Source organism: Magnolia sinica, chromosome 17 (assembly GCF_029962835.1).
Source record: "Magnolia sinica isolate HGM2019 chromosome 17, MsV1, whole genome shotgun sequence".
Taxonomy (NCBI): Eukaryota; Viridiplantae; Streptophyta; class Magnoliopsida; order Magnoliales; family Magnoliaceae; genus Magnolia; species Magnolia sinica.
In genome coordinates, this window is record NC_080589.1 from 61,481,458 (window position 1) to 61,553,546 (window position 72,089).

A 72,089-nucleotide genomic window follows, 5' to 3' on the forward strand; every position below is an offset into this window, starting at 1 on the left:
AACCTTAACCTAGACCTAGACTTAAACCTAAACCTATAGCCTAAACTCAATTCCCTAAACCTCAACCTAAACCTAAACCTAAACCTATAACCTAAACTCAATTTCCTAAACCTCAACCTAGACCTAATCCTAAACCTAAACCTAAACCTAAACTCAATTCCCTAAACCTCAACCTAAACCTAAACCTAAACCTATAACCTAAACTCAATTCCCTAAACCTCAACCTAGACCTAATCCTAAACCTAAACCTAAACCTAAACTCAAATCCCTAAACCTTAACCTATAACTTAACCTAAATCTATAACCAAAACCCAAACTGACACCTAAACCTAAACCTAAACATAAACCTATAACCTACACCTAAACTTAAACCTATAGCCTAAACTCAAATCCCTAAACCTTAACCACTGACCTAGACCTAAACCTAAACTTATAGCCTAAACTCAATTCCCTAAACCTCAACCTAGACCTAATCCTAAACCTATAACCAAAACCCAAACCGACACCTAAACCTAAACCTAAACCTAGACCTATAACCTAACCTCAACCTAGACCTAAACTCAAACCTATAGCCTAAACTCAATTCGCTAAACCTTAACCTAGACCTAGACTTAAACCTAAACCTATAGCCTAAACTCAATTCCCTAAACCTCAACCTAAACCTAAACCTAAACCTATAACCTAAACTCAATTTCCTAAACCTCAACCTAGACCTAATCCTAAACCTAAACCTAAACCTAAACTCAATTCCCTAAACCTTAACATAGACCTAGACCTAAACCTAAACCTATAGCCTAAACTCAATTCCCTAAACCTCAACCTAAACCTAAACCTAAACCCATAGCATAAACTCAATTCCCTAAACCTTAACCTAGACCTAAACTCAATTCCCTAAACCTATAGCCTAAACTCAATTCCCTAAACCTCAACCTATACCTAATCCTAAACCTAAACCTAAACTCAAATCCCTAAACCTTAACCTATAACCTAACCTAAACCTATACTTATAACCTAAAACTATTCCCAAATCCCAAAACCTATTACCTAAACCTAACCTTTCCCTAAACCATAACCCATTCTCAATTCCCTAAAGCTATAACCTATAACCTAAACCTAAACCTAAACATAAACCTAACCTAAACTTATAACCTTTCCTAAAACCTTTAACTTAAACCTAAACAAAAAACCTAAATGTATTCTCAAATTCTTAAACCCAAACCTATACCTAATCCTAATCTCAACTCCCTAACCTAAACCTAAACTTAAAAGCCCAAACCTAAACCCGATCCCGAACCCGAACCCGATTTCCTAAACTTAAACCTTAACCTGTAATCAAGTTCCCAAAAGCTATAACCTATAACCTAAACCTTAACCTAAACCTAAACCTATGTCTTATAACCTAAACCTATAGCCTAAACTCAATTCCCTAAACCTCAACCTAAACTTAAACCTAAACCTATAACCTAAACTCAATTCCCTAAACCTCAACCTAGACCTAATCCTAAACCTATAACCAAAACCCAAACCAACACCTAAACCTAAACCTAAACCTAAACCTATAACCTAACCTCAACCTAGACCTAAGCTTAAACCTATAGCCTAAACTCAAATCCCTAAACCTTAACCTAGACCTAGACTTAAACCTAAACCTATAGCCTAAACTCAATTCCCTAAACCTCAACCTAAACCTAAACCTAAACCTATAGCCTAAACTCAATTCCCTAAACCTTAACTTAGACCTAGACTTAAACCAAAACCTATAGCCTAAACTCAAATCCCTAAACCTTAACCTTGACCTAGACCTAAACCTAAACCTATAGCCTAAACTCAAATCCCTAAACCTTAACCTAGACCTAGACCTAAACCTAAACCTATAGCCTAAACTCAATTCCCTAAACCTCAACCTAAACCTAAACCTAAACCTAAAACCTAAACTCAATTCCCTAAACCTCAACCTATACCTAATCCTAAACCTATAGCTAAAACCCAAACCGACACCTAAACCTAAACCTAAACCTAAACCTATAACCTAACCTCAACCTAGACCTAAACTTAAACCTATAGCCTAAACTCAAATCCCTAAACCTTAACCTAGACCTAGACCTAAACCTAAACCTATAGCCTAAACTCAATTCCCTAAACCCCAACCTAAACCTAAACTTAAACCTATAGCCTAAACTCAATTCCCTAAACCTCAACCTAAACCTAAACCTAAACATATAGCCTAAACTCAAATCCCTAAACCTTTTTCTAGACCTAGACTTAAACCTAAACATATAGCCTAAACTCAATTCCCTAAACCTCATCCTAAACCTAAACCTAAACCTATAACCTAAACTCAATTCCCTAATCCTCAACCTAGACCTAATCCTAAACCTAAACCTAAACTCAATTCCCTAAACCTTAACCTAGACCTAGACCTAAACCTAAACCTATAGCCTAAACTCAATTCCCTAAACCTCAACCTAAACCTAAACCTAAACCTATAACCTAAACTCAATTCCCTAATCCTAAACCTAAACCTAAACCTAAACTCAATTCCCTAAACCTTAACCTATAACCTAACCTAAATCTATAACCAAAACCCAAACCGACACCTAAACCTAAACCTAAACCTAAACCTATAACCTACACCTAAACTTAAACCTATAGCCTAAACTCAAATCCCTAAACCTTAACCGCTGACCTAGACCTAAACCTAAACCTATAGCCTAAACTCAATTCCCTAAACCTCAACCTAAACCTAAACCTAAACCTAAAACCTAAACTCAATTCCTTAAACCTCAACCTAGACCTAATCCTAAACCTATAACCAAAACCCAAACCGACACCTAAAGCTAAACCTAAACCTAAACCTATAACCTAACCTCAACCTAGACCTAAACTTAAACCTATAGCCTAAACTCAAATCCCTAAACCTTAACCTAGACCTAGACCTAAACCTAAACCTATAGCCTAAACTCAATTCCCTAAACCTCAACCTAAACCTAAACTTAAACCTATAGCCTAAACCCAATTCCCTAAACCTCAACCTAAACCTAAACCTAAACATATAGCCTAAACTCAAATCCCTAAACCTTTTTCTAGACCTAGACTTAAACTTAAACATATAGCCTAAACTCAATTCCCTAAACCTCAACCTAAACCTAAACCTAAACCTATAACCTAAACTCAATTCCCTAATCCTCAACCTAGACCTAATCCTAAACCTAAACCTAAACTCAAATCCCTAAACCTTAACCTAGACCTAGACCTAAACCTAAACCTATAGCCTAAACTCAATTCCCTAAACCTCAACCTAAACCTAAACCTAAACCTATAACCTAAACTCAAATCCCTAATCCTAAACCTAAACCTAAACCTAAACTCAAATCCCTAAACCTTAACCTATAACCTAACCTCAATCTATAACCAAAACCCAAACCGACACCTAAACCTAAACCTAAACCTAAACCTATAACCTACACCTAAACTTAAACCTATAGCCTAAACTCAAATCCCTAAACCTTCACCGCTGACCTAGACCTAAACCTAAACCTATAGCCTAAACTCAATTCCCTAAACCTCAACCTAAACCTAAACCTAAACCTAAAACCTAAACTCAATTCCCTAAACCTCAACCTAGACCTAATCCTAAACCTATAACCAAAACCCAAACCGACACCTAAACCTAAACCTATAACCTAACCTCAACCTAAACCTAAACTTTAACCTATAGCCTAAACTCAAATCCCTAAACCTTAACCTAGACCTAGACCTAAACCTAAACCAAAACCTATAGCCCAAACTCAATTCCCTAAACCTTAACCTAGACCTAGACCTAAACCTAAACCTATAGCCTAAACTCAATTCCCTAAACCTCAACCTAAACCTAAACCTAAACCTATAACCTAAACTCAATTCCCCAAACCTCAACCTAGACCTAATCCGAAACCTATAACCAAAACCCAAACCGACACCTAAACCTAAACCTAAACCTAAACCTATAACCTAATCTCAACCTAGACCTAAGCTTAAACCTATAGCCTAAACTCAAATCCCTAAACCTTAACCTACACCTAGACTTAAACCTAAACCTATAGCCTAAACTCAATTCCCTAAACCTCAACCTAAACCTAAACATAAACCTATAGCCTAAACTCAATTCCCTAAACCTTAACTTAGACCTCGACTTAAACCTAAACCTCTAGCCTAAACTCAAATCCCTAAACCTTAACCTAGACCTAGACCTAAACCTAAACCTATAGCCTAAACTCAAATCCCTAAACCTTAACCTAGACCTAGACCTAAACCTAAACCTATAGCCTAAACTCAATTCCCTAAACCTCAACCTAAACTTAAACCTAAACCTAAACCTAAAACCTAAACTCAATTCCCTAAACCTCAACCTAGACCTAATCCTAAACCTATAACCAAAACCGAAACCGACACCTAAACCTAAACCTAAACCTAAACCTATAACCTAACCTCAACCTAGACCTAAACTTAGACCTATAGCCTAAACTCAAATCCCTAAACCTTAACCTAGACCTCGACTTAAACCTAAACCTATAGCCTAAACTCAATTCCCTAAACCTCAACCTAAACCTAAACTTAAACCTATAGCCTAAACTCAATTCCCTAAACCTCATCCTAAACCTAAACCTAAACATATAGCCTAAACTCAAATCCCTAAACCTTAACCTAGACCTAGACTTAAACCTAAACATATAGCCTAAACTCAATTCCCTAAACCTCAACCTAAACCTAAACCTAAACCTATAACCTAAACTCAATTCCCTAATCCTCAACCTAGACCTAATCCTAAACCTAAACCTAAACTCAAATCCCTAAACCTTAACCTAGACCTAGACCTAAACCTAAACCTATAGCCTAAACTCAATTCCCTAAACCTCAACCTAAACCTAAACCTAAACCTATAACCTAAACTCAATTCCCTAAACCTCAACCTAGACCTAATCCTAAACCTAAACCTAAACCTAAACTCAAATCCCTAAACCTTAACCTATAACCTAACCTTAATCTATAACCAAAACCCAAACCGACACCTAAACCTAAACCTAAACCTAAACCTATAACCTACATCTAAACTTAAACCTATAGCCTAAACTCAAATCCCTAAACCTTAACCGCTGACCTAGACCTAAACCTAAACCTATAGCCTAAACTCAATTCCCTAAACCTCAACCTAGACCTAATCCTAAACCTATAACCAAAACCCAAACCGACACCTAAACCTAAACCTAAACTTAAACTTATAACCTAACCTCAACCTAGACCTAAACTTAAACCTATAGCCTAAACTCAATTCGTTAAACCTTAACCTAGACCTAGACCTAAACCTAAACCTATAGCCTAAACTCAATTCCCTAAACCTCAACCTAAACTTAAACCTAAACCTATAACCTAAACTCAATTCCCTAAACCTCAACCTAGACCTAATCCTAAACCTAAACCTAAACCTAAACTCAATTCCCTAAACCTTAACCTAGACCTAGACCTAAACCTAAACCTATAGCCTAAACTCAATTCCCTAAACCTCAACCTAAACCTAAACCTAAACCTATAGCATAAACTCAATTCCCTAAACCTTAACCTAGACCTAAACTCAATTCCCTAAACCTCAACCTAGACTTAATCCTAAACCTAAACCTAAACTCAAATCCCTAAACCTTAACCTATAACCTAACCTAAACTTATACTTATAACCTAAAACTATTCCCAAATCCCAAAACCTATTACCTAAACCTAACCTTTCCCTAAACCATAACCCATTCTCAATTCCCTAAAGCTATAACCTATAACCTAAACCTAAACCTAAACATAAACCTAACCTAAACTTATAACATTTCCTAAAACCTTTAACTTAAACCTAAACTTAAAACCTAAATGTATTCTCAAATTCTTAAACCCAAACCTACACCTAATCCTAATTTCAACTCCCTAACCTAAACCTAAACTTGAAAGCCCAAACCTAAACCCGATCCCGAACCCGAACCCGATTTCCTAAACCTAAACCTTAACCTGTAATCAAGTTCCCAAAAGCTATAACCTATAACCTAAACCTTAACCTAAACCTAAACCAAAATCTATAACCTAAACCTTAACCTATAACCTAAACTTAATTATAACCTATAGCCTAACCTAAACCTAGACCTATAACCTAAACCTAAACCAAACCTAAACCTATAATCATATGGTGAGACCATTGCTTTTGTGTCAATTTCATTTCTCTTTGAGTTTTTTTTTTTAATTCATTAAGAAAAAAAAGTGGTTATATGTGATGCACTTCTTTTACTGTCTTTCTTTTCTCTAATGGGCATTCTAATTTATGAATGACATGACTGTTTGTAGGATGATGGAATATACGAAACTACTGAAATTCGGTGAAGTCGAGCACATTTCTCTAATGAAGCTAAAGATTTGTATTTTTAGCATTATTGTATTTGTAACTGTATTTGATTGTAATTGTAATTAATTGAATGAAGGATTGTAATTGTAATTAATTGAATGAAGGATTGTAATTGTAATTAAATGAATGAAGGATTGTAATTGTAATTGAATGAATGAATGATTGTAATTGAATGAATGAATGATTGTACAAGTGGTATTTGAATGAACAGGTGGTAATTGAATGAACAGGTGATGAATGAATGAATAATTGTACAGGTGGTATTTGAATGAACAGGTGGTAATTGAATGAACAGGTGATTTAATTTTTCAATGTACAAAATAGCTATGGATATTGACCGTAGCCACTAGTCAAACAGGTGGAGACTTTTTAATTTTGGCATATTGCTACGGACTTTCAGCTACAAATAATATCCGTAGCTGTTTGAAGTTTTTTCTACAGATATAATTGCTATGGATTATATCTGTAGCTATTTACAATATAGCTACGGATTAAATCCGTAGCTAATAATCAGATAGGTATAGCCTTTTAAATTTTGCCCTATTGCTACTGACTTTCAGCTACAAATATATCTATAGCTGTTTTTTTTTTTTTTTTGCTATAGGGGAAAAGGCTACGGATTTAATCCATAGCCTTAGGTCTATGGCTACGGATTAAATCCGTAGCCATAGGTTCCAGACCTATTGTTATGGCACCTATGACGACGGTCGTGTTACGGACTAGCTACGGACTTAATCCGTAGCCTTAGGTCTATGGCTACGGATTAAGTCCGTAGCCTTTACCTGTTTTTTTGGTAGTGTCTAGTACATTATGAACGGCTGCCTACGTACCCAAAAAGTTAGATTGGGATTTAGCCACTACGTAGTTCTTTTTAATTAACCAAGTTACTAAAGGTCATAAATTTCATATTTAACAAAGTAGCATTGAACGTCATCTCAAATCGTTTCTGGTTGATGCATTTAAAAAAAATTCAAATACACAATCAATGTATATTCTTGTTATATATCGTACTGCAACAAGAAACAACATTCTGTCAATACTTCAGTTACATTTGAAATTGAAATCCTTTAGTGACTTGGTTAATAAAAAACAAATGACAACAAACCATAATTGATAAAAAGGATGCTAAAGATTAAATAAATAAAAAAGGTAACTTGATCAAAAAAGAATTTCAGTGAATAATCAAGTTTTCGTCATACAAAATGTCCTAGAGTTCAAAAAGTTAAACAAAACTACTGAATATTCAAATTCTCATCAGGAATTTGGGCTAAACAACAATTTCACCCAATTGAATATCTTCAAATGTCCTGTCATCATTAAACAACTCTGTTGTACGAACATTGATATCATCTATTACAACTCTGATGCATTCTAGAGGGATGCCTGTAGTATCTGACACCATCCACCCACTAGCAACAGTCTGACCACAGATATCTCTCAATTGGCAAATTTGTTCCATCAATGGAGTTGTTACAGAGTCTTCTCGAATACTTGAGGGCTCACTAGATCGACGGTGGGCTTATAAATAAAATAATGGTTTCATGTAAATAATAATACTACTTTTATCTTTAAAAATAATAATTATATCATTTGATCGTGGCAAATGCAATACCTGAGATGCAGCTGTATCAGGGGAGCGGTGAAGTAGTTGGCTTTGATGAGTAATTTGTTGCCTAAGTTTAGCAAATCGTTGCTTAACAATCATACGAAATTCTTGCATTTGAGTCATTGATGCTTCGAATTTAGCCTCAATGGACATACATGCATTCCTCTCTGACCGAGCTTCTATGTTGTAGCGGGTGGCAACCTTCATAGTAGTCTTAGAAATACCCAAACGGCCTCTGCTATCATGACCACAAACCTAAACAATAATTTTTAAGTTCAGTGATCTGTGTATATTATTATTTTTTTAAAAAAACAATGACAATGTATGTAAAGTGAGTAGAATTGATGGAAAACCTGTGAAACTGGGTCGTGGTCTAAATCCTTATGCTTACTGGAAGGATCACTGCCAGCTATCGATAATATTCTTTCCTGTTAGAAGATAATTGTTACAATAATTCCTTCATTGCACTTAAATAAAAAAATGATTAAAAACTGAAAAATTATTCTCACCATTGTTTCAAGATGTGTTTGTGTTGGGTAAGACCCATCAGATCTGCTATGAGTGGCAACAAACAAGTCGGTCCTAGTGATGATAGTATTTGGATTTTCTTTTCGTTGTAATTATATAAGCAAATTAGTTAACAAGAATTTATATTCATCAATTAAATTGTCAAAAAATGTAGTACAAATTACCATTTTCTCTAATGTCCTAGCAGCACCTCGTCTTCCAGTCGTGTGAGGGCATTTCACCTATGCTCTGGAAGTCTTTCCCTTCTTACGAAGATTGATTAATAATTCTGTGGATTGTAGATTAAAGAAAATGTCCCAATCCTCTTACTTCACACCAATGGGACAATTTCTTCTTTTTTCTACATCATTATCGAATTTATCATATTCCTTTTGCAGATTGTATTTCTATACCTTCTAAGCTTTGCTTACTTTCGAAAATGTATATTCTTTTAACTCATCATCGATGTCGTACGTGGCCTATTTCATTAAATTAATAATCAAAAAATCTTATTGAGTAAGAATTAGAAATAAAATCAAGAACAAACATGCTAACCAAAACCATAGACCAGATATTATCTTTAATTGCACCAGACACTTTGCGCCAATCAGCAAATGAAATTGGATAGTGTGTCCTGCCAAGTTGCCCTAAAAATGTGTTGAAAGGCACTGATCTGATGTTTCTCCGACTGGTTGTTATATTCATTTAATTCAAGTCACTTCGTTGTATTGCTTCCTTGGGCTGAAGCTGATGAACCACCAAAATCCGACATAATTCCTGCAATTTTATAAAACAAAACAATATTTCATTATTATGTAATTGGCATTCTATTATTATTTTGATAGCTAAAAAATTGTAACAATCATTACTAAATAGAATTCAACTCACTTTCAAACTGATTTGAATCTTATTAGTTTCTTTTCCGTTTTCTATGACGTGAGGTACTCGGCTCACTCTCTACCCATGATTTTTCCTGTACATCTTCATCTTCTTCATTTAAATCATCGATTAATGAAAGTGCTGGAGAACCTACATTCCTTCTAGCCTCAAACTCAAGTGGATCTTTAAATGCATATGCATCTTTCATCAATCTCTTAGGAGCATCCAGTACAACATGCAGTCATCTCTAGTTGGATCCTTACAGTAGAAGACCTGAGCTGCCTGAGATGCAAGAATAAATGGCTCATCATCTTCCTTTAAGTTTCGTCTAAACTTTCCTAGATTGACAAATATCAACTTTATTTCGCGATCTATGAAACATCCATTCAATTTATCTTCAATATGCACCCAATCACAGTTGAAGAGTGCTACTCTGAAGTCGAAGTAGTTCAATTCAAGAATTTGTCTAATGATGTCATAATAAGTGACTTCTTCTTCTATAAGATTCCTATCCCTGGCGCTTGCCCTGAAGCTAGTTAGCACTTTCATTGAGGCTCCACTGTTCTGTGTTGTTCTGTTCATTTCAGAATTCGCAGGGTTAAAAATATATCCATTTACTGAGTAAGTATTATATGATATGCATTTGAAGTCAGGACCATCGACAATTCTCTTAAATTGAGACATTTCTTGATTATGTAGTTGATGCCTTAACCAAGGAATGTATTCCACTGGTTTTCCTATTGACAGATTACCCTTTTGATTTTGTCCCGTACGTGTTTAGCCCTGAATGTATGTTTGGTACTTCCTACAAATTTCAAATTATAGCAATTAATTATATATATATATAACAATGTTTATTACCATAAGCCATTTAAAAATATAAAAAAGAATAATATACTTCATTAACTTACTCCTCCCATTGATGATTTTCAACATGATGTTGCAAAACCCATCTGCGTGCTTGTTAGTATTGCACTATAGTAAGATCATAAACTTTTCCTTTCTAATCATTCTGGGAATCACCAGCATTTTCATCATCACTGAATATTTTTCGTCCTTGCTTATGACCTCCTATTGTATTATTAGGATAGTATTCTATGTAGTATATCATAGATTCCTCTATAATGTAGCGTTCCACAATACAGCCCTCTAGGTAAGCTTGATTCATCATATACTTCTTCTATGTTCTCATCATCCTGCTAAATATTGAAGTCAGGTATTGATGAAAAAATATAAGCTATTTTGAAAAAGTTAATAAATTAAAACAGTTAAAGTTACCTCTCAAAAGGATACATCCATCGATATCTGACAAGTCCGCAAACTTGTGCCTCCTCCGACAAGTGCACAACAAGGTGTGTCATAGAAATGAAAAACAATGGTGGAAAATACTTTTCGAAAATACATAATGTTTCCACTATTTTATTTTTCATTTCTTGAAGCTCCATACGATGAATTTCTTTAAAACATATGACGTTAAAGAATCTTGACAATTGTATACTGGTGGAGCGCAATGACTTTTCTTTCTTGAATGAATGCATCAATAATACGGGTAGTAACTGCTGCATTAGAATGTGATAATTATGTGACTTAAAGCCCTTGAGATGATAGTCATCCATACTGATTGATGTTTCCAGTTTGCACTATACCCTCATGGAACTTTCAAATCACTCAAGGTTTGACAAATTAGTTCTCTTTCAGATCTGGATAATGTGAAAGGAGCCTTAGGCAATAACAACTTACCATTTTTTTTCCTCTGGCCAATATTTTAATTTTATCTTCATAGCCATAAGATCCTGACGGCCTTATAAACCATCTTTAGACTTGTCCTTCATGTCCATGATTGTTGCAATAAGGTTCTCAGTAACATTTTTCTCGATATGCATCACATCCAAATTATGACGAATGGGCATATGCTCCCAATACGGTAATATAAAGAAAATTGATCTCTTCGACTAGCAGTAAGGTTAGACTCCTCATCTATGGTCTTCTTCCTCTTATTTCCTATATACTTTCCGAACTTAGTTTGTATATTATTCATTTTAACCAATACCAGTTCTCTAGACAAACGCTTTGGAGCCTGCTGGTTTTCATCATTCCCATTGAATCGAGATCTTTGGCTCCTAAAGATATGAGCTCTTGGGAGGAATCTTCTGTGCCCCATATAAGCAAACTTCTTTCCATGTTTTAGCCAAACAGAGTCAGTCTCCTCACTACAAACAGGACATGCATACTTTCCTCCTGTCCTACACCTAGAAAGATGTCCATAGGCTGGAAAATTATGTATTGCCCATAATAAAATCACCTTCATTGTATACCTGTTCTTCCCAAATGAGTCATATGTTATCGACCCTTTCCACAATTCATTTAATTCTTCAATTAATGGTTGTAAATATATGTTGATGTCATACCCTGGACCATTTTTTTCGGGAATTAAAAGTGTTAACATAATAAATTCCTTCTGCATGCATAAATGAGGTGGAAGATTGTATGGAACAACCATAACAGGCCAGCAACTATATGAGATGCTCATATACCCAAAGGGGTTGAATTCGTCTGTTGCAAGTCCCAACCGAACGTTACGTGGATCCGCAGCAAAATCACTAAATTTTCTATCTACAAACTTCCACATAGAAGAATCCACAGGATGACACATGTACGACTCATTTTTAGCCCCCTTTAAATGGCATAACATATTCTCTGTAATCTATGATATGTTGTAAAGTCTTTGTAACCTTGGTGTTAATGGGAAGTATCTTACCACCTTCCATGGTACATGTGAGACTCTTGACTTACAACACTTTCACTTTACATCTGCTTACTTTACATGTAAGACAACTTTCCTTATTAGCATACTCCTTCCAGTACAGAATACAATCATTACGGCATGCATGTATTACCTCATAGTTCATACCCAATGAACTAATCAATCTCTTTGCATTATAGGTACTATCTGGCAAAGAGTTCTCTCTTGGAAAAATCTTCTTGAGCAGTTGCAATAAACTCGTAAAGCTATTATCTGACCACTGATATCTAGCTTTCGTACTCATCAACTCAACTGTCACTGACAACTTTGTATACTCACGTTTACACGATGGATATAGGGGTTGTACCGCATCCTCCCTTAATTTATTATACTGAGTATTATTGTCTATGTCATCTTGAGGCTGACTACCATGTTCCTCATTGACCTCATTCATACATGCATCTAAGTCAACGGGTTGAACACGACCAAAAGTATCATTAACTAAACAACCATTCTGGGCAACAACTCTTCATTACAATCAGTAGCAGATGTACTAGGAGCCTTGGCATTGACGCCCATATTGGGAAGTTGTTCTCCATGAAAAAACTAAGCTGTGTATGTCTGATCTATACCATTCATAATCAAATGCTCAGAAACTGTACTTAGTATTTTCTTCCCACGCACATTACAACATCTAGCACAAGGACAACTATACCAATCAACACCTCTCGAATTCCTTTTTGCAAAAATAATAAACGATTCAATGCTTTTAATGTATTCATCACTCAATATATCTTTCGCCATCCAATTCTTGCTTGGGTACGTCAAATCCATTTCTGATATCACGTGCATGCGGCATATAAAAAGTGAGATACAATAAATAAGAGGCTTTTCATAAACTGTCAAAACACACCACACATGTGGTCACTAATCATCGACAATTCTCTTAAATTGAGACATTTCTTGATTATGTAGTTGATGCCTTAACCAAGGAATGTATTCCACTGGTTTTCCTATTGACAGATTACCCTTTCGATTTTGTCCCGTACGTGTTTAGCCCTGGATGTATGTTTGGTACTTCCTACAAATTTCAAATTATAGCAATTAATTATATATATAACAATGTTTATTACCATAAGCCATTTAAAAATATAAAAAAGAATAATATACTTCATTAACTTACTCCTCCCATTGATGATTTTCAACGTGATGTTGCAAAACCCATCTGCGTGCTTGTTAGTATTGCACTATAGTAAGATCATAAACTTTTCCTTTCTAATCATTCTGGGAATCACCAGCATTTTCATCATCACTGAATATTTTTAGTCCTTGCTTATGACCTCCTATTGTATTATTAGGATAGTATTCTATGCAGTATATCATAGATTCCTCTATAATGTAGCGTTCCACAATACAGCCCTCTAGGTAAGCTTGATTCATCATATACTTCTTCTATGTTCTCATCATCCTGCTAAATATTGAAGTCAGGTATTGATGAAAAAATATAAGCTATTTTGAAAAAGTTAATAAATTAAAACAGTTAAAGTTACCTCTCAAAAGGATACATCCATCGATATCTGACAAGTCCGCAAACTTGTGCCTCCTCCGACAAGTGCACAACAAGGTGTGTCATAGAAATGAAAAATAATGGTGGAAAATACTTTTCGAAAATACATAATGTTTCCACTATTTTATTTTTCATTTCTTGAAGCTCCATACGATGAATTTCTTTAAAACATATGACGTTAAAGAATCTTGACAATTGTATACTGGTGGCGCGCAATGACTTTTCTTTCTTGAATGAATGCATCAATAATACGGGTAGTAACTGCTGCATTAGAATGTGATAATTATGTGACTTAAAGCCCTTGAGATGATAGTCATCCATACTGATTGATGTTTCCAGTTTGCACTATACCCTCATGGAACTTTCAAATCACTCAAGGTTTGACAAATTAGTTCTCTTTCAGATCTGGATAATGTGAAAGGAGCCTTAGGCAATAACAACTTACCATTTTTTTCCTCTGGCCAATATTTTAATTTTATCTTCATAGCCATAAGATCCTGACGGCCTTGTAAACCATCTTTAGACTTGTCCTTCATGTCCATGATTGTTGCAATAAGGTTCTCAGTAACATTTTTCTCGATATGCATCACATCCAAATTATGACGAATGGGCATATGCTCCCAATACGGTAATATAAAGAAGATTGATCTCTTCAACTAGCAGTAAGGTTAGACTCCTCATCTATGGTCTTCTTCCTCTTATTTCCTATATACTTTCCGAACTTGGTTTGTATATTATTCATTTTAACCAATACCAGTTCTCTAGACAAACGCTTTGGAGCCTGCTGATTTTCATCATTCCCATTGAATCGAGATCTTTGGCTCCTAAAGATATGAGCTCTTGGGAGGAATCTTCTGTGCCCCATATAAGCAAACTTCTTTCCATGTTTTAGCCAAACAGAGTCAGTCTCCTCACTACAAACAGGACATGCATACTTTCCTCCTGTCCTACACTTAGAAAGATGTCCATAGGCTGGAAAATTATGTATTGCCCATAATAAAATCGCCTTCATTGTATACCTGTTCTTCCCAAACGAGTCATATGTTATCGACCCTTTCCACAATTCATTTAATTCTTCAATTAATGGTTGTAAATATATGTCGATGTCATACCCTGGACCATTTTTTTCGGGAATTAAAAGTGTTAACATAATAAATTCCTTCCGCATGCATAAATGAGGTGGAAGATTGTATGGAACAACCATAACAGGCCAGCAACTATATGAGATGCTCATATACCCAAAGGAGTTGAATTCGTCTGTTGCAAGTCCCAACCGAACGTTACGTGGATCCGCAGCAAAATCACTAAATTTTCTATCTACAAACTTCCACATAGAAGAATCCACAGGATGACACATGTACGACTCATTTTTAGCCCCCTTTAAATGGCATAACATATTCTCTGTAATCTATGATATGTTGTAAAGTCTTTGTAACCTTGGTGTTAATGGAAAGTATCTTACCACCTTCCATGGTACATGTGAGACTCTTGACTTACAACACTTTCACTTTACATCTGCTTACTTTACATGTAGGACAACTTTCCTTATTAGCATACTCCTTCCAGTACAGAATACAATTATTACGGCATGCATGTATTACCTCATAGTTCATACCCAATGAACTAATCAATCTCTTTGCATTATAGGTACTATCTGGCAAAGAGTTCTCTCTTGGAAAAATCTTCTTGAGTAGTTGCAATAAACTCGTAAAGCTATTATCTGACCACTGATATCTAGCTTTCGTACTCATCAACTCAACTGTCACTGACAACTTTGTATACTCACGTTTACACGATGGATATAGGGGTTGTACCGCATCCTCCCTTAATTTATTATACTGAGTATCATTGTCTATGTCATCTTGAGGCTGACTACCATGTTCCTCATTGACCTCATTCATACATGCATCTAAGTCAACGGGTTGAACACAACCAAAAGTATCATTAACTAAACAACCATTCTGGGCAACAACTCTTCATTACAATCAGTAGCAGATGTACTAGGAGCCTTGGCATTGACGCCCATATTGGGAAGTTGTTCTCCATGAAAAAACCAAGCTGTGTATGTCTGATCTATACCATTCATAATCAAATGCTCAGAAACTGTACTTAGTATTTTCTTCCCACGCACATTACAACATCTAGCACAAGGACAACTATACCAATCAACACCTCTCGAATTCCTTTTTGCAAAAATAATAAACGATTCAATGCTTTTAATGTATTCATCACTCAATATATCTTTCGCCATCCAATTCTTGCTTGGGTGCGTCAAATCCATTTCTGATATCACGTGCATGCGGCATATAAAAAGTGAGATACAATAAATAAGAGGCTTTTCATAAACTGTCAAAACACACCACACATGTGGTCACTAATCATAAAAAAATAAAGATCTATATATATATATATATATATATATATCCATTTACAAGGCTTAAACAATTTGCGGGCTACACAAACATAGACAATCGTTTACTTGTAAATCATTTACAACTTAAAGCCAAACAAGACAGGCTATAAAGATGTAAATCATTTATAACTTAAACCATTAGCATGCATCCAAAAGACTCATTAATTGAGTTTGGATTATTTTATTGATTCAGGCAATTAATAGAAGTTATCTGTTGGTTGTGATAGGTGATTGTTCAAGTGTGGAGAAATCATGTGTCTATTTTTTTAAAAGAAAAAAAATTAATATTTTTGGGTCTTATCAGTTAAAGTGAGAATTGGGTTTGTTGGTTTGCAAAAGTCATGTTTTAAACCAACAACCATAGAAAAAGTCCACTCATATGATTTCAAAAGTCCACTGTGGATTGAGAATATTTCAAAACTATGCTGATTGAACATCCTAACCACTGAAATGGTGTCCATCGAATGGGTGGATAAAAATCATTGGTAACCATCAATAGGAATAAATAAATATAAAATAGAAAAAGGAAAAAAAATATAAATATTTACACATAGGAATAAAATAGAAAAAGAAAAAACCTGCATGTATAATAAATTTTTATTTAATAGGGCTTAAGAGCATGTGCTATAGTAAGAAATAAGTTAAATAATAACACAATAATCACTTAAATCTCATAAAACTAATGGTTGTTATCCAAAACTAATAGCCCCAAGTTTGATGGTAACCATTAAGAGCATGTGCTATAGTAAGAAATAAGTTAAATAATAACACAATAATCACACAACATCCATGCATGCATACATACATACATATACACACACATAAATCCATCCATGCATGCAAGCATACGTTTCATCCATCCATGCGTGCATGCATACATATACACACATACATACATGTGTTTTATCATAAAACCATGCATGATGTATCCATACTGTTCACTCCCCAAGTATAGGGTTGTGATGTAGTAATAAACTCGGTAAGACCGAGGTCGAATCCACAGGGACTGATATCTGTACGTTATCTGAAACCAAGTAGAACTAGAACTAGACTAAGATGTAATCTAAACAAAATAGAATTTAAGAAATAATTGTGGAATAATTATCTAAAACTTTAATGAATTCAGAGGAAGGGAAACTAGGGATTCAGAGGATCCACTTATAGGGATCAGGGAGATCAAACTGAACTTACTTGATCTGGTTTTCAAGAGATGAAAGGTATATGAATTAGAATGGATTCCATCATCTAACCATGCTCAGGAGACAAAACTAATTACCAACCAATCAAAAGTACATGAAAGTTAGGAAGGGTGCGATCATCCAACCATGCCCAGGAGACGATAGTGAACAACAGGGCTTCCTGACTTTATAAACATAAAAAAGGGAAAGAAATATTCAGAGCCATTGCAAACCCATTGTAATTTCAGTCACAACAGACCATTAAAGACTAAGAAAAATATTCCTTATAATCATCACTAAATCAAGTTCAGTTTATGAAATTTAAAGGCACAAAGTAGAATCTCCCATCACGCCACAAGCTTCACCCCTTAGCCCTAGCTAAAGGGTTTAGCCACACATGAATGGGCTAAAATAAATAACTAATCAAAAGAAAAAGGGAAAGAAAAGAACAAGAAGGAAGAAGAGAACAAAAAATCACTTCTCGTTTACACCAGAGAGATCCCTTCAAACGTCCCCAAAACGAGCGCTGATCTCCTCTCTTTTCTTCCATTCCGTAGCTGTCCCACGATCCAACAAAACCATCCCACGGTCCAGCAGAAAACGCACCCACCTGCTGCTCCCTGTCTTCTTCTTTCACTTTTCTTCCTCACATTCCAACCTCAAAACCGAGACCCGTCTTTTCCTTACACTTTCTCTCTCTCTTTTTTTATAGCACTCTCGTCGGCACCCAATTTTCGTCCTCCATACAGAAGTTTTTCGCATAAGAGACTGTGTTGGAGTCGGAATAGAAGAGCTTTCGCAGCAACTGAGTTCGTCTGCGCAGTAAAAACGCAAAACGACTTGCGTTTGGAGTGTCTTTGCGACGTGATATCGACCTTCCTGACAATTCTGAAATCTTGGCTAGGGTATTGGCCTCCCTGTAGACACATTAGATGGTCTGGATCACTCAAAATGTTAATGATCGTGACCCACTACCTCCCGCAAATCCCAGATTTCCCGAACGCGCGTAAGGCTTACGCAGAGGCGCTGACGTGTTTGGTGAGCCCCACAGAGGTATTTTTGGAGAAATCCACCCCGTCCATTGGATTCAGGACGAAATTTCGGTCAAGAATGGGTAGTTTTGAACGTCCATTCATGAGGCCCAAAGAAGAAATCATGCCAAAATTCATTTTGAACGTTGCAGGAGTGCCTGCTTGTGGCCTCTGTATCGTGCACATGTGCACGCTTGGGTGTAAAATTTTAGCAAGGGTTTATAGTATTTGAGACCCTCTACACGATGGATGGCTTGGATCATCCGAAAAATTACACTGTGGGGCCCACTACCGTCCGCAAAACGGACGTCGTCCATCCGTTACGCAGCGCGAAACGGCTGTTGCCGTGTTTGGGAAGGAGACGCGGGTCAGCGCTGCTAACCCGCGTCTGTTGGCTCGGTGCGGCTCGGGTCTACGTGTGCTGTGCACACACACATCACATACGGGCCCCACTGTGATGTGTTTCAACAATCTGATCCATCCATTCATTTTCTCATCTTATTTAAACCGTCGAGACCAAAGTTGAGACAGTTCCAGATATCAGGTGGGCCTAGAATCAACGGTTTATGGGCTGATCTGTCAGTTGGGGTACTTCCATAGTGATCCGAGGGCTGAAATTTGATATGTACAGTTAATTTATGGCCTTCAGGCCATGTATGAAGTTTTGAGCCAATCAGATGGCAAGAACTATGTGATCTTGCATTTTTCACCAATTTCGGGCCTCTTTAACGTGAATGGCCTGCTTTCCTCGGATCCTTGATGCATAATTCCATCGATCTTCGTCTCCTGGAGTCCGTCCCTTGCCTTGAGTGTCATCAGAGCGTTAAATCCATGCTTTTAGTACCCTTTTCCAGTCCAAGCTCGTGAATACACCCTGCATCACAAACATGATTAAATCAGGCCGTTAAACAATACTATGTTTGTAAATCTAGGTAACAACTGGGTCTGATATGCAATATTTGACCCTTAACACATACTAAAAAAATCAAATCGAAATTTTTTTTATATATAAACAGATTTTTTTTTAATATTATTATAAACAACTATAAATGATTTAGCAAAGAGTTCGAATTTCATTTGCAAGCCTACTGACTATAAATGAAAAGATTGGTTCTCCGTTTACAAGGCTTAAACAATTTGCGGGTTATACAAACATAGACAATCGTTTACCTGTGAATCATTTACAACTTAAAGCCAAACAAGACCGGCTGTAAAGATGTAAATCATTTATAACTTAAACCATTAACATGCTTCCAAAAGACTCCTTAATTGAGTTTGGATTATTTTAGTGATTCAGGTTATTAATAGAAGTTATCTGTTGGTTGTGATGGGTGATTGTTCAAGTAGCCGAACAGCTGTAGCATATAACACTCAGAAATAATCAAACGAAAAGCATTGAATAAACATGCATGCATCCATATATGCAGTTGTTTCAAGGTTAGGACATGAAACTGAGAAGCATGGAAGAATCCCAACTAACTTAGAATGCCAAAAGGATAAGAGAATTATGATAGATGCATATTTAATAAGTTGGAAATTCATATACAATAAGATCACAAGAGAGTTGTTAATAGCTGGATGCCCATATCATACGGGCTCTCTATCATAAGGGCTACAATCAACTATATTTGTTACATGTTGACAGAAATAGAAAAGTCCCCTCTTGGTGTCCTGCCTTGTATCCTCTAAGCATCATGAGTCAGATTATAGCACAAACATGCCTACATTCATATCCATATTTCTAACAAAATGGCCTATCCATCAAGTATATTTTCAAGATATTGAAGCGAGACTGAAAAACAATCAAACAAATGAGATTAGGACGTCATATGTATTGAGCATAATTCCACACAGTAGCTAGAGAAATTAAAGCTGGCATTGGTGGAATTATGGTACTTACAGGATAGTTGTCAATGTGCATTACATACATGTAAATAAACAATTTTCACATATGCAAAGGTAGGTCAACATGTGTCTATGTGTAGGTGTGATTGTGCATATGCAAGGATTTGCCAACGGTGAATTTGTACCAATATATGCACTAATTCCTGCAACATGTGCATTTTGCTCACAACTATACATCATGCATTTGCATCCATGCACACTTTTATGAATATTTAATGCAACATGCATACAAATAAAGATGACTAGCTTAGGAATCTAAGAATTTTACTTTTTGCTATAAAAGAATTATACTTGAGAAAACTTCCACTCAATTTATCAGTCATGTGGCAGCCAAAAACATGACAAGGTTAGGAATCTGAGAAATTTAATTTTTGCTGTAAAAGAATTATACAATTTTGTCTCTAGGTTAATCTGAAGATATAGCACAAATCAATCAACATACAGAAAGTTTTCATCAGATTTCTGGGAAATTGAAACAATTATCCCATATTCTAATAATAAATTCATGACTCTAACTTAAAAAGATGCTGCCCTAACTTCAGCTGTAGCAGCAACCCCTTTTTTTTTTTAGACTTTAGTGATATTCTTTAACAATTTCCTACACGTTGTACATAAATGCAAGTAAATCTGTATTCAAAACACAAAAGACAAGATTACAACAATACAATATTAGTTTGCTAAACTATATTCGACATAGGTGTGGTATTCAACCAGAAAACAACCTCAGTAGGAAAATAAATAAATAAATAAATAATCATTAGACAAACACAATCCCATCATGTCAGCAAGTGTGATCCAGTCTGATTGGCTACCGTTCTTTTGAACCATGTAATAATGGATCTTATGAATCAACAAAAGAAATATAATTTCACCAAAATTCCATGAAACTGAGCTGACAGACACAAAAACAAATGTGATGCATCCAGGCCATCATATCTTTCGATCAGGCCCAATTATGTCCTCATTGATGGCCAATTGAATGTCCATCTAAGGGTTCATATTGAGATCAGGCTGGATTGCTACATCAGTTTAATCATCAAACCGCAGTCAACACCTTCCATAATCATATTTTATTTTCGCAAGTTCAACGATAATGCAAGAACTGTTTAGGTTTTCAACAATTCAAATATCGGATGGTAATGGAGTTCTTTAAATTGCAATCAGTTTCCACTAGCCATTGTGGTTCTGCCTAAGGAAGACAAGATTGGCTAGGAGTTCTAGCTAGAACTTATATATAGTGCTTACCTGTTTCAGTTCATAGGCGAGAAGAGGCTTGAGTTGGATATGGTTGTGATTGCTTTATAGTGGACATTACAGACCAGCAATCCTCATTTTATCCAAAGCTCAACTGGACCACACACAAGAAAGAGTGGGGATTATGACATCCACCGTTGAGACTTTCATAGGGCCCACAGCAATGTTTATTTGTCACCCAACTTGTTCATAAGCTCACACAGACATAGGGAAAACACAAATATCAGCTTGATTCGAAACTTCTGCTGCCCTAAGAAGTTTTCAACAATGGGTCTTTGATCCCCACTGTTTCCTATGGTGGGCCCACTTGAGCATTGGATATGCTTCCATTTGGGCTCATGCCATAAAATGAGTTGAAAAATAGATGGCCTACATGGATAAGACACACACATCCTAGTGGCCCCATAGGGTTTACTCGCATGCTAAGTTACAAAGTATGCAATCCACCTTCTCCAGCAGAGACATTTCATCAAACACATGTTGTGCACACCTTAAACATTCACAACAAATGATGAATGGCAAGACTATTCTATGTCTGCATCCATTGTATACATGGTATACATCTATAACAACCCAGGCCATCTAGATCATTGGTCCCATTGTTTACCAGACATGGCCAACGAACCCCCACTGCGGATTTACAGATCTAAAAATTAATAACTTAAATTAAGAAATGAGAACCTAGCCGGGGAAGAGATGAAGGGCAGGGCTGCTGGCCACACCAGATCTGGAGATGATGCAAGTGAGGAAGAGAGAGAGAGAGAGAGAGTCGGGGGTAGGAAGAAGCTGAGAGTCGTGCGGGTGTCTGGGACAGGGACGACGAGAGAGAGAGAGAGAGAGAGAGAGAGAGAGAGAGAGAGACTCAGCGCGCGGGTGTCTGGACCGAGGCGGCGAGAGAGAGAGAGAGAGAGAGAGAGAGAGAGAGAGAGAGAGTGTGTGTGTGTGTGTGTGTGTGTGTGTTGAAATGGGGGAGACATTGGGCGCGGCTCTGTTTTGAGCGCGCGTCCAATTTTGGGCGGGACCGTGGCTGATGGTCGGTGCTCTGTGGGCCCCACCATGATGTACATGTTTCATCCATTCCATTAATCCATCTTTACAAATCATTTTAGTGATTGATACAAAAAATGATAGGGATATAAATCCTAGGTGGGCCACATCATAGGACAAAAGTAATGAATGTATATTCACAATTAAAATCCTCCTAAGGTCCACTGTACTGTTTATTTGACATCCAATCTGTTAATTTGGTTATAAAGACCCAGATGAAGGGAAAAAATAAATATCAGCTTGATCCAAAACTTATATGGCCCCCAAAATGTTTTTAATGGTCAAAATTCATTCAACACTATTTCTTGTAATGTGGTCCACTTGAGATTGAGATATAATTCATTTTTTTTATCATATCATAAAATGATATATAAAAATAGATGGACGGCATGGATGAAACACATACATCATGGTGGGGGCCACAGAGCACCGACCACCAGTCATTGGCTGGTGTCACGGGGAGTACTATCGGGGCACCATAACTTATAGTGCTTCTGGTTGTATACAGACACTTAGAAGGTCCAATCGGTTGATCTCAACCGTCTATTAAGTTCAGAACACATTTTCTGGGCTACCTTGAAAAATATTTAAACTGAACGAGTGATATAATCTATGATTAATTTGGCCTTTTTCTCCAACCATCCTTTTTCCAAGACATGGATAGGATGATTTTAATTGGCTAACAAAAGTGATTCTTTAAACTCATAAGGAATCCATGATGGTCCCTAAAAATTTGATGAATCAAATTGTTGATCGGACCTACTTTTTTGTAAATGATCTTGACCGTCCATTTTTAAGACCATTGATCAAATCTTTTTTTTTTTATAGTTAGATCAGTATGATTTATTCATGGTAGCCTATGAAATATGAGTTGGACCTAATAAACATTCTAGATCAATGGATTGTACTCATAAATTTCCTAATACAACTAGGAGAACTGTAGAGCACTGTAAATAGTGTTATAAGAGCACTGGAGCATTTTCTCAATTGCTATTATAGGTTAGGAAGTAGAGAAATGATTTGATACAGGCTCTATTGAGGTTATGAAACAACGTCTTCTTTTCCATCAACCTGTCAAATAGGTAAAATAAATGTGGGCCACATACACCATGGTGGTCATCTGATATGAAATCAGGTGAATCCAAACATAGATCGGGGAAATAATGTCAAATATCAATGGACAACCGTTGGTGTGACATAAGTTACATGTGTGGAGCTTTCTGTGAGTGGAATGGCTAGATTTTCATAATAAATTACTATCATTGTGTGGGACACATTTTGTACGGATAGGATTTACTAGATATGGGATAGAATGGAGGAAGAAGTTATATCATAACTTATGATCAGCAGCTAGGTCTGATATTTTGCTTCGATGATGTAAACCTGGCTGATTGCGTCCGACGGAAGCTATGATTGAATGGTTGGTAAAAGAGGAGCAGACCCCAATACCAAATGGTTTTGGGATCATCGCCTCAGCATATGTAGAGAAGGGTGAGATGGGGAAGGCAGTGGAACATATGAAGAGGGCGATTTTGGTATTTTTAGGGAATGAAGGATGGAGGCCAAACAATAGGGTGGTTTCCACTTCCAGTGTGTTGGGTTGGTTGGGTGACGAAGGTGATGCTGAAGGGACAGAAGCTTTCGTGCGTTTGTTGAGTATTGTGATTCCAATGAATAGAGAGACGTATCATATATTAATCAAGGCAAATGTCAGAGCAAAGAAGGATTGCATCTACCAAGATGTCCTGGTAATTTTTTTTTTGTTTTTTTTTTTTTTTCAAATTTTTCAAATTTTTTTTTTATAAAAAAATCTGAAGCGATCCGAATAGTGCCCCATCTGATCCGACTCGGTTTTCCTGACCGAGTCGAACTCGGATCGGATCAGGACATGTATACTTCGGGTTGGTTCGAGGCCGGCGACCCAAACTCGGTCCCGATTCGGATCGGGGTCGGGTTAAGCCATTGAGATTTCGAATCTAATCGGGTTGGACCCAATCCAGTCTGACTCGGACCGATGCCCAGCTCTAGTATTAACTTATAACAGGTTAGATGTCAAATAAACATTACGGTAGGCCCTAAGAAGGTTTCAATAGTGGGTGTCACTATCCCACTCTTTTCTATGGTGGGTCCACTTGAACTTTGGATCTGCCCCGTCAGTCAGATGCACCATTCCATGGTGGGTCACGAGCTTAAAAATAAAGTCAATCTATGACTTGGGTGGGCCACACCACATACTATAGTTGAGAGGGTTACTCTCCCATTAAAACATTCATTATCATTTATTAGGCCCACCTAGATGTGGTTCATAGATCCAGCCCATTCATTATGTGTGTCCCACTTGGATGAGGAGTCAGACCAAGTTTCATACACATCCAAAACTCATGTGGGCCCCACCAAATGCTTTCATATGTTTTAAGGATGTCTTCGCATAGTTTTAGATGCTATGGCCCACCTGAGTTTCGTATACAACTGATTTTTGGACTTAAAAGGGACACATCAAATGCATAGTGTTGATGTTCTACATACATCATGGTGGGGCGCACAGATTAACCTCATGGGAAGTTCCCATGAGGTGACCTTATAGTACCATTTCACTATTTAGGTAACTCCTTCAAAGGTGTTACTCTAACCATGTAGGGCCCACCTTGATATATTTTATGTATATCGACACCGTCCATTCACTCTATTTTACTGATCATTACCCTCAATTTGACTAGTTACTCGCCTCGATCATACTACATATGAGAAAGATATTGGGCAAACAAGATTGATCAACAATTTGAGTGAATTTTGATTTAAACATCTAAAGTTATTTACTCTTCATGTCCGGACTGATCAGATTGTCCAAAAATAGTTAAGGGTTGTTCATAATATCAAAAATATATAAATGAATAGAAAACACAAACATCAGCTTGATCTAAAACTTCTATGGCCTCCAAGAAATTTTAAATGATGGAGGTTCAATCACACTATTTCCTGTGGTGTGGTCCACTTGACCTCTGGATATGCTTCCTTTTTGTTCTTTAGACCTCAAATTATCTGTTAACATGGATGAATGGAGTGGATAAAATAAATAAATAACGATGAACCCCACAGAGTTTACTCTGGTAAAGGTACCGAGTAACTCACTTATATGTAGTTGAGAAAGGTTTCCTTAAAGCATTCATAATCATATATTGGGCCTGCCTAAATGTGATTCACATATCCAACCCACTCATTATGTGTCCCACTTGGATGAGCGGTTAGACCAAGTTTCAACCACATCCAAAACTCATGTGGGCCCCACTAAGTGCTTTTATATTTTTTAGGATGCCTTCACATAGTTCTAAATGGTATGGCCCACTTGAGTTTTGTTTACCGATGATTTTTGAGATATCTCATAACCTAAAGGGGACACATCAAATCCACGGTGTTGATGTTCAACACACATCATGATGGGGCCCACAAAACTTACTAACATCAATTCTTAGGTTCTCACGAGGTCAGTAAGTTGGGTCACAATTTTAACCAGAATATTTGGCCCATTTTACATGTCTAGTCCATTCACTCTATTTTACTATCAATACTCTCAATTTGACTAGTTACTCGCCTCAATCAGGCTACATATGAGAAAGATATTGGGCATACAAGATTGATCAACAATTTTAGCGAAATTTGAATTAAACATCTGAAGTTATTTACTCTTCAATTTGAACTAATTAGATTGTCCAAAGACGATTAACGGTTCAATTCCTAATAATTTAGTAATTTTATTTTCCACAAATAAATTTAACATGTTTTTTTCAAAATGTATATTTTTTTTTACTCTTTTAACTAAATATCATTTTTATTATAATTAAATTTAACATTTTTTTTACAAAATTTAGTTTTCTTTTTTAAAATATATATTTTTTTTACAATTTGTCAATTTTTTCACAATTTTATTTAAATTTTTAAATTTTCTTTTTCAAAATATCATTTTTTTATTGAAATTTTTTTTTTCAAAATTATCAACATTATTCAAAGTTCGTAATTTTTTTTTTCAAAATCTATATTTTTATAAAATTACAGTTTTTTTTTCAAAATTTAAATTTTTCTTAAACATTGTTAATTATTTTTCTAAGCTTCTCAACTATTTTTTTTCGAAATTCATAATTTTTTTGAGTTTTTTAATTTTTGACCTCAGCATTAGAGACAGTTTAGGACTGTCTCTAATAGAGACAGTCTTCGACAGTATCCAATAGAGATGGTCATTGATAGTCTATAATAGAGATGGTCCTAAACCGTCTCTAATAGAGACGGTCTTTGGCAGGGCTATAAGACGGCTAAGGACCATCTCTAATAGAGACGGTCTTTGACAGTCTCAGATTACAAGTAAAAGATGGCCAATGACCGTCTTAGATGATCGCATATAAAACGGTCGAAGACCGTCTCTAATGCGGACGGCCAATGACCGTCTCAGATGACCACATATATGACGGTCAACGACCATCCTAAACGATTTGTGGACATTCAAATTTTTAAGACAATAATAAGGACGGTCAGGAGTCGTCTCTAAAGCGTCTTTAAACCAAGCAATTTTAAAGACGGTCCAGAACCGTCTCGAAATCCGTCTTCTTTTTTTTTTTTTCCATTTTTCATTTAGTCAAGTCTGAAGGTCCATTGACATATCTGGGGTTGCCGATTGCGCCTGGCAGGCTGAAATGCTCAGCGTTCCAACCTCTTCTGGACAAAGTGAAAGGGCGTATTGCGGGCTGGCAGGCGCGTTTCCTCTCTCGAGCAGGGAGAACTGTTCTTATCAAACATGTTCTTGGTAGCATTCCTGTCCACTCTCTTGCTGTGGCTCACCTCCCCTCGTAGGTTCTAACCTCCTTAGAAAACTGTTTTGCAAATTTTCTTTAGGGATGGACTGGCGGGAAGAACAAACTTCATTAGAGAAGCTGGAAGGCTATTTCTCTCCCCAAGGAAGGTGGCTTGGGGATTAGAAAAGTGGCTGACATCATGAACTCATTCAGACTTAAGATGGCATGGGACGTCAGGCACAAAGAAGACCAAAGTGTCTGGCGCAAACTGCTACTGTCCAAATACAAACATTTCCTATCCCCTTCGCAGCAGCTCGCCCCTTAGCCAAGGCTTCGCCAATTTGGCGTAGAATTCTGAAATAGATCCCTTGTCTGGATTCAGCTGTGCAACTCCAGATTGGATCTGGTGAGAGCAACCTTTGGACTTCTAATTGGACGGGTCTTGGCCCTCTTATCCTGATTGATGCCGTGTAGACCCCCACTCACTTGAGTCATATGAAGATCAATCAGATGCTGGGCCGAGCTGGTCCTCTCTTGCCTTCGGCCGCCTTCGGTGTCCTTCCACAGAATGTGATTGAATACATTTTCCAAGCAGGTTTCTATCTCTCCAGTGGCCCAGATCAGTCCTTCTGGCCGTTCACTCCTTCAGAAAAATTCTTAATTAAATCGGCCTGGGAGATCTGTAGAACAGGCCAAGTCCGCAAGGGTTGGGCCAGATGGGTTTGGCACTCTTCCCTTCCTCCAAAAATTGGGCTTCTGGTTTGGAAAATTCTGGTAAATGTTGTTCCAGTTGATGCGTCGAGCCAAGCTAGGGGAATCCAACTGGCTTCCCGCTACGTTTGCTGTGACGTTAGGTCTACACAAAGTGAAATCGGGCATGATATCGAATCCATCCACCACCTGTTCCTCTCTAGTGGCTTAGCTAATGCAGCTTGGGAATTTGTGGGGAGGAAGTTTGGGATCAGCGTGCAGACCGCATCTTCGGTTGAGCAGAGGCTAACCCAATGGTGGGTGGTTTCGGCAACTAGTCGTCGCTTTTCCAAGTCTCAATTTTTAGCCCCCTATGTCCTCCTGTGGGAAACCTGGAAGGCCAGGAATGCAACTCTATTCGACGACATTAGGCCTTCAATCCAAAAGCTCACCCACAGGATCAGCTAGTGGCTAGAGTTCATCCAGGCCAGGAGCTTGTCTTCCTCGCCAGTCCCTCCTCCAACGGCAGCCCGTTCTTCAAGCCATCAGCCCAGTAGAAGGGTCTTTCACAGCCTGGCCACCCCTCCTCTCCAGGGTCTCCCTTCGATACACCCTAGTCGCGAGCAAGCTTCTATTTCAGCTGTGGTTAAATGGTTACGGCCTCCTCCTGGATGGACAAAAATCAACGCAGATGGCTCAGCCTTAGGTAACCTTGGCCTGTCTGGCGGCGGCAGAATTTGTAGAGATGAAAATGGGGCGTTCTTTTTTGTTTTCCATGAAGGTTACGGTTCGGGGTCCAACGTCCACGCTGAGCTTAGGGCAATTCATGACGGGCTGCTTCTATGTTTTTCCAAGGGTCTGAAAAACATCATTCTTGAATCAATCTTTACTGGGATGAAAAGATGGCATGCTTCTCAATATGTGAAAAAAACCAATCATGGTTTGTTACTACATGCTTACATGTTTCTGAGTAAACAATTAGAAAGAAATTAAAAAAATAAAAAAATAAAAAAATAAAAAAATAAAATAAAATAGAATAAAATTGCCTTCCAAAAGGAATTCAAACCTGAAGCCATGGTGATGGGATCCTGTAGTAGGTGTATTCTCGTGGAACATCCTGGTTCCTAGCAAGCCTCTCTAAAATTTCAACACATTTTGGAAGACTACTCCAATATGCTTCATGGTTATTTGAAACTGTGTCAAAACCCCCAGATTGGCTCATCTAGAAGCTGTGTCATGCAATCTGACCTGAAAAGAAATTTAGCTAAAACAGAAAGTCAGATGACCATAAATAATCAACAGGGCCCCATTAGAGGTAGAATACAGAATCCCTACTTACCAGCCATCTACATTGACAATATCAGGATTCTTCCTATACAACCGCAGAAGACATAATGCAGCCTTTTTTCTCACAAGCGGTCTGCAGCAACTGGAAATCTGATGCAGAAAATGCATCTCCCATCATTTATGCTCTTTTATTATAACACAAAATCTGACAGACATACCCAACAGTTTTATCTCAAAAGATATTTGGTTAACTTATATTAATATTACATGAGTTAAATGGGAGAGGCCCCCATTTGGATGGTTTAAAATAAATGTAGATGGTTCGGCCAGAGGAAATCCAGGAAGATCAGGTGGGGGTGAAATTTGTAGAGGAGAGAAGGGTGAATTCATTTTTGCTTTTTCAGCTGGTTATAGGGTAGGTTCTAACACCATTGCAGAGCTATGAGCAGTGCATGATGGCCTATCCCTTGGTTTACAACGGGGCCTATCTAAAATCATTATTGAATCAGATTCAAGGCAGGTTGTAGATATGCTCAATGGCGTGGCGAAGCCAGGTTGGAAATGGAAGGCGTGGATATTCAGGATAAACCAGCTGAAGATGAGAGGTCGAACTAGTTTTATGCATGTCCTGAGGGAAGGGAATGCACCAGCAGATTTTATGGCCCGGCAAGGAAGCATTTCCCAGTCTTATTCCTGGTTTGATAACCAATTTGAGCTTCCATAACAGGTTAGAGGTTCAGTCTTTCTTGATTGGGTTGGCTTGGGTTCGATTAAGATGTTGTGATCCCCTATGGTTTCCTTGTGCAGTTTTTTTTTTTTTTTTTTGTTTTCTATGATAGGCCCCCTATTTTATGAAGGGGTGCCTGAATGTAAAGGTGTTGATTCCTATGAAATGAACAAAGCGATGCACAGGAAAAAAAAAAAACCATTTGAATGCTCTACTTTGGCATAATAGACCTAAGGAACAAAATTTACTATAGAACTCTGCAACCATTCAAAATATTCTAAGCTATGCATATTACCATGTAGTGTAGACCACTCTACAATTCTCTAACTTTCTCTATAAAACTGTATATTATTTCAGATGTCTGTGCAAACACACTGTTAAGTCTATTAAATGAGCCAAAGAAATGGTTGAATCCCTGCACTAGTTTTCACACTAGTGACATAACTGAGGTGGTATTGGACCACTTAGGTGATTCATTGACAAGTCAAGAACCTCCAAATTGGATAGTTTTCCAATCTCTTGGGGTATCTGACCAGAAAGCTGGTTTTCATTTAAAGTTAAGTTGAACAAAGAAGTCATCCTCCCAAATTCCTTCGGAATCTCGCCTACCAGCTGGTTTGAAGAAAGACCAAGCACACTTAGCTGGATCAGCTGCCCTATCTCAGGAGGAATTCTACCGGTGATCATGTTCCTGGATAATTGTAGCTTTGTCAAAGTTCGGCATTCTCCCCAATTTGGTGAGAGTTCACCAAACAACATATTGTTGCTGACATCATGAACGAGAGATGTGGGTATACACCAAAGGCTTCTGATACATTTGCAGCAAGTCGGTTTCCGTTGAGTCGCACTCTTGTTAAGCTAGTGCAATTTCTGAAGCCTTTTGGGATCTCAGCACCTTGGCATAACTGAGGTAAATAGCCAAAGAAGTTGTTTCCACTCAAGTAGAATTTGGAAAGATTTGTCATGTTTGTCATCTCTTGAGGCAAGGAACAAGATTATTGACAGTCAATAAGGGACAAAAGAGTTAGCTTGGTTAAGTTCCCTGTAGTGGAAGGGATAGAACCTGTTAGAAGGCTATAGGACATGTCCAGCACCTTGAGATTAACCAGATTCCTTATTTCTGGTGGAATAGAACCAGAAATTTGATTTTGAAAGAGGTTGAGGACTGTCAGCTTTGTCAAGTTCCCTAAAGTGGAAGGGATAGAACCTGTTAGAGTGTTATTGGACAGATCAAGATTTTTGAGATTCATTAAATTCCCAAATTGTGGAGGAATTGAACCAGAAATTTGGTTGCTGTAGAGAGACAAAATTGTAAGGTTTCTCAAATTACCCAAATCAGGAGGGATCCGACCAGTCAGATTGTTTTGGTACAACATCAGCTCAACCAAATTCTTGAGATTCCCTAATTCCGCAGGAATTGTGCCTGAAAACTGATTTTTGGATAAATACAAAATTGTGACCATGGACAAATTACCCAAAGCAGGAGGGATCGAACAACTCAGATTGTTATTATACAATGATAGCTTATTGAGAGTCATTAAATTCCCAAGTTCTGGAGGAATAGAACCAGAAATTTGATTTTGAAAGAGGGAGAGGACTGTCAGCTTTGTCAAGTTCCCTAAAATGAAAGGGATAGAACCTGTTAGAGTGTTATTGGACAGATCAAGTTTGTCGAGATTTATTAAATTCCCAAATTGTGGAGGAATTGAACCAGAAATTTGATTGCCGTAGAGGAACAATAGTCTAAGGTTTGTTAAATTACCTAAAGCAGGAGGGATCGGACCACTTACATTGTTACTGCGCAAAGATGTCTGAACTAAACTCTTGAGATTCCCTAATTCTGCAGGAATTCTGCCTGAAATCTGATTTTCGTGTAAAGACAAAATTGTGAGCATGGACAAGTTCCCTAAAGTGGAAGGGATGGAACCATCTAGATGGTTAATGGACAAGACTAGCTCATTCAAATTCACAAGATTCCCTATTTCCACAGGTGTTGATCCATTTATTTTATTTCCCCCGAGATACAAGATTTGGAGATTTGTAAGCAGCCTGATTTCAGATGGAATGTTTCCAGTGAGTTGATTGTATTGGAGTCGAAGGGAGATGAGTTTGGTCCAATTGGTGAAGAAAATTGGAGCTACTTCGCCTCTAATTTCATTAGATGAGATGTCTAACTCTGAAATGTGGCTAAGATTAGCCATTGAAAGTGGTAAAATGCCAGAAAGATTATTTGCAGACAGATCGAGGGACATGAGTTTGTGAAGAGTGCCAATATGTGTTGGGATGGTTCCAGTGAGAGTGTTGCCACTGAGATTGAGATGAACGAGGTTTGGAAATGAGGGGAAGCTCAAGTTGTCGAGCTTACCTTGCAAGCCTGCACTCGGTAGGATTATCTCTGTTACACTTCCAAGGCTGTTGCATGAGATCCCAATCCATTTGCATCGAGAGATTGTGTTGGTGGTAGCATTAGTGGCAGGAAGTAACCATGAGTGGAGAGCTTGTGATGGAAAGAGGGTGGCTTTCCATTTCAGGAGAGCCTCTGCTTCTGGCAGTCCTGCTGTTGCAGATGATATTGTTGCATGGGATGAAGAAAGAAAGGGTAGGAAAAAGAGGAGAAAAGCGAGGGAGAGAGATTTATGTATGGGCATGGCTGTTGTTTCTTATGGTCTGTTACAAACTTACGGTGGATATGTGTATTTATAGGAAAAGGTTGATACACGTGGCTTCGATTGTATGGCTATCTTATTTTTATGACCGGAAAAAAAAAAGTATTGATTTGTTGTATACATTATTTTAACGGTTTGGATGACGACTGTGCACTTGCACAGAGAATTAATGTCTAACAGAGCATTCTGGTTTTCTGATTTTCTATTTTCACATCAGTGCTGATGTCACATATCTTCCTAACGCTGATATATGGTTTCTATCAGTAAAACAGAGTGGGGAATGCCAGCGCTACACTGGGGAAGCGACCTACCGTAACTGAATGGGTGAACCTGTGATGTTTTTCTTATATTCATTCTGTCAATCCTTTTTTTAAGATCCAAAATGCAAGTGGGCCACATCACAAGAAATAGTGGAAGATGGAAGCTCCGATCATTGATAACTTACATGCAAGCATGAATGGAAAATATGAATACCAGCCTAGGTTTCAACGGTGGTATTCAATTCCTTATAGTTCTTGTTCTGCCACACTCTATGTGTGACATCCACTCCGTCCATCAGATTTCCTACTATGTGGCCCACTTGAGTTTTGGATGTGCCTCATCATGATTGGGATCATGTCCTAACGTGATCCCAGTGAAATTGATGGACAGAGCTTCTGCATAGGGAGCTCCCTGTATGTTGGGGCACAGGAAAGTGGTATCAAATGCAAATTGCCTGTAATTAGTCTAATTACAGGAATTTACTCTTATCCTAAGCTTTATGAGGCCCACTGTGATGTCTGTGTTATATCTACTTCATTTCAAAAATAAGGCATATTCAAATCTCAAATGGGTCACACCACAAGAAGCAGTGGTGATTGAACAACCACCATCGAAAACTTCTTGTGGGCCACAGAAGTTTCGGATCAGTCTGATATTAGTGTTTCCCTTCATCTGCATGGGAATCAACTTCTTAACGGTTTTAGATGGCATATAAACATAAGGCGGGTCTTTGGAAAGTTTCAAGGTGGGCATTTCTATTCCTACTATTTCATGTGGTGTGGCTCCGAGTCTTCATCAATTTTAACATCACCTTCTAGCATGGGCTGGCACGAGGAATGGAGTAACACAGACGCTCACAGCTGCCCTCAAAGAGCTTAAAAGTCCCATGTGATTCTCGTAACCCTGGGTTAGAGGCGAGCTGCGCGATTAGGGAGGGTCTGGATGGTTTTAGACTTGTCTTCTGCATATAAAATAGTCTCTGTCCTTTTCTTTTCTTCATTTATTTATTTTTATCGGGCGCTGTGAGATTTCTGGGAGTGGCCATGGCTCTGATGGATGGGTTTGGGCCCCGAATAGAAATGACACGAGATGTTATAAAACACCAACCCATTAAAAACCAATTTGAGGAAGTGAATGGAAATGGCACCCAAAATCATCAAAGAAGTAGGATATCAACTCAAACGAAAATCATGTTTGGAAGCCCTTTTCCAAAACCCAATCCCCTATCAAGGAAGTGCATCCAATCGGGCCCGAAATCACCAATCAAGAATCTATTTTATGCATATCCCTTTATCAGTTTCTATTTTTTAGAGTGCTGCAGTTGAGCATTGTTAGGCCCAGACATTGATTTTGAGATCCAACCCCTGCAATAGTTGCAGCATGACCATCACCACCCGATGACCCAAAAATCTAGCCGGTCCATCCATCAGGTGGGCCACCTTAGAAAACTATAATTCAACATAGAAAAACCTCGGAACCTATAACCCAGCTGATAATTGAGACCGACCTGACTTTTGAGTCAAGCTGATCATCATGGCAGGGCTCACCAGATACGCTTGTGGGTAGGCATAAAAACAAAGCGGTCAGCGCCGGCCCACACGGTAAGATGAATAACTTTCAGTGGGTGAAGCAGTTTTCCACGCACCATGGTGCACCATGATGTGAATAACTTCTTAGTCCAGGTGACCATTAAGTGTTGCAGAAATGGGCCCCACATAGTGTGCATCACGGGATGCGGTTTGGCTGGTGACCTGAACACTAACCAGCAAGCTAGTGTCAAAGCTATGAGCCCTAACATGATGTATGTGTTTTATCCTTGTAGTCCATCCATTTCGCCTGAGACCAAAAATAGGTAGAACCAAACTTCAAATGGACAATACCACAGCAAACAGGATGAAGGGAAAACATAAATATCACCTTAATTCTTCAAAACTTTTATGGATTCTGTGAAGTTTTAAATTGTATGCATTTAATCCCCACTGTTTCCTGTGGTATGGTCCACCTGAGATTTGGATTTGCCTCATTTTTGGGCTCATGACTGAAAATGAGCTGAAAAAAATGGATGGATGATGCGGATAAAACACATACATCATGGTGGGGCCCACAGGGCTTTGACACCTGCTAGCTGGCTGGTGTTGAGTTCACCAGAAAACCGCGTCTGTCTATGACACCCACACAGTTGCGACAATGCTATTATGGGTGGTAGCAATCCAAAATCCACCACCACCCACCTCCCCTATCCGAACCCGTGCATCATGTGCTCCTTATCAACTAATGATGGACCTGTAAAATAGGGTTGATCCAATCAAGTGAGTCACACCATTATGAACTGAGACCATAGAAAAGCCCCGGACGCAGTTGGCTCTAGCAATTCCAAAACTCTATTGCACCACACTACACAAAACAGCGGGGACAGAAACACTTGCCATTGACACTTCATTGGCCCGCCGTGATGTTTATATTGTATCCAAACTGTTCATACGGTTATTCACACAGGGATAAACAAAAAACAGAAATATTGGTCTGATCCAGAACTCCAGTGACTCGTGGAAGGTTTCAATGTTAGGAATTCAATCGCCACTATTTCCTGTGGCCTGGCCCACTTGTGTCTTGAATCCACCTCATTTTTTGAACCATGTCCTAAGATGAGCTGGCCAAACTGACGGACAGAGTGGATGTCACACACATTGCGGTGGCCCAACAGGCTTTTGCTAATACAAGCTCCATGTAACCGCAATTCAGGGCCCTACAACACCGGTTTTACATAGTCCACGGAGCGTTGGTTTAGACCGGACCCTACAACACCGGTTTTACGTGGTCCCACAAAGCTCTGGTTTAAACAGGATCCCTCCAATACCTGTTTTACATGTTTCCACAGCTTTTGTTTAATTGGGACCTTCAACAACTGTTCTAAGCAATGCAAAAAATACCCGGAGCTATGGGGCCCACCAGTTTTATATATAAAATCCTCTCCATCCATCATGTTCTATCCTCAAGTGTAGGTTGTGAGGCAAAAGAAAACAGCTAGATCCATAACTCAGGCGGGCCACCCCTAGGGCATAATGGATGGGATGTGAATCATAGGTTTGTGTACTTGAGGGTTTGTGGAGAAGTTTAACATTATTCTTATAGTGACTAAAAAGAAAGTATTATTTTGTGATTTTGATTATGAAAAATACTTTCTTAATTAAGCTTTAAGGCTGCATTTGGATCCCAAGTCATTTTGTTTTATCTAGTTATGCCTCCAGCAGCTGATCTCAATTTCTATTGATTCAGATGCATAAGTATGTTTGGTAAATAGCATACTTACTAGTAAAAAAAATGAATAAATAAATAAATATCCCTAAATTGAAACCTAAACTTAGCATAGAGAAAGGAAAGATTCTTCTTCAATCTCATCATTTCAACCTTAAATTTTCTTTCCCCTATTCCACCATTAAAAAGCTCCAAACTACTGTAATCATTCAATCATCCACTTTCTTTGAATGAAACCACCAAAAAATAATAAATAAATATAGGCATGAAATAAAAGGAAAAGGGATAAAGATGCAAATTAAGGGAGGAAAGAGAGGGAAGAAAGAAGGTATGGAGGACTGAGGAAGTCTTCCATTTAGCTATGTGCTTTCGTCGAGGATAATTTAGAACACCTTCAGTCGTTCTCTACTCCAATATAAAAGCATCTTTTTTCTTTTTCTTTTTCTTTTCTTTTCTACTTATGTGTACAAGTCATCTTAAAGGTGTTCAGAACCTCTTAAATTACATGTTATGAAACTAACTTTTGCCACAAAAGCTATCGATTTGCCATTGTTAGCCAAATCAATAGCTTATCAATGTGTATCCAAACATGTTGGTTAGCTGCTTAATTAATCAATTTTAGAGAAACAATTTTCCTAATTTGTGCTTTTTTCCATGTAGCCTAACCCACCATTTTTGACACTTACCTCCGCTTCTACAAACTTGCTAAAAGCACTCACTGTTAAAAATCTCTTTTTTTTCGAAGGTTTGATAATTGCACACAATTGTAGAACTGTACACCACATGCTATCTTGGCACGTAGGTCCAAGATCAAACCCATCCACTGGTCGGTCCAACCATGATTTAGCTAAATTTAATCTGATATACTCGCCCAATATTGAAAACAGGCGGGTGGGTTAGCAGACCCCAATATTGAAAACAGGCAGATGGGTTAGAAAACTTCAGTTGAGTGTTTTAGAACAGCACCTTTTTTTTTTTTCAAACTGTCACGGAACCAGTGGATCAATCTAATTCTTTGGCTAGGCAATCAAAATGGGGTTGCCCTTCTTAGGCTAGGGCATCAATATGGAGGTGCCCTTCTATTTGGTCTTCCTTACATCCACCCCATCAATCATGTGCAACCTTTCATTGTATGCCACGGGCTAAAAAATCTGGCCAATCCATGTCTTAAGTGGGCCACACCACATACCACAGTTAGGAGAGGATACTCACCCATTGAAACCTTCCGAATTGTATATAGGACCAGTAGTGTGATGTGGTTAGACATCCATCCCATCCATTGTATTGTCCCACTTGGATGAAGGATCACACCAAATTTCAGACCATTCCAAAACTCAGGTGGCCCCACCAAGTGCTTTTAGATGTTTTAGGCATGATTTCCCATGGCTTAAAATGGTGTGGCCCAATTAAGTTCCAGATATGTCTGATCTTTTTGGCACATCTCATGACCTAGAGGGGACCTACCAAATGCATGCTGTGGCTGTGTGGGGCCCACGGAGCTTGATCTCATGGAAGCTCCATCAGGTCCATCTCATAGTACCCCACCAAGCGGATTCCCAGCATTGAGATGCTAGGTGGGGCCCACGGTGATGTTTGTGAGAAACCCATTCTCTCCATCTATTTTTCCATATCATTTTAGGACCCGACCAAAAATCAGGTGGATCCAAAACTCAAGGCAGCCATACCAAAGAAAAAATTGGGTAAAGTGTTGCATGCCTTGAAAACTTTTTTGGGCTCCACCTTGATGTTTATATGTTATCTAAACTGTATATAAGGTCATCCCGACTTGGATGAAGTGAAAACACAAAAAACTTGGCTTGCTAAGAAGATTTTGAGCCATCTAAATGTTTGAATGATGGTCACTGAATACCCAATGCTTCCATTGTATGCCTACCTTCAGTTTTGGATCCACTTGATTTTTGGTATCTTGTCCTAAAATGATATGGAAAAATGTATGGTGGACTCGATTTCTCAAAAACATCGTGGTGGACCCCAGAAAGGTTACCGTCAAGATAAAGGGACAACTCCAATATTGCATATGCCCTCATTACAGATGAGGGGACCCGTCTACTATTTAGAAGGCTCTTAATGAGCCTAATGCAGAAAAGTGGAAGGCAACTATGGACGATGAGATGGACTCGTTGTACAAAAATCACGCATGGGAGCTGGTGGAGCTTCCAATAGGCCGAAAAGCGATCAGATGCAAGTAGTTATTCAAAAGGAAACATGATAAATATAGAGTGAGGCTGATAGCGAAAGGGTATGTTCAGAGAGAAGGAATCGACTTCACAGATATATTCATGCCGATAGTTAAGCAAATATCTATCAGATTCGTGTTTACGTTAGTTGCCCAATACGATCTCGAACTGGAACAGATGGATGTCCAGACTGCATTTGTATATGGGAGTTGGAAGAGCAGATCTTCATGAAGCAACCAGAGGGCTACGAAGTTAAAGGGGCAGAGCAAAAAGTTTGTAGGTTAATGAGGTCGTTGTACAACCTGAAACAGTCGCCTAAGTAGTGGTACAAAAAATTTGATTCTTTCATGTTGAGTCAAAAATTTATTTGGAGTGAATATCTAACACGAGACACTGAGTGATAGCAAATTCATCATCCTAGTATTGTATATTGATGATATGTTGATCGCTAGTAATGATATATCTGAAATCAACGTACTGAAGACCCGATTATCAGAGACATTCGAGATGAAAGATCTGAGGACTGCAAAGAGGGTTCTCGACATAAATATTCATAGAGACAAAAAGAGGAGCAGACTTTGGTTATCACAGACAGAATACCTTGAAACGGTGTTGATCAAGTATACAATGGACCAGGCAAAGCCGGTGAGCATTCTTCACGTGGCTCACTTCAAGCTTTCCTCAGAACAATATCCTAAATCAAATGAAGAAAAGAAAGTTATGTCCCATGTGCCTTATTTGAATGCAGTTGACAGTTTAATGTATGTCATAGTCTATACGAGATCAGATATTTCACAGGCAGTCGATGTTGTGATCAGATACATGTCAAACCTCGGCAAGTAACATTGGGAAGCGGTGAAAGGACTACTTCGATACGTTCGAGGTACTTAAATTTTGAGAAGACGAGAGCAAAGTTGGTAGGGTATGTGGATTCAATCTACGCAGGTAGTGTGGATTCCAGAAAGTTGATTTCAGGTTACTCGTTCGTACTAACGGGTGGAGCAATTAGTTGGATGTCAAAGCTTCAATCCGTGATGGTTCTTTTCACGTCTGAAGCAAAGTATATGACAATGATGGAAGCATTTAAGGAAGTTGTTTGGTTGAGAGGCATGATAAATTAGTTGAGGCTTCAGTAGGAGGTCGTGCCAATTAACTGTAATAGCGAGAGCGCTATCAATTTGGCTAAAAAATTTAGTTATCACTCACGTACTAAATGTTTGTCACTACTTTATCCAACAGGTGCTTGAGGAAGGAGGCGTAACACTAGAGAAGATTCACACCAGCGTGAATCCAACGTACATGCTCACTAAGGTAGCTCCTACAAAAAAGTTTAACTTCTGTGCAACTTCTTTGGGCTTGGCTATGGCATAAATGGAAGACGGAGTGTGCACGAGAAGCTATGATGCAAAGCAGAGATAAGAGTAGAGGACAAGAAATTATTCGTTTGATGATTGAAGACATGGTGGAGATTGTAATAATAGATGTCTTAAATCAAGTATGTTACTGGGCATGTCGATGTCATCGACAGTTTGTTCGATGTCACCTTCGATGGCATCGAACAATGCTCGATCCCATCGAGATTTTTCGAATTTTCTCTAGTTGGTCGCTGACCCATCTGGGCACTTTTTCGATGTCATCGATGGTTGTTCGATTGAACCTTCGATGACATCGAAACTGGATCGACGCAATCGAGATTTTATGGAAAATCAAGTTTTGTCCCTAGATAGTTTAGGTGTTAGTTCGATGTCATCGATAGGGCTTCGATAGCATCGACAAGATTAGTTTGATGCCATCGAAAGGCCTTCGATGACATCGATAAGATTCTTCGTAGTTTTTACACAAAACTGCGGATTTGCAGAATTTGTTTCCTATTTCATTTAGGATTATAACATTCTGGATTTTCGTTATTTGGATTTCCAAATACCCTTAAAATTTTTCATTATAATTAACTTATATTATCACTTACTGATCATTAACACTCGATGTTATCTTATACATGAGTAGTACCAATAAAGAACTGCACAAATCCGATTAATCAACCGTAAGAAGCCAACGAATCCAGTCGATCACTTAAACACCGAGTTTAACCACATGATCTGTTCACATGGGGCCCACATTTAGCTGACCTGTCACTAACTAATAGAGACTACCATATTTAGATTAAAGATCTACCCAAAGACAAGACAATTAGGGGTTGGATCGTAATTAACAAACCAAAGTGACTCAATTATCCATTTACTTTACGAACCAACTGTTTAAAGTGATTATGACTGAATCGTCATTTTCACTAATTACGAATAGGCCACACTATGAACATAGTTAATCCAAACCCTAATCATTGCCCACGAGAAATCTCGCTGCCTAATTCATTTCGAAAATACCTTGATTATCCAAACGAGCTCTAGACCGCTTGTTATTGGGTCACTAGTTCCAAAACTATAGAATAATGTACGTCTCACTGTGCTTGACACCCATTATGGGTGGTGAGCCAAGAAAGTGCCTAGAATGACTTAACTTAGGCCGAAAACTAAGTGCTTGCAACGCACGAAACTCATAAGCCGAAATCTGAAACTTAAGTAAATTAGACCTTTCGCTCTTTCATAAAGTTGTGGCTTTCCAACCGTTATATCACAACCAAACTCGAGGCATGAGTTAATGATATTTCCCTACTCATATCCGTATAGTCGCGGCCTCGATCAACCATCGGTGGCCGTTAAACAGACTTCTAATTATATCCATTGATTGACACATCTAAATGGTCAACCGATCATATCCATGCGTATATCATCATTAAGGCTAACTATCCTATGGTGTGATCAACATGTACACCCCATAATGGGCCCTAGAAGTTAGAAACACTCTCCCATAGGGCTAATATAATGAAAACTTAGCCCTTGAGGCCATTTGTGTAACATCTGACACTATATAAAGCCCTCATTTGGGCACCCCCTCTCCCCATACGAATTTGCTTTTTTTCAAAGGAGAGAAAGAGGAAGAGAAAGAAGAAGAGAAGAAGAGTGAGAATAGGAGTGGGGAGGCTTTAGTGCTTCCCTTCATCGGTTTCCTCCAATCAAAGCCATAGCATCGATCATATTCTTCCGCCGAATCCACCCCATTCGCGATTGGGAGGTAAGAAACAAACCTACTTCTCAACCTAGGTTTTTCTAGGATGAATTGCATGGATCTCACGTATTTCTTAGTGTTTGTATATGAATTTATGATTTTTTCTAAATCCATAACCCTAGGAGCTCAAAATCAAAGATTTCTTCTTAAAGATGCAGATCATTATCTCTAGGTTATCATTTATCTACACTTAAGGGTCTCAGTTAATGATTAGATGCTTGTAAATGAATTTGTGCATGCTAATATGTAAATGGTTTAATTTGTTTATAATATATGCTATTTGTTGAATATGGATGCTCACGTGTTTGATGAAATGCTTGAATGGTGGAATGTATTGCTTTTTCAATGCTCATGTGTTCACTCCCCAAGTATAGGGTTGTGATGTAGTAATAAACTCGGTAAGACCGAGGTCGAATCCACAGGGATTGAAACTTGTACGTTTCCTGAAACTAGGTAGAAATAGAACTAGCCTAAGATGCAATCTAAATCAAATATAAATTATGAATAATGCTGAGAGATTAATGTAAAACTTTAAGGAATTTAAAGGAAAGAAACTAGGGATTCAGAGGATCCACTTGTAGGGATCAGGGAGATCTTTTGCCTGCATCAATGTTTATGGAATTTAAACTGAACTTACTTGATCTAGTTTTCAAGAGATGAAAGGTATATGAATTAGAATGGATTCCATCACCAAACCATGCCCAGGAGACAAAGCAAACAACAGAATTAATCTAATTACCAATCAATCAACATGCCATGAAGGTCAGGAAGGTACTGTCATCCTACCATGCCCATGGGACAATGATGAACAACAGAGCTTCCTGACTTCATAAATATAAAAAAGATGAAAGAAATATTCAAAGCCATTGCAAACCCATTGTAATTTCAGTCACAACAGACCATTAAAGACGAAAAAAATATTCCTTATGATAATCATCAAAGAACAATTTCAGTTCATGCATTCACATTAAAAGCATAAAGTAGTCTCCCATCTCAATACAAGCTTCACCTCTTAGCCCTAGCTAAGAGGTTTTAGCCTGACATGGATGGACTAAACAAAACAAATGATAATAGAGAAAAGAAAGAAAAGAACGAGAAGGGAAAAAAAAAACCAGCTTAAAAAACTTCACATCCTCCTTTCCTGTCTTCTCTATTTCTTCTCTGTTTCTTCTCTCAAACCCAACCTCTTGCTCACGTCCACCTGCCTCCAGCCACACAGCTTCCCTCCTTCTTTTCTTCCTCATTTTCCTCCTGCTGTCCCTTCCACGTCCAGCCCAAAGTGCCTTCACGGCTGCCCTTCCTCTCCCCGTTTTTCTTTCCTCCAACCCAAACCGAGACCTCTCCTTTTATCTTTCTTCTCACCTCCCTGCTGTGGAGTCCTGGCAAGACTCGGCTGCAGAAGCTGGAGACTCCTGTATGTAGAGCAGGAGGTCCATGCGAAAGGCCGGAGTCCGCGGACGAGTTGGTTGCGGAGACGTCTTCACGCACAGCAGCCAAACTCGGAGTCTTCTCCTCTTCTTCTTCTTTGCTTTCCTTCCAAAAGGACAACGTCCTCTGGGAGCTTTCTGGCCCACCTACATGATGAACGGTTCAGATCAGCTGTCCGACCGCGGACTAGGGCGTACAATCCGCCGTAAAAACCGGACGGCTTCCGGTTGCGAAAACAGGGTAGCGTCATTGACGCTGTGATGATGGTGGGCCCCATTTCACTGTCTTTTTGAAAAATCCGAGCCGTCCACTGCGTTCTACTCGAAAAATCAGGTGGGAAGCACTACTTTTGGATTAAATTCCATGTGACCCACGTTATCTTTCAAGTCACCGTTAATCATCCGTTTTAACAGCTGAAATCCACTCTCCATTATCTTCCGAGATTACGCCACCTAGGCGATGTTCACGCCCACCCTCTTGATACAATGGACGGTTCGGATCATCACTCCAGGTGTCGAGTGGGCCCCACTGAGGAGGACCGGCGGACGACAGCGAAAACGCTGTTGCGTTTTTGAAGAGGACGCGGGTCAGCGGTGGCTGACCCTTTTGTAGGAATTCGGTGCACCACAGGAGTGCACCGTCTATGCACTCGCATGCTCCTTGTGGGGTCCATCATGATGTATATATGAAATCCGCTCCGTCCATATATTCTGTCACATCATTTAGACCGTGGAGACCGGAGATGAAGCAGATCCAAACAGCCGGTGGGCCCAGAATCATGATTCCGAGGGATGATCTATCCATTAGGCCACTTCCACCAGGATACAACGGTCGAAATTATGCATGTATGGTTAATTTATGTTCTTCAGGCCGTGTATGAAATTTCGGGACAAACGGATGGTGAGAAACCTATAATCTTGTATTCTGGCTGACTTTCGGGCCACTTAAGCTTCAGTTTCTCGATTTTTTTCGGATCTCGGCTATGTAAAATCGTCAATCCCAATCCCCAGGAGTCCGTCCCCTGCTTTTGTGACATCGGAGTGCCGAATCCACGCTTTTAATACCCAATTTCAGTTTAAGCTCCTGATTGTATCCTGCAACAAAACATAATTAAAACCGGGCGTTAAACAGGGTCATGCTCATAAATCCAGGTAATAAATGGGGTCTGATATGCAATATTTGACCCTCAACATCATATGCTTGATTTAATACTTAAGTGATTGTATTACTTTATGCATGCTCACATGTTTGATTTAATGTCTTAGTGAATGTAGTACCCTATGCATGCTTGCATGTTTGATGAAATGCCTATGTGGTTATGTCGTTGAATCTATGTTGACGGCATGTCAAATTGCTAAGTTTGTAGTGATGCTTAGTTTGCTTATAATGTTGGGTCAGTCGGTAAATCCCTCAAACCAAGAGGTGGCTTGAGTTAAGGCGGCCACCCCAGGCTTGTTCGATCGACCCGGGTTGAACACGGACGACCGACACTAGCTGGACTACACGGGCTGCTTGCACCCAATGTCGGTTGTGTCGTGGTTCTCCCAGGTTAATCAAATTAGTCCACTAGCCAACTGATCATGTATGTTCACAATGTATAACACGACTAAATGGAATCTAGGATACCTCGTTCCCAATGGATGTATCCATTCATAATCATTAGTGTGATACGATCCCACTAAGACTCATGAGCTGGGCATGGTAGTATGGGACACCGTGTCCGAGCTGTCGGCTTATGCTCGGGTGAAGAGTCTCCCCATAGTGACCAATGAGCACTGATGGAGGTGATAAACCATTGTTCGAACGGCCCCCATCAAATTACCCGGCCGATGATTCTGTGCCAGAGTACCGTTTGAAATACCGGGAGTGAGTGGAATTGGGTGACGAGCCCTTTCCTATGTATTGATTTGGTTTAATGTGATAAGCCCACACCTCTGTAACACCCTAATTACTATTCATCTAGGCTATGGTCCGAGCGTGGGTTGTCATCCAGGTACATGTGTGGGATTAGTCGGGCTTCGAAAATAGCTCTCCAGTCGGTCGGGGCAGCGTGCTGTGGGCTGTTAAAACCTCGGAACTGAGTGATCATACTCGGTTTGGGTGACAACTCATACCGGGTTGATCCTCATACATTTAGGTATCATACCGTACTTTTGGAATTGTTGATTTGTGAGATAAACGGATGACACTTAAATTTGGATCAAGGGACACTGGTAAGAATTTGATACGTGCGACGACGAGCCATATAATCCCAATAAGGACTTGTGATATAACGTCAGTATCATAGCTTCACCAACATGTTGGATGAATGGAACTTAATAATTACTCGGCTAGCATTATCATTCATCGCATCGCATTAGTTTAGAATGTAGAGAAACATGTGTTGAAATTGCATGTTGAGAAAGTGTTATTATTTATGAACCAGGTGGTCGGAGTCGCGTGTGAGGGAGTATTGTTTGGAAAGGATATGCATCATGTGAAATCTTCATATGCACATTTAACAGGAGTATATAGAAAATGTTTGATTTCTTGTTTTATCATTATTTGCGCTGATTGGGTTGATAACATGTGTAACTTAGAACTAATGGAACCACTAAGTTATCTACTCACTCCCACCTGGGACGGTGTTTTAAAACACCAACTAGGCATATCATTGATGCATGTACTAGTGAGACCTCAGACAAGTAGGCTTATATCGGGTTGTACCAACACCGTTATATGTTGGAGAATTGGGCATAAACCGAAAGCTTTACACTTTAATCATCTTGGAAATGTATATTGTAGATTGTGGCTTGTATAATCGTCATTTTGGGAGATCACCACTATTGAAATTGTATTTTTTACTGTTAGCCCTATAATTATGAATCTTTCGTTATCTCTTCCTCGCTATGGATCTGCTAAGTGAATTGCGTTACTCTGATTATCCGTATGCGGAATGAATGTAAATCTGAATGAGGTCACATGTGCATTTTCATTTGATTAACACTCGGGAACTCGGGACCGGAGTATATGTACTTGGGTGCCGATTTTCGAGGCATTACAGGGATTCTTTCCAAAACTATAAATATGGGTGTAAATGGGATTATGAGGTATTCCAAAGGAATTCTAAAGCTATTCTAAGGCATTCCAAGGATTTATAAATAGTTCTAGGGTTTCAAAGGGGTGTAGAAAGGGTGAGATTTGTAGTTGTTCGAATCAGGTAAGCCTTCTCTCTTTGTAATTTCTTCTTTCGTAGTGAATTTCTGTCGCTTTGTGCCATGGTTTTTCCTGCAAGTATTTTCCACGTTAAATCGTTGTGTTCTTCCTTGGTTTGTTTGGTGCTTTCGGATTACTATTCTAGATTCATCTCTGTGTGATTCCGCTGTTCTTCCCAATAGCTTATAGGACATTTGACATGTTCAAAAAGTGATTCTTACATGGATGAAAGGAAAATACAAATATCTGCCCGATATACAACTTTTGTGTCCCTAAGAAAGTTTCAACGGTGGTATTAAGTTCCTTTTTCTATTAGCTACTCAAAATTTTAGACATGAATGGATGTGATTTGCCTGCTCCCCTGCATAATGGATGTTCCAGTAGGTGATCTATCATGTGGCTCACTTGAGATCTACCTTATGTTGGGCTCATTTCCTAACTTGATCCGGTGACCGGTGACCTGGATTTTTCATGGACATTTCCGTGGCCCCACGGAGCTTCTTCCATATGGGGCTCTCTGAACGTAGAGGCACAGGAAAGTCATATCTTATATCCACTCAGTTTAAAGTCAAATCTTACATCCACTCTGTTTACCCACTTCACTACCCCATTTTAGGACCTGGTTTCAAAATCTATCAGATTCAAATCTCAAATTGTCCTCACCATCAACCACCATGGAAACCTTCATGTCGACCACAGAAGTTTTGGATCAGGATGATGTTGGTGTTTCCCTTCATCCATGAGGGAATCAACTTATAAATGGTTTTGGATGGCATTTAAACATCTAGTGGGCCTTAGGACAGTTTCAACATGGGTATTCCCATCTCCAGTAATTCATGTGGTGTAGCTCATTTTAGTTTTTGAATCTTCCTTATTTTTGACATCACTTCCTAACATAATTGGGTGCTGTGACATTTTCAGGAGTTGGGCATGGGACAGGATGGCTTCAGTAGCCTCTCCTCTTTTGTAAGAAGCAACGAGAATCGAAGAGGTGGGCCCCAGGACTGGATGGGTTTGGCCCAGATCTTCCTTTTACAGTCAAGTATCTCCCTCCTTTTAAAAGTCAAGTCTTCTTCTTTTATTTAGTGCTGCTATATTTCAAAGAGGTGGGCTCATTACTGTGTAGGTTTGGGCTCAGATTCTACTTTTATAGTCAGGTCTTCCCAATTTTTAGAGTCTTTAAGTCCTCCTTTATTGTTAGGTCCTGCCTGGTACCAAGGAGTGGGATGAATTAGTGTTGCAGAGCGGGCCCCATATGGTGTGTATCATGGTGATGCAGTTTGGCTGGTGACCCGAACACCAGCCCAGCCAGCTATCTGGTGTCAGAGCTCTGTAGTCCTACCCTAATTTATGTGTTTTATCCACAGAGAGCATCCATTTAGCCAAGCTTATTTTAGGGCATGAACCCAAAAATGAGGCAAGCCCAAACCTCGAGTGGACCACACCACAGGAAACAGTGAGAGGATTGAACGCATCCAAAACTCTAGCATGCCACACCACACAAAACAGTCGGGATGGAAACACTCACCGTTGACACTTCCTTGGGCCCACCGTGATGTTTATATGGCATCCAAACTGTTGGTACAGTTACAGTTATTCCCACAAGGATGAACATGAAACACAAATATTAGACTGATCCAAAACTTCAGTAACCCAGGGAAGGTTTCAATGGTAGGCGTTCAATCGCCACTTTTTCCCAGAGGCATGGCCCACTTGAATCTTGGGTCCACCTCATTTTTGGGAGAGCTGACCAAACTGATGGACAGAGTGGATGTCACACGCACATTGTGGTGGGCCCTACAGATTTTTGCTTACATGGGCTCCATGTAATGGCAGTAGTAGGAACAGGCTCCTTCCCACACCGGTTTAGACAGGATCCCTCCAACACCAGTGTTTACATGGGACCTCAACACCAGTTCTACGCAATGCATAAAACACCCAACAGCTGTGGGGCCGCCAGTTCTATATTTAAAATACACTCCATTCATGACAGTGGGCTCATGTCACAACATGATCCAGTGAAATTGATGAACAGAGCTTCCTCCTAGGGGGGCTCCCTGTATGCTGGGCCACAGGAAAGTGGCATCAAATGCGAATTGCACATAATCAGAACTTACATGAATCTACACTTACCCTAAGCTCTATGAGGCCCATTTGATATCTGTATTATTTCCACTTCGTTTATCCATTGCAATTGCCCACTTTTAAACGTCATTTCAAAAATAACCATATTCAAATCTCAATTGAGCAAAAGGTTTACGTTTTTATAGTAAGTCTCCTCTTTTGCAAAGAGCATCGAGATTCCAAGTAGTGGAGCCCTGATTCCACCTTAAGAGTCGTCTGCCCCTGCTTACCTTCCTCCATTTCCATGTCCATTGGGCTCCATTTCCAAGTAGTGGAGCAGGCTTACAAGATGCGCTTGTAGGAAGGCATACAAATGAATTAACTTTCAGTAGCTGAAAATGTTTTCCACGTACAATGATGCGAACAAGTTACTGTGCACGCGAATAAGTGTTGTAGAAACGGGCCCCACATGGTGTGTATCACAGGGATTAGATTTGGCTGGTGACCCCAGGATGATGTGAAAGAGTTTCCATGCACGTGGATAACTTTTACACACGGGAAGTGTTACAGAAATGGGCTTCACATTGTGATTAAGGGGGAACGGTTTGGCTGGTGACCTGATACCAGCCAGCTAGATGGTGTCAAAAAAAAAAAAACTAGATGGTGTCAAAGCTCTGTGTGCCCTACCAATACGATGGATGTGTTTTATCCCTGCAGTCCATCCATTTTTAAGGCATGAACCCAAAAATAAATGACGCAGGGGAGGACGTGAGGTCGAGCACCGTCTTCCTCAAGAGGATAACTATTCCGAATCCACGGAACTTCTCTGGACTCCTCACAGAGACTTCTCGAATCCACGAGGAAAGTAAGCAGAAAATATAAATAAATTCTAATAAATTCGAAATTAATTGATGAATAATTGATAATTCCCTAATGTGTCTCCTTACACCATTAATATAGGAAAAAAAAACTAAAATTCGTAATTACCAAAAATAGCAAAATTCTAACTCTAATAAAAATCCTAATTCTAATAAAACTCTTATAAGGCCTAATTTCTAAAAATAAAAATTGCAAATAAACTTTCCCTAGAAAAGTCCTAGTATAACTAAAAGTTATTTCTAAAAGGAAAGAAAATCTAAAGCTCTAAAAATATTTAAAAAATCGAAATTACTAAAAATAGTAAAATTTTCCTAAAAATTCGTTTTTGAGCTGAAAGCGCGCCTTTTTTGACGAAACGAACAGATGCGACCCACGTTGTGGGTCGATTCACCTCAGATGGCCCATTTCAGTAAAGATTGATAGGTAGTGCGCCCCGTAATGATACCCGGATCAAAAGTTATAGTCAATTCACGGTCCATCTTCTTTTGGCTCAACCATGCTAGGAACGTATCTGTGACAGGTTCTACATCAGACCCCTCCACTTGAAAAAAACTCGTCCTCGAGTTACGCAAGAGACTTGGCACATGAGTCTGAGATAACTTCTGACGCCGATGTTCATTAGACTTTTTTTTGTACTTGGCATTAAGCTTTTGAGCCGATACGATACATATACTCATGTTTTCCTTGACTTGACTAATATCGATTAATTCCTTCACATCTGTCTTCAAGATTTCATATTTTTTCTGATAATGTGGGCAATTAGGCGGACTTGTCCCTGCAATGGGATCAACGTGATTTTGCATATCTCGTATGAGAGGTAATTTATTACGGAGTTCATCGAGCACAACCCCCTTGAACTCCTGCGATACTGGTTCCAAATCCTCTAGGATATTCATAGGCTTCACATATTTTTTCTCTTCAACTACTGCATATATGTCTCCCGTTTCCTCAGATTATTTAACAAAGGCCTATTCAGTCATGAGAGATTGTCCCTCCACTTTAGAAGTCTTGAGTTGGCTCACCGTTTCCATAGGGTCACATGTTTTCCACTGATGAATCCTGTGGTTTGTTGCAACTCCGTTTTGACTTGGTCACCTCTCGCTGACAAATAATAGGATTTCTCTGCATAACCCTTTAATGATTGGTTATCTTGCCAATAATTTTGATTTTGTTGGAATAATACCTGATCGTAATTGGTAGGGAAGAATCGCATGCACAATAACTTCTTCATCCGCGACCACATGTGGATTGGCGCCTTCATCCGTCTCATTCGCTCGAGTTGAAGTTGCTCCCACCAATCTGAAGCTTTGCCCGTCAACTTGTAGGCCACGAGTTTAACTTTCTTTTCTTCCATTATGTTCATGTAGTCGAAGAAACGTTCGACTTTAAGCAACCAATCAAGGAAGTCCTTGAAGTAGAGTTGACCATTAAAACTAGGAAGATCGACTTTCATCTTGAATTCTTGGTCCATCCGATCCATCTGATCAATGGCTCGTCTAGGATGCTGTAAAATCATGTCGCTAGATCTCACTTTATCAGGAGTGATCCTGTGGTTCACTGATAGCATCGCCCTACGATCAATATGATTACGAATTCTAGCAATTGTTGATGGTGGATCACCACCATGAACACGGAGTTACCCTAGGGCCTCCGCCAAACGATCCGCCATGCGATCGATGGAAGCCTGCAGCCCTTGCATAGCTTGCCGATTCTCTCGCCGTACTGCTTCGAAAGCTACCGCCGTTAAAGGTAAATTCCCTGGAGCACCGCCCATGGGATTGATCATTAATGGGTCGCAAAAGTTTTGGGTCAAGCTGATAATTGTCTTTTTGATGCAGGGAGGACGTGAGGTCGAGCACCGTCTTCCTCAAGAGGATAACTATTCCGAATCCACGGAACTTCTCTGGACTCCTCACAGAGACTTCTCGAATCCACGAGGAAAGTAAGCAAAAAATAGAAATAAATTCTAATAAATTCGAAATTGATTGATGAATAATTGATAATTCCCTAATATGTCTCCTTACACCATTAATATAGGAAAAAAAATAAACTAAAATTCGTAATTACCAAAAATAGCAAAATTCTAACTCTAATAAAAACCCTAATTCTAATAAAACTCTTATAAGGCCTAATTTCTAAAAATAAAAATTGCAAATAAACTTTCCCTAGAAGAGTCCTAGTATAACTAAAAGTTATTTCTAAAAGGAAAGAAAATCTAAAGCTCTAAAAATATTTAAAAAATCGAAATTACTAAAAATAGTAAAATTTTCCTAAAAATTCGTTTTTGAGCTGAAAGCACGCCTTTTTTGACGAAACGGACAGATGCGACCCACGTTGTGGGTCGGTTCACCTCAGATGGCCCATTTCAATAAAGATTGATAGGTAGTGCGCCCCGTAATGATACCCGGATCAAAAGTTATAGTCAATTCACGGTCCATCTTCTTTTGGATCAACCATGCTAGGAACGTGTCTGTGACAGGTTCTACATCAATAAAGCAGATCCAAAGGTCAAGTGGACCACACCACAGGAAACAGTAGGGAGACTAGTGTCCACCCTTTTAACCTTCCTAGGGCCCACAGTGATATTTATTTATCATCCAACCTGTTCACAAGGTCAAATGACATGGACAAAGGAAAATCACAAATACCAGCTTGATTCAAAACTTTTGTGAGCCCTAATAAGTTTTCAAACACCATGCGTTCAATATTCCCCACTAACAAGTTTTCAACATATGCTTTCAATCCTCACTATTTTTTGTTGTGTGATCCAATGAAGGTTTGGATAACCTTGTTTTTGGGCTCATGACCTAGAATGAGCTAACAAAATGGACAGACAACTACATCGTGGTAGACCCATAGAGCTTTAACACTAGCTAGCTGGCTGGTGTTTGGGTCACCAGCCAGACGTCTGTGTGTGACACCCACAGGTGGGACTGCTAGTCGAAAATCCACCACCACCTCACCCATCCGAACTGTGCATCAATTGCACCTAATCAACTCATGAGGGGCCCGCCAAATTGATGTAGGGTGGGTTGCGGACAGTTTCATGGCCAAGATGGATCAGAAAAGGCCCGATTGGAAGTGGATGTGATCTGGATCATTAGAACTTAAAACAGATGTATCTTGCAAACCAGAATGAGCTATTGGACGTACCATATATGATTTTAGGGTAGGACGAGCTACTTCAGCCACCCAACCCGGCCGGGTTGCACATGTCGAATTTGAGAAATACCATCAGATCAATGGTTGAATTCCCGTTTTAATTTCATTTTTATTATTTATAGTAAGTGTTAGTTCCAATATAACTATTCATCCGTTGGGCAACATGAAAAGTTCTTAGAATAATTAAGAGAACAGCATGATTCAGCCAAATAGGACACTTACTATTTTTGGCTGAAAACCATGCACACTAGTAGAGAGAGCGACCATCTATAAATAGTAAGTTTACTATTTATAGTAAGTTATGAATTATTGGAGTTTTAGTTGTGGTTTGATTTTGAAACTTCTCCCATGGCTTAGTATCCCTATTTAAAGGGTTGGGAACTCACTTATTTCATCAATAAATCAAATTACAAATTTTATAAAATTTATTTTCTATTTTCTTTGTTTTTTTCTTCGTGGATTCAAGAAATCTCTGTGAGGAGTCCAAAGAAGCTCCGTGGATTCGGAGTAGTTATCCTTGGGGGGTGTTTGGCGCATGGTATTAGGAGGGATTAGGTGGGATGAGATTAAAAAAGTGTAATTATTACATATGATAGAGATTGACCCCTAGTACCATGAGATAAGCCTAATTTCATGCTATGTTTGTAATATAGTGGGATTCACTCTTTGGTTTGTTGTATAATGAATGGATATGCCCACCATCATTTGTGTTATATCCAAACTGTTCATCTGTTTTGTAACCTCATTTTATGGCATGGGCCTAAAAATGTGGCAGATCCAAAACTTATGTGGGCCCAAATAAGTTTTCAACGATAGGTGTTCAATCCCCGCTGCTTTCTGTGGTGGGGTCCACTTAAGCTTTAGATCTACTTGATTTTTTGGCCCATGCTCTAAAATAATCTCGAAAAATGGGTGGACAATGGGGATATAGCCCACACATCATGGTGGGACCTACACAACTTGCTAGCATTGAGTGGAATTGGCACAGGGACCAAATGCAATTCCATCGAATCTAATTCCAAGCTTTTCTATTCTTCCCAAACATTGAGTGGAATTGACACGGGACCAAATGCAATTCCATCCCACCTAATCTCATCTAATACTATGCGCCAAACGCCCGCTTGAGAAGACGGTGATCAACCTCATTACGTTCATCCCTACATCAATTGGTATCAAAGCGAGGACTCCCCTCGGGCCGATGGCAAATAATGAATGTATAAACCAAAATCCTGTGGACAGTGATTCAGGGATTCATTATCTTTCGAAAATGATGAAAGCTTTCCACCAAGAGAGTCAGTTGACCATACAAAGGCTGCAGGCAATACTCGATCGTCTAGTGGATGCGTTACTTCCGCCCCGAGCCCTACGCGATGCTCAATCGCCTGTGATTGTTGTACGACACAATCATGATTTCCATAGAGCACTACCAGTGGTAAATCGTATGGCTATACCAGATGATTCGAGCTATAGGGACGAGGACGTTGGTGAAGGCTTTGCCCGATGACCAATCCATGGAGGCGATTATCTAAATCGTGATGAAAGAGACTGTCGAGGTAAGGTCGAACTTCTTAGTTTTAATGGTTTATTACACATAAAAGATTTCCTCGATTGGCTAGCCGAAATAGAAAGATATTTTGATTACATGGACGTGTTAAATCATAAAAAGGTGAAATTAGTAGCATTTAAATTAAAATCTGGTGCTTATACATGGTGGGAGCAATTACAACTCTTACGTGCTCAACAGAACAAGACACACATCTCATCATGGCCACGGATGAGACGCTTTCTTCGATCACGATTCCTCCTTAGTGATTAGGAGCAGGTATTGTTCCAGCAGTACCAAAATTTCTGATAAGGAAATCGAACCGTCACAGATTACAATGAAGAATTGCAGCGGTTGGCAACACGAAATGATCTGTCAAAATCTGAATCACAGAAGGTAACACTATTTATAGGCAGGTTACGATCGGCAATTTAGGATCGAGTTCAGATGCACCCAGTCGGAACCGTGGATGAAGTGGTTTAGTTGGCAGGTAGGGCAGAAACGCAGCTTGCTAGAGTCTCTAATCAGCCTTATCTTTTAACTCAACCCCCCATGACTGGTCCCACACAAGATCCAATGCTAGCACGAGGAAAAGAACCAGTAAGAGGACTTCCTCAACCTCCTGCCACCACAAACCGTGATACGGGGAGTAGCTCATCTAAGCCTCAACATGTACCACCCACAATAACAGGTCCGAGTAGGATTCTAAATCCTGACGTTCGGCCAGGGTCGAACAATTGTTACCGCAGTGGACAACCGGGCCACTTATCAAACATATGTCTTCAACATCCCATAACACACTTGACCATAAATGAAGGGGGCACTGAAGGTGAGGCCGTAGAAGAAGATTGTGGCTTTGATAAAAATGAACAAGCCACTGAGGAATGAGTATATGGCGATGAATGGACCGGCGAGAATCGTGGCGAATCTCTAGTTGTGAGACGATTACTGTACACCTCACAGAAGGAATTACATCCACAGTGACACAATATATTTTGTACATGGTGCACTATCAGTGGCAAGGTTTGTGATGTAATCATAGACAGTAGCAGTAGCGAGAACATCATCTCAAGAGTGATAGTGGACAAGTTGCAGCTACCAACGATAAAACATCATTCACCATACTCAATTAACTGGATAAAAAAGGTGAACGAGACCAATGTAACTGAACAATGCATTGTCTTATTTTCAATTAGTAAAACTTATAAGGATCAAATACTTTGTGACTCGATATGAAAGCATGTCACATGTTACTCGGTCGACCATGGCAGTCAGACCGTGATGCGACCCACCGAAGATAAGACAATGTTTACATCTTCATCAAGGATACTCGAAAAATAATCCTTGCTCCTATGGTACCAGAGAACCACCTTAAAGCTTCTAAAGTGGAAGGTAGTTCTCTCTTGACCATTCGATATTTTATGGAGGAATCCAAGGAAACCGGCGAGGTATATGCCGTAATAATGAATGACGAGGAATCAGAGCCCTCAAACATTCCTCCAAGTTTAAGGCTATTATTAAATGAATTCAAAGAAGTTTGGCCCGAAAATTTACCCGATGCATTGCCCTCATGACGGACATCCAACATCACATAAACCTAGTTTGCCCAACCGCCCTCAATATTGGATGAGTTTGAAAGAGTGTGAGATACTTAAGGGGCATATGGAGGAATTGATCCGTAAGGGTCTTTTGAGAGAGCATAAGCACATGTGTCGTGCCAACGTTGTTAATGAAAAAAAAGGGTGCCGACGCATGTGTATCGACAACCGAGCAATCAATAAAATTACCATCAAATATCGATTACCAATACTGCGGTTGGATGACATGCTTGATATGCTAAAAGGGGTCAATGTGTTCTCTAAGCTAGACCTGAGGAGTGGGTACCATCATATTCACATCCGACCCGGTGATGAGTGGAAAATGGCATTTAAGACCAATGAAGGGTTGTATCAATGGCTGGTCATGCCCTTCGATCTATCGAACGCACCAAACACTTCTATGCGTTTAATGAATCAAGTGTTAAAACCATTCACTAGTCGATTTGTGGTAGTATATTTTGATAACATCCTGATATATAACCAGAATGAGACAGCACAAGGAATATCTCAGGCAGGTGTTGCAGGTCTTACAAGTTAACAAGATGTGCCTCAAGTTGAAGAAGTTTAGTTTTTTAACGGACAACTTATTGTTCCTATGACTTTTTGTAATGTTCACGGGCATCCGTGTGGACGATGAAAAGGTGTGAGCCATTAGGGAATGGTCGTTCCTGACAAACATTCGTGAAGTGAGGAGTTTCCATGGGTTGGCGACATTCAATCTTTGATTCATGTAGAATTTTAGCACGATAGTCGTGCCTATTACAGATTGCATGAAAAATAGACCGTTTCAGTGGACTGATGAGGCTAACAAAAGCTTTTATGAGATCAAGCATTGGTTGACCACAACACAGGTCTTGGTTCTTCCTAATTTTGACAAGCGGTTTGAGGTTGAGTGTGACGCTTCATGTGTCGAAATTAGAGTATTATCACAGGAAAGCAGGCCGGTAGCCTTCTATAGCGAGAAGCTCAACGAAGCCCTAAAGAAGTGGTCGACATATGAACTTGAGCAATACACAGTTATCCAGGCATTGCGACATTGGCGGCATTATCTAATTCAAAGAGAGTTTGTTTTTTACACTGACCATCAAGCATTAAAGTTTATTAATAGTCATACTAACCTAATTCATGTGTATGCTAGATAGCTTGCATTTTTGTAAAAATTCACATTTGTTCTAAAACACAAGTTAGGGCAGTAGAACAAGGTAGCTGATGCACTTAGCCGTTGTGCATCACTACTTGTTACAATGAGTAATGATGTGGTCGGCTTCGACAGTCTCAAGGAACTGTATACCAAGGACGAAGACTTTAAAGATTCCTGAATGAAGTGTCAAGAAGGTCTACCCAATGACCTACATATACAGGACGGTTTCCTCTTCAAAGAGAATCGATTGTGTATACCCCAAAGTTCTCTTAGAGAGTAGATTATTCAGGAGTTACGTAGAGATGACCTTGGCAAATACATTCGACAAGACAAGGAGCGAGCTCTTGTGGAGGAACAATATTACTGGCCGCAATTAATATGTAATGTGGGAAAAACAGTTCGACGTTGTCATCTTTGTCAGACTTCCAAGGGGTAATATTAGAATACGGTCATCTACACCTCATTACCTGTGTTTGACGGCTCTTGGAAGGATTTATCTATAGACTTCATGCTTGGTCTCCCACGAACACAACGCGGTATGGATTCGGTATTCGTGGTGATAAATTATTTCTCCAAGATGGCACACTTTATCCCCATGCAAGAAGACCCTCGATGCAACATACGTGGCAAATATATTCTTCAAAGAAGTCATGCGGTTACATAAGGTTCCTAAGACCATTACTTCTGACCATGACATGAAGTTCATTAGCCACTTTTGGCAGACTTTATAGACTCAATTCAATACACGACTCCAGTTCAGTACTGCCTACAAACTGATGGACAGACTGAAGTTGTGAATCACGCGTTGGGAAACATCATTCGATGTATTTTAGGTGGAAAACTTAAGCAGTGGGATTTGACCTTGTCTGCAGTGGAGTTTGCATTCAACATGGTAAACCACTCGACAGGGAAGTCCCCGTTCCAGATTAGTTATAGACGAGTGTCTCGCCATACACTTAACTTGGTCCCTCTGCCCAAGCCCCCAGGCATGAGCATTGCAGCAGAACATATGATGACAATATCATGGACATTCATGCGAAGGTGCAAACCAAGCTACATGCCTCGAACGAGCACTACCAAAAAATAGGATAACGCTGACAGCTACCCTTCTCAGACGACTTTTAGCCGTCGGATAGTCCATTGGGAAAAGGGGTGTCGGCGTTGCTCATCGAGGCGTCTTCGACGGCTGAAGGCGACGATTTTATCTGTCGGCGTTTCTGACAAATCAATGGTTTTAGCCGTCGGTGTTTCTAACGGTCAAGTACGACAACTAAAACCATCAGCATTTGTCATGAATTAAAAAAATAATAAAAAAAAAAAATTAATCGCCTAATCAACACACGCAAAACTAGATATGCCCATTTCTTAGACTAGGACTCTAGATACTAACCCTTCAATACTATAACATGCGCATAGACAATTAAAAGGTACGGCAAGATTCCACATTAAGTGGGAAAAGGGGACAAAATTCAAGGTCAGTAATTTTCATGGTGTGGCCCACTTTCCTATAGTCATGACATCTTCAGATGTCATTTCTCACAAGATCTCTCTGTCGAATGCAAGAAGGTCCACAAATTAGATGGTTGTGCTTATCCAATCAAAGTGATTTCCAGATATCACCGTGTCCACAGCGGCTCACCTGATGAACGGCCTCGATCATGGGGCATTGTGCCAAATGTAGATTTCCCAAATAATTCAGAAGAAACTACGGAGTATGAAATGGCTTGCCTTGTTCCATATAAGCGGGTCTGGTCTCTTGTAAACTTCCACATTGTCAATGGCGGAAGGATCCGCCATCTTCCATCGGCAAGCCAGCATTTGGACCCGATAGTCCCAAAAATTAGATATGGTGAAAAATCCTAATCTATGATTGGCGGACATTTGTTTTTACAAATAGGACCAATGGATAACCATCCGATCAGTGTCCACCAATCTGATAGTCGGATTAGCAAATAAGCAGGAGTTTATTTTCATGACACATCTTTCAAAGAGAAATGAAGTTGTGTTAACACATGAAGAACCACGCTACAACCATCCATACTAACCAATTGCTTTACCAATTCATCTCTACTATGCAACATAATTCAAATTCAATGCAATATTGCAATGAGAAAAGAATTTACATGATCCAGCCAAACATACTTCTATGATCCTTTTCTATCCAAAGCAGCGCTCTGGATAACTTTCTATAAGATAAGTATGTGTTTAAGTAACCAATAAGTATAAATAAAGGAAGGCCGCAAATGTAAAACAAGCTAAGAGAACATCTCTGCTTACATGGAATTTGACGTCCCCAAAGAGGAACAAGTCCCTTGTACAACCTGTGCAAGTATAGAAGCATCAGAAAACAACATTTTACAACTTCAAGGTCCCTGACTTTAAAAACAGAAGAAGACAGCGAAGAAATTCCATCCCCGAGAATGCCTCCAGATCTAACAAATTTAGGCAACCCATCAGACAATTCTCTCGCAAATCCAGGCTGGTATGAACTCATTTTTAGGCATCTACCAAACATTCAATAAATTGAAAAGATTCAGAATTTGCCAGTATGGTTAAAAGCTTGCAAGTTCCAAAGGTCCCAATAAAAAATAAAAAAAACACACGAATAATATCAATAATACAATAAAATAAGAAAGGGTAAAAGTAAAACACTTCCTATAACAAATTTCATGAACAGACACTCTTGAGGACTTGGTTGTAGGTGAAATACTAACAGAAAGTTGAGGTTGAGGCTTTGTTCTTTGGGCTTGCTGATATTTTAAGATGGTCCAATCAAAAACATAATCCAATTCATATCCTGCCATGAAGGGGAAAAAGAGAAATAAATGTTAAGAAAGCAAAAAACACAGCTTACATGGAGTGGAATGCGATCATGTTGACAGGATAGACTGTATCTTTTCCATTCTCTGACTGTATCTTTTCCAATTGATTCCCATATGTTCTGTTTAAAAGTAGCATCTAGTCATTAAAATTTTAATTTTTAAAGCACTAAATAGTTATTGATTCACTTGTGTAACAAACAAAAAATCGAGAGAGAGAGAGAGAGAGAGAGAGAGAGAGAGAGAGAGAGAGAGAGAGAATCATGGCTCGGCGTAGTGATCATAGCCACCAAGTGTTGTGAATTTGTCTTCTACAAGCTTCTTCGTGTGCTCAATCATCTGTCGACCTGGGATGTTTAAGGAAGTTACAAGGTCATGGAAAGAAAGGAATTTCTTTGAAATCTCCTCTTCAACTAAAAAAAAAAAATTACACTAAAAAATAAGTATGATGAGGGAGATGGTAATGTGGAAAGAACTTCTAATTACCATAGCTTGTCACGCTGGAAGATATCTCCAAATAAGGTAGTTGTCCCACTGTAGCTGCAGTAAATCCATACACTTTCGCACTTATCTGAAAAATCAACACACATTCCAGAAGGAACAGAGCATCAGAAGATCACAAGGGTACATTCACATGAAAAGAATGGCTGAATAGAAAACTAAAGGATGGTGGTGAGTTTTACTTTCAGAGACAGCTGACGACCATCCACAGTACAGCCTTCTCAAATGGATCCTTTGCTTCCTGAAACATAATATAACTTGTAATTAACCATCTAAAGAATGCAAGATTAAGACATCCAGAAAGGGTTTAATCATCGATCATCAACAATAAGCATGCAAGAAACAATGAAATAAAGGTGTGTGTGCGCGCGCACACAAACATATATATAAAAGTAAATTGTACAGTGCTCAATAACAGCTAGAAATGTTAAATACATTCATCATAATAATATAAACTAAAACACCTTAAGATCTGCTTTAGCCCTTTTACGAGCAGCCAATAATTCTTCGAGAATTTCTGGAAGTATGCCCTGAAAGAGAAATGACCTCTATGTCATTATCTGAGAGCATATGTATTTACATGTCCATGGCTCTGCAGAAAATGTAAAGCCTTTATCTAACAGCAGGCCATGGCTTCAGAGAACAAATTGAAACATTAAGTGACAGATTAGTAACAGACGACCTTTTGTAAAATTGGTTTAACAAAAGTTTCAGCAGATAGAGTTTTATTGACACATTCTGGGGGCAAGTTGAACTCACGAACATCCTCGGGTGTTACCTTCACATAGCTCCAGCAGCAAAACTCCAAACCCATAGACATCGCATTTTCCTTCCAATAGGTGAGAGCACACCAACTGCATTTGATTTATTTAAAAATGAACCATCTCCTGACAGTCTGGATGTAGGCCATTGCTTGGAAGTACAACATCTTGTGATTTTGAAGATTTTGGGTGAAGCCTTCTCAACTATGGATCACGTCAAGTCATGGTTTGCACCACCAAACGATGACCCCACGTTTAAGAAACCATGCACACAATGAAATGGACAGTTTGGTGAAAAAGGGCATTGTGATTACTCGCAAAAGACACGACACACCTGCCATCCTTGAAGCATACATTATCAGGTAGATGTTGCACAGTATCTCTCAGTTTCAGAAAATCACAGTATGCATCCTCCCATGTCAGTAGCCAGCTGCAATAGAAAGAAACCAACCTCAGCAAACATATGAAACCAGAGTAAATGTTCAAGCATTTATCACAGAGTACCATCAGAAACTCCCAAGTTATTTTTACAGAACAAGAAGCATCATTTTTTTTTCTACCATCAAGAGTACAACACATTCATGCCGCATGAGTTGCACATCATATACCCATGTGAGTTGCATAAAGAAAGCATTAGATAATCTAAGTCCCACAAAATTAGATGGCACAAGAAACAAATCAGGACAAAAATAAAAAAAAGTTGTGTGATTCTGTAACAATGGCGATAATCAGATCATTGGGTTCTCAAACTCTTTCCATCACTAACAGAATCAAAGGCAACAAAATCAGGACCGCACCAAAAGCCTCGAGCCTACAAAAACTCAAGGACAGGCTGCCAAACGCAACTCCAGAAAAACTAACATATTTAAAGTCACATAAAAATACTATAAATGAGATACCACAGTAAACAAAATACAACTAGAGAACTATATGTGCATTAGATAAATGAATAGTACCGCATAAGGTAAAAAAGAGTGTCATGTTGATTTCTGTCCTGACAAGGTTGATTGCAATGACAGCGCAGATCAGGAAATCTAGAGTTGCATGCATGTAGTTCAACAAAAGGCACATCTGAAGAAGATCATACTGAGAATTCCTGTGTTAACATTTGCACATGCAAAACCACCACCTGAAACAACAATCTGGCCTTTGTTCCGACCTTTAAAACATTGGTCTAAAACACAAATGCAATCTTGCACAGCATTGAGGATCAGTACATGAACGCACACATAGCAAGAAAAACAATATAGAAAAACACCCAACTGAACAAAATGGCCAGTTAATGACTTACATCTGGCTCTGATGCTTAAGCTTCCATAAAACTGCATATTTCCATAGCGTATTGTGGCAAAGGCTCCTCAGCAACTACCTCAGTGTAGTAGCACTTCCAATCTGCTTGTTATTAAAGCACTCAAAGGCAATGAGAAAATACAGAACATAACTTCCAAAAGAAGGGGAAAAAATCTAAAAAAAAATAAGATCCCTATAGTCAATTTAGTGACTAAAATGGAAAAATCAATGGATATTACAAGAACAGAAATGCAGGAGAATAGCTGGCAGCACATTTTGCTATATATATATTAAGCATATATGATTCTCTATTATGTAACAAAAAATTGCAAGCAATTCACATCATGTAAACAAGCCGACGTGAAGCCAAAAAGAAATTTTCAATCGAATCCAAACCAATCCAATTCAAAGAGAACAAAATTTAATCAAGGCGGTACACCCCAGGGCTACCAGCCTTCTCCTTGGCATTTCCACAAACATCTACTAGGCATTCTTACGAACTTATTAAAGAGAACTCTAAGAAATAAGGAAATCATCTCTACCAATCCTCAAGGCTTTCCACATATGGTCCATCCACTAAAACGCCCATCATATCAATAGTCTAGATCACCTGAAATGGTCCCCATACACCATATAACTTCTGAAATCTATACAGAAAAACAAGGAACATGATGCACACCTGTTGCTACAAATAACATCCAAACAAGTTTGGAAGAAATCCATGGTGACATCATCGGGCCTCAATGCTTTATGTCTGTCCCAGATTACATTCTGGATCTCTTCCCAAAAGTCCCTCGCAAGCCACTCTCTTAACTCAATCGATAGCCTCTTGAAATTTCTGAATAAACCATAGCACATGACAAATACAAGACGAAGATAAATCAAGGAAAAAAAGCAATGTGAGGAAAAGAGATCGTTCTAACCTTTGGATGTCTTTCTCTTAAGAGAGGAGGCATTCGAGAATGCATTCCTTATAGAAGACAAGACCTTTCTGGCAGCAGAGAGGGTCGATGAAGGCTTGAGCCAGAGGCAGAGGCAGCAAGCGTCGAGGGGCTTAATGGAGTCCTTGCCCAACTCTTCCTTTGTCCCTCTTTTTCGTATGAATCGAAGCCCTGGACCTGGAAGCGGATTGCGTACTGGGTAACTCAGTACGATAAGCGTACTGAGTAAACTCTGTGGGGTCCACCGTGATCTACGTATTTTACCTACTCCGTCCATCCATTTTAAAAGATAATTTCATGGCTTGAGCCCAAAAATGAAATATATCCAAATCTCAAGTGGACCCACCACGGGAAACCGTGTGAATTGAAATTCTACCATTGAAAATTTCTCCGGCCCACAGAATTTTTGGATGTTTTCCCTTTATCCATGTCTACGTGATCTTATAAACGGCTTGGATGACAAATAACCTTCAGTGCGGTCCAGTTAACCGAATGCTTGTATTTTAGACTGAACCAATAAAATGATCCGTAAAAGCAGTTGAACGGCATGGATAACCCACATATATTCGTAATAGGCCCAACTGAGTTTACTCAGTACGATAAAGTCGTGCTGAGTTATGCAGTACGCAATCCTATTTCTCTGGACCTAACCATAATCGGGAAATCGAATTGGGTACTGAGTAACTCGGTACGCTCTTCTCGTACTGAGCAAACTCTGTTGGGCCCACCGTGAATGTATGTGGTGTGAACTCTGTTGAGCCCACCGTGAATGTACCTGGTGTATTCACACCGTCCATCCGTTTTTTCAGATCATTCAAGGGGTTGAGACTAAAGTTGAATCATATTTAAAGCTCAAGTGGACCATACCACCCAAAACAGTGGGAATAATGATTTCCACCGTTGAAATCTTATTAGGGCCTACAGTAATGTTTGTTTGTAATCCAACCTATTCATGAGATCCAAAAAATATGGATGAAGAGAAAAAAACAAACATAAGTTTGATCCAAAACTTCCACGGCCCTCAAAATATTTTCAACGGTAGACTTTCAATTCACATTGTGCTCCCATGGCGTGGTCCATTTGAGATTTGGATATACTTCATTTTTGGGTTCAAGCTGTAAAATTATCCGCTAAAATGGATGGAAGGAGTAGATAAAATATATAAAGCATGGGGACCACACAGATACGCTTCCAGGTATTGGAGTGACGGGAATGAGGGACGTGGTTTTTTGTGAAATCCTGACCGGAAACTAGGTAGGGCCCACCGTGATATTTTTGAGAACTTCATCCGTCCATCCGTTTTTTGAGATCATTTTAGAACATGAGACCAAAAGTGATCAAGATCCAAGACTCAAGTGGGCCGCGCTAAAGGAAGGTGTAAGTAGAGAAATTACTATCTTGAAACCTCCATGGGTCGACTGTGATGTTTACAGACCATCCATACCGTTCATAATGTTAGTCTTACTGAGATGAAATGAAAATATAAGTATTAACCTGATTCAAAACTTCTGTGGCCCCACGAATATTTCAAGTGTGGAAGTTCAATCCTTACATTTTTGACCCACTCGAGTATTGGATTCGGTTCATTTTTGGCCTAATCTTCTAAAATGATCTCATGAAACGGATGCATGGGATGGATTTCTCACAAACATCACGGTGGGCCCCACCAAGTTTCAAGCGCAGGAACTTCAAAAGGCTTTCGTAGGAAATCCGCCGCGCGAATGAGAAAGGTTGCGGATTGCAGGGGAAACGGATGAGCTACTCCCCATTGGCCAGTGGTCGGTCCTATGTAGGACCCACCATGATGTATGTGTTTCATCCATTCCGTTCATTTATTTTTCTAAATAATTTTATGATATGAGCCCAAAAATGAGATATATCCCAATCTTAAGTGGATCACTTTATAGGAAAAGTGTTGATTGAACATTGACCATTAAAAACTTTTTGAGGCCGTAAAAGTTTTTTATCAAGCTGATCTTTGTTTCTCCCTTCATTTAGGTATGTATGACCTATAGATTGGATGTCAAATAAACAGTAGAGTGGGCCTTAGGAGGATTTTGATGGTGGATATCCAATCACTATTGTTTTCTTATAGTGTGGTCCACTTGATATTTATATAGTACCTAAAATGATTCGTAAAAATGGATGGATGGCTTTGATAAAATATATACTTCATAGTGGGGCCCGCATAGCACCGACCAGTAGCCACCGCAGGGGGATAGCAAATCCGTTTCCGGATTGCAAGTGCACTGGCCAGTGTACCACACACAACCGATTGTGTGTTGACGTCACTAAGTTGCGTGGGTTGCATCACAAGGTATGCGTTATATCACAACCGTCCTACCATTTGGCTAGCTAGCGGCAAGGCTTAGAGTCAAAAAAAAAAACCTAAGACAGATCCAAATATCAAGTGGACTACACTACGAACAGCAGTGAGATATTGAATGTCTACCGTTGAAACTCTTTTAGGGTTACATGAGTTTTGGATCAATGTGATATTTGTTTTTACTCTTCATCCATGTTTATGGCCAAATTGGATGGAAAATAAACGGTATGGTGGGCGTTGCAAATGTTTAACTGTGAGAATATTCATTGTCCTACTGCTATGTGGTGTGGTTCACTTAAGATCTGGACATGAATGATTTTTGGGATTGTGGTATAAACTGTGTTCTAGAAAAATGGATGGACGGTGTGGATATAATAAATACATCATTTTGGGACATGTAACTTTGATCTCATTTTAACGGTTCGTACTTGAGGCGGCAACGCACGCGCTGGACACGTACCCACACTAGCCAAGAAATCGGATTGCGTACTGAGTTACTCAGTACGCTTTTATCGTACTGAGTAAACTCAGTTGGGCCCACTGTTAATGTATGTAGTTTATCCACACCGTCCATCCATTTTTACTGATAATTTTAGGGGTTGATACCAAAATTAAAGTGAATCCAAAGCTCAAGTGGACCATTACACAGGAAACAGTGTGGAATAATGATTTCCACTGTTGAAACCTTCGTAGGGTCCAAATTAATTTGTATTTGTCATCCAACCTGTTCATAAGATCACAAAGACATGAATGAAGAGAAACCACAAACATCAGCTTGATCCAAAACTTCTTTGGCCTCAAAAAAATGTTCAATGGTAGAGGTTCAATCAAACTGTTTCCTGTAGTGTGGTCCACTTGAGTGCTCAATCTACTGCTAATAAGATCCTATGGCATCAACGTTTAGGACATCCCTCCAGTTTTACTATTCTCAGTATTTTAATTCTCCTTATACTCTTTCTGAATGTGATGTTTGTGCTCATTCTAAGCATACAAAATCACCTTTTTCCAATTATGCCAATAAAAGTGATTCTCATTTTAGTCATATCTTTTGTGATATTTGGGGTGGTTATCACACCGCATCTTTATGTGGTGCTCATTATTTTCTCATAATTGTTGATGATTTTCTCGTACTACATAGGTATATCTTATGCGTTTTAAATCTGAGGCTTACATCCAGTTAACGCATTTCTTTGCTCTTATCCACAATCAGTTTAACACCACAGTCAAAATTACTAGAACTGATAATGGACAAGAATTTCTTTCCAATCAATTTCAAACATACCTACACAATCACGGCATCATTCATGAACGTACTTGTGTCAAAACTCTTTAACAAAATGGCGTTGTGGAGCGTAAACACCGGCACCTTCTAAATGTTGCCCACAGTCTTCATTTTCAAGCACACTTACCTTTACCTTTTTGGGTTGATTGTGTCCTCACCGCAGCCTACCTCATCAATCGCACTCCTAGTTGCACTCTCCAAAATAAATCACCTTTTAAAATTCTGCTCAATAAACCTTCAAACTATGATCATCTTTGGGTATTCGGATGTCTTTGTTATGCATAAACCCTCAGCACTCACCGCGACAAATTTTCTCCTCGTGCCACTAAATGTGTCTTTCTTGGCTACCTAAGCACACATAAAGCTTACAAGCTCTATATCCTCAATGTCCAATCCGTCTTCTACTCTCGAGATGTCACCTTTTATGAACAAATATTCCCTTTCCAAGATCTTCCTGACCCTCCTTCCCTTCCCGCTCCTATCATTGCTCTTCCCGTCACTGAATCTATTATGTCTCCTTCTCCTGATTCTCCGACCTCTCCTAACTCTCCTGACTCCCTTGACTCTCCTGATTCCTCGACCCCCACGGCCTTATCAAACACATCTCCACCAGCTCCTCGCCCTCGCCGCACCATTATTCGACCTGCCTACCTTCACGACTATATCTGTCCCACCTTACATGCGGAGCCCACAGCATCTACACCTGCTTCATCGACTTCAGGTACTGCTCACCCTTTGTCTGCTTTTCTTTCATATTCCCGTTTTTCCTCCCTCACATATTACTTATTTGAATGCTCTTACCTCCTGTACTGACCCCCCATGCTATTCTGATGCTATTCACCACTCTCACTGGCGCGAGGCTATGTCTACTAAGCTTCGTGCTTTAGAGGATAATTCCACTTGGACTCTTGAGCCTCTTCCTCTTGGTAAGAAACCCATTAGGTGCAAATGGGTTTTCAAAACCAAACTCAAAGCCGACAGATCCATCGAGAGGTACAAAGCTCGGCTCGTTGCCAAAGGATACACTCAGGTTGAAGGACTTGATTACCATGAGACTTTTGCTCCGATCACCAAAATGACCACGGTCCACTACTTATTGGCAGTTGCAGCAACCAAAAATTGGATTATTCATTAGCTTGACGTCAACAATGCCTTCTTGCACGGCGATCTTGATGAAGAAGTCTACATGACACCACCACCTGGATATTGTCCTCCAGGGGAGACCTGTGTCTATCACCTCAGAAAATCTCTCTATGGCCACAAACAAGCATCCCGAAACTGATTTTTTAAACTAACCTCTGTGCTTCTTGATGCTGGTTTTCATCAGTTGTAATGACCCAGAAAATTTTATGCCAAGACCCGAGTACTACCTCTATTTCTCCTTAGTAGCTTTTTGGAGTAATTAGCGCTTATCTCGATTGCTTGTGAAATTTGTATCAATCACTTTAAATTCGATTTGCATGACTCAAAACTTGTAGATTAGTTAGCGCTACGTTACTCTGAAATCTGGGATCCATCGCTAAATCCAGTTGTTCTTGAGAATTTCTGAAACTTTGGATCGGACCTGAACCGCGCGTTGAAAGTCCGATAGCGATGATCTTAGGCTGTTGCAGTCACCATGTTGGACTTGACCATCACCTCAAAAATCAAGTCCATGTGATGTTCTGGGTCGATTTGATTGAGTCCGGAGTGAAGAGTGTGAGAACGGTTGGGAATTAAATGTGATTTTGCGAAATGTGAGTCGTATCGCTTGCGCAATAATTTTAAGCAATCTGACCGTTGGATTCTGACCCAATTTCACCCTCTGATCAGGGAAGGTGGCCCAGGCATGTCTTTGTGCTTGTGGACCTGATCGAGATTCGGTGACCGTTGAATTGTGTGTGGTCCGCCACGGCTGATCTGAAGATTCGATCAGTACGAAAACTCAACTTGACCTAGATCCATGGTCAGTGAGCTTAAGTCCGACCTTTCGTGGTAATAGGCCCACCGGAAGTGCTTCGTTGGATCGAGAGAGGTCAGTTTTGGTTATAACCAAAGTATACCTTGGCCCTGGGGTTACTTTCATCAATGTTAGGCCTATAAATAGACCTTAAAACCCTAGCTCTCTTTTCCATACGAATTTCCTAACCCTAGCTAAGAAAGAGAGAGGAAAAGAGAGAGAAAGTGAGAGAGAAGTTGGTGAATCATCTTAGATTCTTTCTTGTTCTCCTTCATCCTTTAACCTTCACTTTGGAATCGTTATTCCGGCGATTCTGAGTTCATCCTTGAGTAAGTTAACCTAATCCTAATCTGTGTTAGAGCTTAGAATAGTCTTTGTGTTGTTGTAGCTCATTTCTATTCTTGCTTTAGGTTATCCTGTCGCCGTTGACGAAGACATATCATCTGACATCAGTTCGGTGTTCTTTTCTGGCTTAAGGTGCGGACTTTAATCGTATAGGTTATGGTTTTCAAGGCTTTCAATGCTAGTGAATGGTTTATTCTTGTTATGGATGAGATTTCACATGCCAAATGTTATGTTTGCTTTGCGTTCCTGATATGCATGTGTTATATTGAGATTTGTGTATTCTATGTGTATGTATAAAGTACCGTATGCGTATAAAATATGCACATGTGTTTGCCATGATTATTTGTCGTGTATGTATGCTAGATGTATGTGTGACAACTCTTTGGTAAAAGGAATTGTCCAAATGCGTGTACTTCAACATATGCCATGTATGTTGTATTATGTATTCTAAGTGTTTGTAGAAATGTCTGAATGATCTAAAGTGCTACTTATTAACCTAACTGTGGGCGTTGAGAAGCGATTCTCAACTCTCCCACTAGTGTGTATGATTTCCTTCATGCAAGCTACATTCCTTGTTGTTTAATTTCAAGTCTTACTTATGCTTAAATCCATGTTAAGTTGATATTCTCCAGATGCTTACATACCATATGTTGATATCAATACCTGTTATAGTGGAATGTGTTTGGGACTATGAATAGTCCAGGAAATCGGTAATCGGCCTTAAGTTCGTGGCTGAGGTTGCTTTCGCCACGTAGGACCTGATTAGATGAACCCGAGTCGTATTAGAGTTGACGGCAGTGGTTTGGCCACGCGGAGTGTTTGTGTACTCTATGTCGTTCAACCCAACGTGCGCTCGTGCTAGTCGAGTTCGTCAAGTAACTCGATTGTCCGATGTATGTTCACCAAGTATGGACGCTATTGTTTGAATCTAAGATACCGAACTTACCAATGAAATTCTATTAACCTTGGTACCTTGATCCGCTAAGACTCATGAGCCGGACATGGTGGTATGGGACACCGTGGTCGAGCTGTCGGCCTACGCTGGGGTGACGAGCCTCCTCGTAGTGACCAGTGAGCAACCAAACTCGTGAGCCGATTATGGTGGTATGGGACACTATATTCGTGCTGTCGGCCTACATTGATTGATGACGAGCCCTTTGTAGTAACCTCGAGCATGCCTGGATACCGCATTGAGGTGACGAGCCTTAGTGTAGTAACGAAGGTATGATAGGCGTGCATTGATTGGTGACGAGCCCTTTGCAACGACCTCAAACCATATGATCGTATGAGATGTCTAGGACTGACGACCCTAGAATGGATCACTGTTTGGATGGTGATATGAGAAAGGTACCTTAGCTTCCCAATCCTGCTGTATGAAAAAGACTAATAATAACTTGGTAATCATATTCATGCACCGCATTTGCATGTGCTTTGTAGACGTGGCGCACTTTGAGGTGGTGTCATGCGTAACGTAAGATGAAGACGCTGAGGGTGTACGCGTGAGGGCACACATCATTCTGCATACATCCTTACATTAATAAGAGTACTTAGGACATGTTTAATTGTTTTGCTTTATCATTACTGCTTGATTGAACAGATAACATGTTAACCTGTGCTTTATTATTCCACTGAGTTGATCACTCACTCCCATGTTCTGGGACGGTGTTTAAACACCCACCAGACTGTCTTAGTTGCTGATGTTACAGATGTTGATGCGACTTCTGAGGCAAAGCGGGAGATTGATGATGATGAGGCTGCTTTCTCTTTTATGCAGTTTTCAGACGGGTTCTAGTGAGCCTAGTTCTGATGCGCGGGATGCTGGGATTTCATTTGGGAATTAAATAATGTAATTTGATACTTGTAATTTTTTATAGCAACACTTACATTTTAACCTGGTATGTGTATGTATTTCAGGGATTCGCACATGTACACACATATATTTCTTTAAGTCTTCCGCATGCTCTCTTCACTTATCCCTGAATTATATCTGCACTTTGGCTTAATCTATTCTATGTTTTATGCATTAATACAGACAACATACATCCATCATTGAATATGTTGCATAAGTGATGTTTTAGAACTCGGGAGCTGAGTTATGCTCGACCCCCGAATTTCAGGGCGTTACATCAGTCTCAGGTGGATCTTTCTTTGTTCACTCTCATCACTTCCACCAGCATCACTCTTGTCCTTGTTTACGTTGATGACATCTTGGTTGCTAGTAACGACATCTCTCAAATCGAGCTTTTTAAGAAAATTCTCTCCACTCACTTCAAGACAAAGGACCTTGGTTCCTTGAAGTACTTTCTTGGACTTGAAGTTGCTCGCTCTCCCAAAGGCATCTTTCTTAATCAGCGCAAATATGCTCTCGACATTCTCTCTGACAGTGGACAACTTAGTGCACGGACTGCTCTTTTTCCTATGGAGCAACATTTGAAGCTTAATACTCAAGATGGTGACCTTCTCCCTAATCTTGGCCTTTACCGTCACCTTGTTGGCCGTCTCATCTATCTGACCATCACCAGACCAGACATTGTTTATGCAGTCAACACACTCAGTCAATTCATGCATACTCCTCGGGTCCCCCACATGGCTGTAGCTACCAGAGTTCTCCGCTACATCAAAGGCTACCCTGACCAAGGCATCTTCTTTCCTTCATCCAATAGTACACATGTTATAGCTTATACAGATTCTGATTGGGCCAGCTGTCCCACCACCATCTACTTTATTCAGTTAGGCACCAGTCTAATCTCATGGCGCACCAAGAAGTAAAATATAGTTGCTCGCTCTTCCGCTGAAGCTGAATATTGAGCCATGGCCGTCACAACCTATGAACTCACTTGGTTGAAACAACTTCTCACTGATCTTGGTGTCTCTCATCCCGAGCCATTCACTCTACATTATGACAATCAATCTGCACTATATATTGCACATAATCCTATGTTTTATGAGCATACCAAACACATTGAAATTGATTGCCACATTATTCGCGACAAAATTCGCTCGTGCCTCCTCAAAGCTATCCACACTGCTTCCAGTGAGCAAGTTGCTGATATCTTCACCAAAGCTTTGGGACATGAACTTTTTCATCATTTTTCGCGCAAGTTGGGCATTATGGACCTCCATGCGCCAACTTGAGGGGGAGTATTGACAGATTTCTTACCATACATGCACAAAATCAAGACTTGCATAAAATCAGTAATTAGATTATTTTTAGAACTCAATCAAATATCTTTTTCCATACATAGCTCATTGTACATCTATTTATTTGTAAAGCTCAATACGAAATATACAACAATTCAATCAAATATTTCTTTCTATCTTTCATCTTTACATGTACCATGGTGA

General features: G+C 39.4%; 2 protein-coding genes across 2 annotated transcripts in view; one reads left to right on the forward strand and one right to left on the reverse strand.

Annotated features, from left to right (window-relative positions):
- Nucleotides 1-30,737: 30,737 nt before the first annotated feature.
- Nucleotides 30,738-32,675, reverse strand: LOC131230560 (probable leucine-rich repeat receptor-like protein kinase At1g35710). Its single transcript, XM_058226465.1, has 3 exons — nucleotides 31,358-32,675; nucleotides 31,091-31,234; nucleotides 30,738-31,003 (listed from the first exon to the last, which is right to left on the reverse strand). The coding sequence occupies exons 1-3, from the start codon at nucleotides 32,673-32,675 to the stop codon at nucleotides 30,738-30,740; spliced, it is 1,728 nt and encodes a 575-aa protein (XP_058082448.1).
- Nucleotides 32,676-72,075: 39,400 nt separating this feature from the next.
- The window catches only part of LOC131230725 (uncharacterized), a 617-nt gene continuing 603 nt past the window's right edge, over nucleotides 72,076-72,089 (forward strand). Inside the window, exon 1 of the mRNA XM_058226666.1 lies at nucleotides 72,076-72,089. This exon is cut by the window's right edge and continues 603 nt beyond it. Coding sequence (XP_058082649.1) covers nucleotides 72,076-72,089 — 14 coding nt within the window.

Coding starts and splice junctions, on each gene's coding strand:
- LOC131230560 (XM_058226465.1), bottom strand. CDS start 32,675: ATGCCCATACATAAATCTCTCTCCCTCGCTTTTCTCCTCTTTTTCCTA. Junction 31,235..31,357: donor TCGGATCCCTCCTGATTTGG/GTAATTTGAGAA, acceptor ACACTCTAACAG/GTTCTATCCCTTCCACTTTA. Junction 31,004..31,090: donor GTCCTATAGCCTTCTAACAG/GTTCTATCCCTT, acceptor CCTTGCCTCAAG/AGATGACAAACATGACAAAT.